The sequence below is a fragment of the Varanus komodoensis genome, unplaced genomic scaffold (assembly GCF_004798865.1).
Source record: "Varanus komodoensis strain SLA01 unplaced genomic scaffold, ASM479886v1 scaffold11, whole genome shotgun sequence".
NCBI classification, from domain to species: Eukaryota; Metazoa; Chordata; class Lepidosauria; order Squamata; family Varanidae; genus Varanus; species Varanus komodoensis.
The window spans coordinates 31,921,652-31,993,109 of record NW_025335317.1 but is presented as its reverse complement, the minus strand read 5'-3'; the positions used below and the strand labels follow the sequence as shown (position 1 = coordinate 31,993,109).

At 48.8% G+C, this 71,458-nt stretch overlaps 1 protein-coding gene across 1 annotated transcript; it reads right to left on the bottom strand.

Annotated features, from left to right (window-relative positions):
- Positions 1-14,584: 14,584 nt before the first annotated feature.
- Positions 14,585-61,176, bottom strand: GCGR (glucagon receptor). The gene is made up of 14 exons (XM_044420032.1): positions 61,116-61,176; positions 30,519-30,660; positions 30,322-30,418; positions 28,840-28,947; positions 28,367-28,488; positions 28,112-28,218; positions 25,611-25,764; positions 24,496-24,655; positions 21,126-21,186; positions 20,816-20,885; positions 17,614-17,702; positions 17,124-17,262; positions 16,965-17,006; positions 14,585-15,570 (listed from the first exon to the last, which is right to left on the bottom strand). The coding sequence occupies exons 2-14, from the start codon at positions 30,570-30,572 to the stop codon at positions 15,259-15,261; spliced, it is 1,515 nt and encodes a 504-aa protein (XP_044275967.1). The 5' UTR covers positions 30,573-30,660; positions 61,116-61,176; the 3' UTR covers positions 14,585-15,258.
- Positions 61,177-71,458: the final 10,282 nt, after the last annotated feature.

Below are 71,458 nucleotides of genomic sequence, written 5' to 3'. Positions count from 1 at the left end.
CAGTCACCGTGGCAAGAACCTTTCCTCCGTTTCTCCCCATGTGCCTCGCAGAAAGCCAACCGAAGACTGCCCCTTTCTCTCATCCAGGGCAAGATGTACAGAACCTTCCAGTCATTTAAAAAACTGCTTAGACTGCTACCCTCACCCTTATGAACACTCAAGGGGTGACTCCCCATTTTAGGCTCTGCCAGTTTGCATCAATTCACTGCCCACAGCGGGTCCTGCTGATAACCTCTCAGCCCCAGAAGTAAATCAGAAGGACCAAGGCAAGTGGAGGTCATGCAGCCAATTGACAAAGAGTCCTGGCTGATTCAACTCCCACATGACCAATGTCTGATGCACTTTTAACAACAGCCACCCGACTAGCTACATGTGAGAAGGTTCAGAGAAATACGCTTGACTTCAGTCTTTCCGAGGCACCTAATGTGGAACGTGAATTTTAAAGTGCTTACCATCTGTAAGCTGGGCTGTAATTGACTTGTCTAAAGCTACCCAAGCAAGCCTTCCATTCTGGGCTTTCCCTGTTCACATTCAGCACTCCATCCAGTTCACCATTCCAGTTATTCTTACCCTAGGGCAGTTTGGCGCAACGCTGGCTGAGGGCCTCCCGTGAGCAATTCACGTAGCTGGTGGACGGACCTCACGGGATGTATGATGGTGGCCAAGTGCGGGAATGGTCTTCTAGAAGTAGTGAATGATTTCTAGATGATTAGATAAATCCTGTTCTATTTTGTCAGATGACCAAGCCATATGGGACCTTTGCCAATATGCATGGCTACCAGAAGCTGGTTGTGGTCAACAGGGACTGTGTTCTACAACGGCTGACTTCACACACAACACTAAGCAATGCCATGCAGTTCCCGTGTGGCATGGCATCTCACCTTGAGTCCTGGGTTCACACATTCACATGGTTTCTACATATGGATGGTTATCATACTTCTCCACATTCCCCTCACATGGCGGCACGTATCCCATTGGCCACCATGACTGAAAATCAGTCTCGGCACATTGCTCCTGATGGGCTCTCCCTCATCTGCCCACCCATTCCCCTGGGCGGGCCACCAGCCAGCTGCCTTTCTTCCTCTGTTGCTCAGCAAAGCAGCTCACTAGAGGAGCACTGCTTCTCTAGAGGAGCACTTCAGGAACAATCCCCACCGCTGCCCTGCTCTGTGCCAATGCGCAAGCACACCCACTCACACATCCACCTCCCCCCCCCGCTTGTTGCACACGTGCCCACACTCCAAGCGCAGGGCTCGTACTGCTGGGGCTGCCTCCCCCTGCACTCAGGCACAAGGAGGGCATCTGAGTGGGGAGGCCGACAGAGAAGCATGTCCTGCTGGAAGGATTTTTCAAGGGTGCTGCTGTGCACATCTGCCTGGGAAGGAAAGTCTTTGTCCCACGGCTGTGGGAAGGGGCAGGGGACAGAGGGGCCTGTTGGCAGCCTTCAGGAATGCCAGGGACAAGATGGGTGGGTGGGTGGGAGAGAGCGCAGGAGCCCTGGCTTCTCAGGGCAAGGGCCCTGATGGTGATGCCCATGCATACCCTCTATGCTCTTCCTGTGTAGAGGCAGCTTTACCCAAGAAGAGAGTGCTGGATCCCCAAGCAGAACAAGTAGACAGACATTTCAGTGCACTGTTCCCGCAAAGTGCAGTGACCAGACTGGAGTGCCAGGCCTGGAAGCCTCCACTGTTGCTGCAGCTGCAGTTGGTGGGGCAAAATCCTCCCATGCCACCAATATTGCAAAGCTGCAGCTGGCCGTTGGGTGGCAGCATGTGGACAGAGGGAAGAAGCACAAAGCAGCCAATCAGAGCACAGCTGTAGCTGCCTCAGAAGTTGCTAGGCAGAGCAGGACAGCAAAAATGGAGGCTGGAGCATCTGCTGCAGCTGCATCTACTCTTGCTGCCAAACTTGGGGGCAGAAATGTGGAAACTGCGTGGAAACATTGCGACTGGGGTCACACATAACAACAGGCCATGGTAAAGCTCAGCGAACTTACAACAAGCCATTGTCTCTCTGCATGGTTTCGTGGAAGCCAAACATGCCACACTTTTTCATGGATGCTGGATTCACCCATAACTAGAAGGCATGTCTGAATGATTTCCAGCATGGACTATCATTATGCGTGAATTCAGGTAATCTGCATTGATAAGCACTTCCTCAGTTCTTGGAAATGACTTGCTAGTTGTTCTGATTCATTTCTGCTGTTACACTTAGCCAATAGCCAATGATAAAGAACACTGTTCTTTTAATCCAAACCTTTAGTTGTAAAAATGCTGTTAGTGCTGAACGGAAGAAGATGTAACACATTGGGTTGCAGAGCCTTTGTTGAAGGATTTCAGAGCTAGCATAGGCACAGTCTGGTTCAAATCTGCCTAACTTAATTTACTATAATGCTCAAACATCTGGATGGATGTCTTAGTTAAACCCTAGGAACGCTTTATGCTTATTGTGTATTGGTATCTGTTCTTGTGCCTTCTCTTACTTCTATCTGTTCTGCTTTTTCTGTTCCTGCAGATATGGAAGGAATTTTGAGCAAGAGGATGGTGTCAATAAGATGGGAGGATGCAATTGTGCCTATCTCCAGATTTTTTAAAAAGTGGTCTCTGAGTGCATAACAGAAGTAAACCATGACCTGGGACAGGCAGCAGCGATAGCAAAGTGTTTTCTTGTGTAGCCCAAGGAAATTCGATACCATCCCAGTAAGGGTGAAATCTCAGAATTGAGATTACCTAAGACTAAATGCATTGTAATACATGTAAGCATGGAACTGTCTACATTATAGATTCTTAGAACTGCCTTTCTCCCAACTGTGTGTGCACAAAAACAGACTGTAATCTAGCTTGGATGTAACTGTTCAGGAGAGGGATCAGGGCCAAATCTAGCCTACTTCCAAAGGGTATTATGTGGCTCTGCAGTTGCTTTGAAGCAAGAGTATGCTGGGAATGTCTTCTATGCCTGGGAGCCTAGCCAGCCGTCCACTTTGGGACGTGAGGTGGGAACTTAACCCTAACCTGTATGGTAGGATTGACTGGTGAGTTCACATGCCGTGATAGCCCACCCTCAAGGGTGGGTGCTGATCGTTGTTGTAACAAACCCTGGTTTGTTAACTGTGATCAACCTATGAAGAAAAGCCTAGGTCTGTTGTTAGGTTGTGAACTGTGGATTGCTCAAGATTATCACAGCTGTTTTAGACAGCACAACCCACATTTCAGCAACAACCTGCACTCAGCCTTGAGCAGGAGTTCCCATGTTGTTTGAACCCAGTTTTCCTGTAGAGAAATACCCGGGTTCAAATTCCTGCTGAGTCACAAAGCTCACTGGATGATCTTAGGCCAGTCCGTTTCTCCCATTTTAACCTTCCTCAGAGGTTTATTTGGAGGGTAAAATAGGATAATCTCCAATTTCCTCATCCTGAGTTTTGTCATACAACAGCTGCATTGTTGTTAGTCGCAAAGTTGTGCCCAACCCATCACAACCCCATAGACAACATTCCTCTAGGCCTTCCTGTCCTTCCTGCCACCTCATCCTCTGCTGTCCCCGTCTTCTTTTGCCATCTGTTGTTCCCAGCATTAGGCTCTTCTCCGTGGAGTCCTTCCTTCTCATTAGGTAGCCAAAGTATTTGAGTTTCATCTTCAGTATCTGGCCTTCTAAAGAGCAGTCAGGGTTGATCTCCTCTAGGACTGATTGGTTTGATCACCTTGCGGTCCAAGGGACTCGCAGGAGTCTCCTCCAGCACCACAATTCAAAGGCCTCAATTCTTCAGCATTCCTTATGGTGCAGCTTTCACAGTCATACATTGCAACTGGGAAAACCATAGCCTTGACTATACGCACTTTACGAACTATACGAACAGCTGCATTACAATAAGACAAGACCAGCCTTCAAATAAAACTAGTTCTTGAAAGGCTTGATCTTTTGTCCAGGTGGATGCAGTCCTGCGTTTAGGCCCAGAATCCACTGGGCAGGGGTGGGAAATACCTAAAGTTGCCTCTGGCCCCTGCTGTATCCAGCTAATGATTGGGCAACTCCTCCCCCTTCTTTTCCCTCATAGATCCCACTGGTATCCCAGCAAATGTTGTGGGAGAACTGAGGGGAGTGGAAGGGCAGCAGGCGGCACCTTTAGCAGTGCTCCCTCATTTCCCCGCCCCGCACTCCTCGCATTTTCACAGAACTGCTTGCCAAGCAGGGGCAGGTGCTTTGTCGAGTTGCCACCTCTTGGAGCGTGAGGTGGAGGTGGCTGGAGGCCCCTGGGCCGCTGCCCCCCCACTCAAGTCCTGCACTGCACTGATGGATGGACTCTCCCCACAACTTCTACTCAGGGGTGAGGGGTGCGAGTCTGCCCATCAGCCTGTGTGGGCTGTGCTGGCAAGCAGAATCCACTCCCAGTCCAACTAGTGAGAAACTGGCAAGCCAGTTTGGGAGGGGGCAGGGTGGGAGGAAGGGCTCCTCAGCTACACTTCCTGTCACGGAAGCAAAGCTCATGGCCCCTTCCCATCCGCTGCTGCAGCCCTTCCACATTGGTGGGGAAGAAGTTGCTGCCGAGCTTTGCTTCCTCAAGAGCAGGCCCTTGGCGTGCAGCCGGCCCCAGCGGCTTCCCCCGTGCACCTGGCGATGCCGGCAGAGTGCAACTGCCCATGAGCAGCCCTGCCCTTCACAAAGGGGGAAGCTGGATGGCAACCCTTGCTTGGCAGTCTTGCCAAGGGGCTCTTTTATTTTGCAGCCTGATCATGGCTTGTTTTGTTGTCCGGGTTCAGACAGTTCAACAAACCGCATAGGACTGTCTAAACCCTAGAACAGACCATGGCTTCTTGTGGTGGTTTCTGAGCCATCCCCCAGGAGGCATGGAAGGGGTGTTGAGATGACACACTAAGTCTCCTCACTGCATATTGTGTGAACTCAGTCGCTGGCTTAAGGGCTGAAAATCTTCATCCTGTTTAACTTGGAAGCAAATTCCATTGAAATGGGTGGCGATGCTTTTAGAAGTGGCTCTCAGCTACTTTAAGCTGCATCGTATCTATGCCTATGTGGGAGCTGAAGCCCTTATTTCTGAGCAAATTGTGATGTAAGCCTATCAGCACATCGATTTCCCATCATTCCAAAATTTTTGGTAATGCTTCATTGCAACTTCTGTGATGGATTAGCAGCCTCTAAAAGAGGGTGAAGACAGCACATTACTCAGGTTAGCGCCCACATTTGTGATGTCATATTGCAATATTTTATGTTTTGTATTTTCCCCCAGCTCTCTAATAGTTCCTGACATGACTTCCTTTTCGATGTCTGTGCAGTACATCAAGCTGATGCTTTCAGTGAGCTGTTATCTGCAAAGGGTTATCAGATGCTTTTTCTACATGGTACTTTGCTATTATTTTGAAATCCAGTACTTCAGATTCTCCATCTCGAATTTTGTGCAATGTTTCTTACAAGACATTCTGATCTACAAGGTGATGTTTACGTCTGTCACAGCCATTTTTGAGCTTTTTTACATCAGATCAACTTGTTGTTTGCCAGTTTTGCAGACTCTGCCTCACCTCCATTTCTAGATCATTAATGAGAAGGCCTGGAGGCTTACTTTTTCTCCCAGGTGAAAGCATTTCAGTTATCTCAGCCTTTTGTTTCCTGTCTTTTAACCTGATCCATAAATGAAGTTTCTGCAGTTCTGTCAAAAACAGTTTCAGAGAGAAGCTTGTAGTCCTAACAACTAGAAGGCATTATGCAGCTATTCTGGTTTGTTTGTATTTAACAGATTTTCTATGATACCAACAAAGAGAAAAGTGGTGGGAAAATTGGGGAGGATTATGAATAGAAGGCGTCATTGGAAGCCCCTGTACAATTGTGTGGATGGTAGAATGATGGGGACACAAAGATCTGTGAGCTCGGGTAGCATAAGACCTTCTGATGGAAAGCATTCACTGCTTTATGAGGTAAAGGGGCTGTTCAGTAAGTTGTCCCCACAGCAAAGGAATGAGAACACTTGTCCTTGTCAGGTGTGCTGTTGGGTTACTGAAGCGCCACTCATCTGGCCCTCTGCTTGGTCAGACACATGTGCAAGGACGCCCTGGCTTGTGTGGTGTGTGCCTTCCAAGACTGCGGGCTGCTCAGGGATGAAACCATGGCTTGTTATCCAGGGATGATCCGTGTGGACTCTGAACTCCGCAACAACTTGCTGTCGTGTTCCATAGCTTAGTAAGGCCAGGGTGAACCACCGGTCCTCATGAAGAATCCAGATCCCTGCCTGACTACTGTAGCCCCTGTCCTTGTGGCACTTGTTCCCATAAAAGCCCGTCTCTCCCAGATGAGGTGTCCCACTATCCTTCCTTGCACAAGGGAAATGTCAGCGCATTTGATCTTTGCCTTGCGTCTGAGGCATGCAGCCCGGGAGTGCTGGAGGAGCAGAGCACACTGCTGGGCTGAGAAACGCGCCTCGCACGGTGCAGGCAGGCTCCCTCTGCTCCTCGGGCCATGGGCCTTGGTAGGGGACTGATGGACGCGGATTTCCGTGAATGAGTAAGTCGACTCTTTCTGGGAACTGCAGGCCATCCCTGATGAGAAGGGCTAGTGGGAGGTTTGTTGAGGCTGTGCTGGCACGGCCCTTGCAGATGAGGATGGTCCGGAAGCTGATGCTGGGCACAGAGCAGACTTTATGGACCATGAGAACAGCCCATGCTAAGCGGCATGAAAGAAAGGCAGTGGTTGCAGCCCTTTTCAGAGGAGCGGTATTCCAGGCCAAGTAAGCCATGGCACCTTAGGCGAGAGCTCCCTCCCACGGAGGTTGCAGGAAAGGCCGCGACATCCCATGGATGGCGGGGGCAGGAATGCCTGCTCGCACCCTCCCCTGCTGTGCTTGGGATCTGTGCCTGCTTCCTGTGCTCCAGGATCTGGACTGTGAAATTGTCCCTGATGGAGCTCTTACATAAGGTTCTGTCTGTGCTCGGAGACCGTCACTAAGAGGCTGTGAGAGGCATGGCATCGCTCACACGACAGGCAGAAATGCCTAAGGTGCTGTGCTCTCTGGGCTGTAAGTCATCCTGCCAGCTCAGCTCACTGTGCCAACAGAGACATGTCTTCCTGCATCGGGCACGATTACATGGGGTGGAGGAGAGGGGTGATGGGCTGCCAGGAGAGCAATTGCTCACCTGCCTGGTCTGGCGGCCACCGGATTAAACCCCTCGCAGCCAGCCCTAGGGGACAGCACCGTGGACTGAGGTCTGCCGAGATTAAATGTAGGCTCCTCCGGACATTACCTGAGCAGTGGTGCAACCCGTTGGCCGCGGCCCGCTCCTCCAGCGCTTGCCTGCAGCGTCGCCCCTGACGTTGCACAGCAATGATCGACAAGGTGCACTCGCCACAGCCGTGAAACCCATCAGCTGGAGACAGATCAGCGGGAGCTCGTTGCCGCTTGTCTTGGAACTTCGAGGCCACGGAGTGCAATATCTCTGCGCCGCCTCACGTCTGGGAGCTCTCGCCAAAACTCCTGCTTCCTGTTGAAATGAGCTTTTTGACAGGGCTAATCAGTTTTATATTTCACAAGGGCATCTGCCTATGTGTGTGATATGCCCTGCCACTGATTAGGAAAGTGGGACCTGGCTGGTGAGAAGAGTCAGATCTCCTAGGGCAGGTGCTATGGCTTCTTCTTACCACCACAAGATGCACTGTGACAGCTCAGAGTGAGATATCCATGTTGTGTGCCTGACCCGTCAACCATATTTACCTTCTCATAAAGTGCCTCTGTGTTCCAGCAATTTGCTTCAATTAGGCTCATTATCTCAGGCAGAGGCGCCTGGTGACGGCTGCAGCTCCCTTGGGCGGAGGGGAGAGAGTGGCTGTTCAGCACCCCTTGCTCCTCACAGGCCTGGGAACAGATGGCTGCTTTGGCCCTTGTGTCTGTCCGCACCAGCCCTGGGCATGAGGCAGGTTGAGAGGGGCAGAGGAGCAAGAAACCAGGCTGATAGTATGCTCCCTGCTCCCCACCCTTTCTCTGTCCACTTGCTCTGCTCACCACGGGGCAACTGTTTTCCGTTTTCCCCTCTGTACAGCCTGAACTTGAACATGCAACACCAACTGTGAATAATGTAAGATGGCGGAAACATAAAGGGTCTGAAAGCTCATGGTCCCTGTTATTGTAGCCTGTAAGTGGAGCAGGCGCAGGTGAAGTCTAGTTAGCCAAGGCTGAGGCCTAAATTGACTTCAGTCATCGTATCAATGGATGATTTGGAAGACCATCCTGCATTTAGTAGACTTACCTCTAACTGGGCTTGAGACAGAAAGCAGCTTGATGGAAGACCGAACTAGTGCCTTGCAACATCTTCCAGAGGGAAACAGGTATAATTAAATGGAAAGAGGAATTAAGGTAAATAGTGAAGAGAACCCTGAACTGAAAGTGAACTTCTCAGCCTCCTGCTGCGTTGTATTTCGAGAGGAAGACGCTGCAACCTGCTGGAAAGGCAGCAGTGGCAACACTAGCTGGAGCCAGGTCCTGTCTTGTACACTTGCCTAGGTAGCCAACCTGTAATGCCAAATCTTTCTTTGGGGCATGGATGCTGCTGCCAGTGAGCTGGCTTTCTGTTCCAGCCAAGCATCACCTGTGTTGATGCTACGGGAGATGCTGGGATGCCATGGTTTGGCTCCCATGCTGCTTCACAAGTGTGACCCAGCATCCTGTGCTAAATCAGCATGCTTACTGAAAGGGGTCATCTGGTCCATGTACCAAAGACAGACTATTGTATTATTAAAGCAGCTCCACTAGTGGAGGATATATAATCAGCCTCAAGTGGACAACTCTCTTGTACTGCCAAGTCTCTGCCTTGAAGAGCTCGGGGCAGCTAGCAAGGCTTGTCCAATTACTCTACCCTGTCTTTTTAGACTTCTGTGCAGCTTGATTTAAGTCGTTTCCAACTGGAAAAATTAACTTGTTTTTTCATGTAAGAAAATAAATCTGCAAAAAGAAGAGTTTGTCTGAAAACTCTGGTGATCAGTTGACCCGCATGGGTTGAGGGAAGTGTTTTTATAGCTAAAAACTGGACTGATAAAAGTCTGGACTCTTTTCCCACAACAAGATCAAAGAGAACATTCTGCATATTGTAAAGTTCAGCTTTTACCTCACACAAGCTGAAAGACTGAAGGTCCTGCAAGAATGTATGCAACAGGGGTGGGGGTGGGGGTGCTACTGTATACCCATTTAAATCCCAAGCTGTGAATCCAACTCGTCATCTTCTGGGGTTTTGCCAAATAAGTCCCTGACAAGTGAAAGAAGACACCTGCAAGACTGTGTACAAATAACACATTCTTACCCCTCCAGTTTGCTCTTTGACACATCTTATTTAGGACACTACGGAATAGATATACTTAGGAATACTTTGAATAAAGGAATGTGAAAAAAAAGCCATAATGACTTCCCCCCCCCTTTGTCTTATTGATTGCTCTTCTCTGAACATGTTAAATCTTTCCCTTTGCATATAGCCCTGAGTGAAGGTTTGGGTTAGGGCCTATAGCACAGGCCCAAAACAAACTGTTGGTGTGCTGTGGTCAATGCTATTGGCTCCAGGATATATTTACAGTCCATGTGGCTGGAAGTCAGTCAGGCCCTGGGTGTGGCTGAAGGTGTAGAAATCACAGCATTATGTTGCCTCTCAAGTGATGGAGAGAAAAACAGTAGATCTCATGTTTTGGGAATGAAGGGCTGTTTTGAACGAAAGCAGTGTGGGATGACATGGGGAAGAAGCAAGCTGGAGGCAGGGGGGTTATTGATGCTAGGCAAAAAATTGGCTGTGTGACCGTTACCCATTGTTAAACTGAGTTGGGGTGCATGTACTGTAGCAGTGAGCCAAGTGCTAATTTGGCAGCGGCTTTCCTGTAACGTGTGTGTGTGTGTGTGTGTGTGTGTGTGTGTGTGTGTGTGTGTAGGGTAGCCAGTCTTTGGAGTTGCACACTGTAGGGGAGATAGGGACTAATTCCACAAACAAGAGGATTTCCTGGTTCCTAAAACTAGCTCACAGGGGCTTAAAAGTCACATGCTGCCAAAGCGTCTTAGGCAGCTGCACAAAGTTCCATGTGACATAATTAGACTCCTGTTTGTGCACTTCATTATTTTATTACATTGCATATGGATTGTGCAAAGAAATGCATATCCATGTAGTAAAATGTCTGTCATCTTGCACATGTATATATACCTGTTCCGTGGTTCACCTCCCATTTCCCTAAGCTCTGCAGGCGTTGAATTTTCTCATCCCACATCAAGAAAAGTGTACAGAGCTTCTCCTGGTGTGTCTACTAGGATGCACTGGCCGAAAGAAGTCACTGAACTAAAAGAACTGAATTTCTGGTCCTCCAGCCATGGGAATTCCAGTCATAGGTGTGGAGTGCTGCAGAGGCGAGCTGTCAGGATGCTTGCAACGGAGATATGGAGAAGCCACAAAATCCATTTTGGAACTTGATTCCATGCTTCCGAACATGGTGCAATTCTGCTCACATCTGCTGGAGGCTTCCAGCTTTGACTTGGGGTGCCAAAACCAAGGAGAAAAGGAAATTTGAGGGTTTGTGCCCACCACTGGTTATCATGGGAAACCAACAAGCCGCTGTGTGTTTAATGATTTTTGCCGTGGGTGAGATGTATAGGGTTAGTAGCTGTTTGGGAGGAGGTTGTCTGCCATGTTTCAGAAAAAGTGGAGCAGTGGTTTTTGTACTATGCACCTTTGCATTTCTAAAAAAGAGTATTCCCAGTAACATTTTTATTTCTTGGCAGAAAATGACGACATTGCAGATAGTTGCTCCTTTTCAGAGGATAAATTCTGTCAAGTTGAGGGATAAGTACAGGAATTCTTGTGGAAGAGAGGCCTTTGCATTTCAAGTATCCAAGAAGGGACATATTTTGCAATATTGTTTGTGGTTCATTCTTTTGTAAATGAAAGACAAAATGGCAGGTCCAAAGTGAAAAAAGGGCAAAGTTTCAGAAGGATAGCTCTGGTGATTTATGTGGCAGGGGGAGTTCTCAAACAGGTGTTTCACTGTTTGACTGCCATTATTTCTCTGTATAGGTTTTGGGTTTTTTTGAACAATTAGTATGAAAATATAACATAACATAGAGGTCTCTCTAGACCAGTGGTTTTCAACCTTTCCACAGCTGAGGACCAGCAAAAATAGGAAAACCACCCTAGGGATGGCTGAAGCAGAAACAAACAACACCATACACATAATACAGTACTCTGTGTATTAATTTCCAAACACAATACCGAAAAATGAAAATTCTCCAATATAACCAGAAACCAAGCAACAAAAAATGCCAAAGAACAAAATACTGAAATCGGCATGGCGTGGCTCCCAGCCAGCTTCCACCAAGCTGTCTCTCCCCTTCCCAGCCTCCCCAGTGCACCCCCTGTGATCGTGATGCCAACTGAGGAAGAGGTGGTGGAGCAGAGCCCGCCCCCCATGCTGGTCTGTGGCAAGCTGGATCAGCCCCTCACAAACTGGCAGGAAATCTCTCATGGACCAGCGCTGGTCCCCAGACCAGTGGTTGAAGACCACTGCTCTAGACAGCACTCTCTGCAAAATCTCAGGATAGCTGCATGGTGTCAGAATGCTGGAATGTGTTAATACAGGCCTGGACACCCAACACATGGGCCATGGTATTAGGATAATTGAAACTGGGTTTAAGGCTTTCTTCATCTTGAAGTTTGGTGGCACTGGAAGAATGGTCATCCTACAGTTCCCTCTTTGCCTTTCCACAAAACACAGTGATTGAAAAGCTCTTGCTGAAGATGCCCTATGCTTAGGCGAACCTTTGAGTCACTCAACCCCTCTTGTCTCATCGACTTTTAGAGAAAGAGCAGTAAAAGATTATTTTTTGGGGGGAGGAAAAAATGTCTCCAGCCAAATTTGCAAGCGAAGCTTTGTGTATGGCTCAGCTTTGGTTCTGCTCACTTTGGAGCCTGCTTCACCTTGGGAAGCACCGGAAATAGCCTGACATGTTAACATTTTGAGTTAAGGGGAAGAGGCTCGGGGGCATCCTCTGTGCTCCCTTCTACAGCCCCTCCATATGCCACCTGTCCTCTTTTTCTCCAGCAACATATTGGAGTGCTGTCCCTGTGATATCCTTGTCTCACTCCCAAATTCCTTCCACTGTTCCTGACTCATAGTATTCTTTATCAAAGGATAAGCCAATAGGTGCTCCTGAGTTCATTTTTGTAGTGCAACCTGTTTGCTTCAGTCAGAATCCAGCTCTTGCCCCAGGAGACAGGATCCACACGTTCCCAATCGGAACAATCCACCTCGATAGTCGTCAAAGGACCGTTTCTCAGATCAACCAGTTGCATTCTGCCCTCCCTGAACCTTCAGGGTGGTTTGCCCTGTGTGCAGATGCCTTTCCAGTCTTCCAGTGAACAGCATGAGCACCATCACTGTGGCTCTGTGTTTATGCTCATGTTGAGGAACTGGGGATTAGAGAAGGTGGCTTGGTCAAGGTTACACAGTGAATCTAGGGCAGGGAGTGGCACCCAGCCCTCCCAAGGTGAGCTCAACTGTGGGGGATTGCATCAAGTATCCTCCGCTGCTTCAGTGCTTCTGCTCCCCTTTCCCCGCTCCATCTGCCGTAAGAGAAAAGTGCTTTTTCTCAGTACGAATGCAAGAAAAGCCACACTGCTTCAGGCAAAAGGCCAATCTAGTCCATTGTTCTGCTCCTACAGTGGCCAAACAGAAGCACATGGGAAGCTCACAAGGGAGACATGAAGACATACACCCAGTTAACTCTTCTTCATTTCCCCCACAACTGGCAAAGTGCTTCTGATACTGAAGATACTATATAGCCAACACGACTACTAGCCATTGGTAGCCTTAGCTCCATGAAAATGCCTCTCCCTCCAAAATGGGGTAGATGTTGTCTATGATGGAGATCCCTAAAGTCACCTTAATGACGGGAAGCACTAAGCAAAAACGGCTTGGCCAAGGCGAGGCAAGGAGTCTGTGGTGAAAATTCGAGCAGAAGGTGTTTTTGGCTTAAAATAGATCCTCATCTACAGAGCAAAGGATGCAAGAAACTGCACCAAACCACAAGTCCATGGCAGGAAAGTGTTTTGCATGGGATGCAGACCAGGAAGGGGACAGGGTCAGGTGGAAAAGTTGGGGAAGCAGTCAGGAATGGGGAAGAAATGGGTGCATATGTGGAAAGGTCGAGAGAAAGCTGAGAGACCCAGTGCAGTTTCAGCTGAGCATGCAGGGAAAACTGCCCCCCCCCCCCCCCGATTCTGACAGACTGTGGAGGCTGCTTTCCAGAGCTAGCAAAGCATCAGAAGTGGAGAGCTACGTGAGGCCTCCCTTCCCAGTGCTTGCCACTGGTAAGTGTGGCTTCGTTTTCTGGTAGTACCAGAGGTGGCCATACTGATCTTAAATGTAGCTTTGGGGCAGGGGTGGGGGGTGGACAAGAGGTTGATGGTTTCTCTCTACTGTTTAATGCTGCTTTGTGGGGATTTTTTTTTCTTTTTGTATATGTGAGCTAAGAAGGTGGTCCATTGGCCATCCCATACTGCAGTAGGTGCTCTGTTAGCATACATTGAAGTATCCATGCATGAAGTTACTTTGCTGTTCAGAAGCCCCTGTATTTGCACATATGCTGAAAATCTGTTTGGTTTTTTTTTTAATTAGGCATTTTTGTAACGGAAGGGCTTTTTGATGGTGTGTTGCATGCTTAAGGAAGTATTTTTTGCTCAGAGATGTTGAGTTCGGAGCCTTAACGCTTCCCCCAAAGTGTTATTGGAACTCCTCTGTGCCTATTCTGGAGAGCACAGGATCTCGGCACTGAAATAACATCACGTAGGTGCGGGAGGTGACAATTACCTGCTTGTTGCAATAGTTCTAATTTAAAGTTGTTGCCTTCCCTGGCTCCCAGGAAGATTAGTACTTCTGAAGGACGGGGCTGGTAGGGCACCTGCTCCCATCCATGCTGGCAAATGTAGTGCAGCCCAGTCCCTAACTGGGAGAAGTGGCTCACAGCAGCGGGAGGCACTGTCCACGTTCCCACAATGCATAACACCATTTATTGGGTCCTTGATCCCCAGAACATTGGTGGTGACAAACGATCATACAGAGACAGAAACGTGGCCCCTAAGAGTTTGCACTGCTGTCACACACTTGGAGTTACAGAGCAAGCCAAGAGAGAAGGCCTCTGAGGACCAAAGGAAAGGGCAGGCCCCCCTTGCAGAGGGAATGCCCCAGCTGCGTACTTGGTTGATGGTACCTCTCAGCTGAGTGGGCACTGCAGTTCCACAAAAAGTACTGCACTCTTTTTACGCTCCACAGGCAGCCCTTCCAGAACCACTGCTTCCAAGGTCTGTGGGATACATTATTCCTTCAGGAGGCACGGCCACTGCTTCCCCAGTGCTCACAAGGCTTTGTTGGAGAGGCCACAGCTGTCTTCCCCAGTGCAGCGTCCTGGACAGCAGTCCGACACATCTGGAGAGTGCTAGGTTGCAGAAGGCTGGGCTCTACTGACATTCATAGCAAAGGAAATCTGAACTTGCAGAGACCTTGTTCTGCAAGCCCTACACTTGACATTTTATAATTAGAACAATTAGATATATTGGTCAGTGCTTCCTTTTTTTTGGCCAAATTTTGCATCAAGATAGTACCAGGATTGGGAAGAGAGGGTGGGGAGAATGAAAGAAACAGGGGAAAGAGCTGATAACTCTGAATATATCCCACCTCCCGACCAGGAGGAAAAAATGCACAGACCTTTCTATGTGATTTTAAAACATTTTAGAAAATACTGCCGACACCTGCTTAGCTTGTTTGCTGTAACTATAAGGGCCAGCTCTGAAAAGAAAAAAATGCTGAAACTTTCAGCCATTCTGAGTTTGAACAGTGCTGATCATGGCACAGTCCCTAAACCATGCAAACCTTTGCAGCCCCCAGCAGTGGTACAAAACCCCTTCCGGCACAAGGTTTGTTTGGCAGGCACCACCATCGGCTCCCTGAGAGGGCTCAGCACTCCCCTGTCCCGGGCTGCTTGGCATCAGTGGGGGCCCCTCCAAGGAGCACTGCGCATGCAGGCAGTCCCACGGGGACTTGCGTGTGTGTCTCACACCCAGAAAAGGACTTGGCAGCATCCTGCCAGCTTCAGGCCGCTTGGCAGAGGGCAGGGTTTCCAGTTACACGCCTCCTGCCGCGTCTCCAAGTCCCGGACTGCAGCCATCCTCCTGCCAGGGTAGTGTGGCTGTCTCAAGGGCAAAGAATGAGAACAGTCCCGCAGGACAGCAGCAGATGGGTAAGACATCTTCAGAAGTTGCTCTCGGTTGTGTTGTGGAACTCCAAGGTGCCCGGGAACTCAAAGCAATGGTGCCGCTCACCCATCGTCAAGTTCTCACTGGCGCTACAGCCTGTCCTCTCCAGATACTGTGTGCTAGTCTGTACAGTCGCTGGGCTGCGGACCAGCCCATTGAGGTAGCTCCCGACCAGCTTGTGCTTCTCGCAGGTGCTGGCACTCCCATTGCGGATGTTGAGCGTGTGGCTGTACGTGTGCTTATACTCCTCTTCTATGTCCCGGCCAAGCTTCCAACGCGTCCATTTCTTGGCAAGCTCTGACTGTACCTACAGAGATGAGACACCCACGGGAACAGTTTTGCTGTTGTTTTTGTGCTGTATATTTATCTTATGGCCTGTTTGCACCAATAAATGAACAAACATCTCATGGAGAATCAGTGTGGTTGTGGACTGGGGACCTGGGCGATCCAGGTTCTAGTCCCCACTTGGCCACGAAGCTCACTGGGTGATCATGGACCAGGCACTTGCATTCAGCCTAGCCTACCTCACAGGATGGTTGTTGTGAGGATACAGTGGAGTGGAAGAGGACTGTGTAAGCCACTGAGGGTTCCTTATGAAATTAAAAACAGGCAAGATATAAACGTAGTGGAATGATGATGATCCGCGTGAGAAATACAACCAGAGCTAACATTTTAAGGACCAAAGCTGCATGTTGCATGCAAGCACATGCATTTCATCTCCACTTACTGATTTTTGGTAGTGTGGGTGGGTGGGGTGAGAGGGGGAAGAATGCAAAACCATTCCTCCACCTGCTGCTTTTGGGGTGTGACTCCCTTCCCCCTTCCTTTGAATCCCAAAATCAGCATGAATTAGGTTTTTGCAAGGGTGCTATGAAATATTGGAACTTTTTGGATGGGAAATGCAGCATGCAAAGCAAGGGTTAAGCACCTCCCCTCCTGCTGCGGCTGTTTCTTCTTTCAGTATCGCCCTTCTCCCAAAACTGTGTTTTCACTGCAATCCAGGAGTGCACAACCTGCAGCCCCAAAGCTGGCAGGACTCCACCCATTTTTCTTCACAGCCCCACTAGGCTACGGGGTGGGGAGTGCAGTATGCTGTTCCCTACCTTCCCAGATCAGCCTTTTCCCACAGCTGTTTGAGACGGAGAAATGGCTATCCTGATGAAAATTGCTGCAGGATGGGGGAGACTTTTGCCCCCACCCCAGTGATTCCTAGATCTCAGGAGCCGGAAGGGGAGGACTGCGTGTGTAATGAGAGTGCATCCATGTGCATGTTACTGCTCCCACCCAGGTCAAAGAGCTTATGTACCCCCGGCTATAAGCAGCAGCCGGTTGCAACAGACTGGCCCGGGAACAGTAAACGTGGCCAGAAGTACAGCTGTACTTGTAACAAGATCTCAACACTGCATCTGCTCTGTTGACCCAGTTCCAATTATACATACTACGGCTTTGACTGTCCCTAAAACTAGACCACTTTGTAACAGGGGAATGGAGCTGGGCAGGGTACCCTGCTCCGGCCATATTTCAAAGGACAACACATCTAGTTCCTGCAGTAACTCCAACACCATTCAGATGACTCCAGAGGGAAATCTTGTTCTCTTGACACCAAGACCATTTCGGCTGTGCCCCGTATTTCCCTCGCCCCTGTGTGGTGCACTGTGTGGTGCACTGTGTGGTGCACTCGCCCCTGTGTGGTGCACTCACCTCCTTGTTCACAAAGCAGTAGAGGATGGCTACCAGCATTCCCTAGTGACAGAGGAAACGCAGTTAGGAGAAGGAAAAATGCTACCCAGAAAGATCTGCCTCTGCCCACGGCTCGTGTAGGAGCGGAGCCGGAGGAACCACAGGCTTCCCCCGTCTCACCTGGAAGGAGCTGAGGAAGAGGTCAAAGAAGAGCTTGACGTAGCGCAGCGTGCCCTGGGCGTGCTCGTCAGTGACGAAGGCAAAAACCACTTCATGGATACCCAGCAGTGGGATGAGTGTCAGTGTCGACTTGGCCAGCCTAAGTGGGGCATTGGCAAATTAGAACTGCTTGCGAGGGAAAGGCACCATCACCCAACAGCCAGCCAGAGCCTCCCACGGGCTCCCTGGCCAGTGGAGTTACAAATGGGCCTAGAGCGGGGAGGCAGGGATCTGCTGGAAGCATGGGGAGCGCACATGAGTGCCAGTCTGGGGACCCACGGATGAATGTGCCAGACACCAAACCCCGTGGAGGTGACGGAGGTGACTGCAAGGTGCCCTGAGCCAAGAAAGATCAGGAGGTCGGGGGTACTCAGTGGCAGTGCATATAAAAGGTGGAACAGAATGTTCCCATCCCAAGAAAGCCATGGCCCTCTAGGGCAGTAGCCAATACCGGAACTTGTAGTCCGTGTAGCGCATCTGGTGGGCACGGAGTTTGGAGACCAAGATCTGAATAATGCGGATAAAAATGAAGAAATTGATCTGAAAGAGAGAGAGAGAGAGAGAGAGAGAGAGAGTGGGTTGACTAACAGGCAGGGACTGTTATGGGATATGGATGCACTACTAAATGCTTGAGCATCATTCTAGGTTCTGTTGTTGTTGTTGAATTCCTGAACAAAGCCAACACGGCATAATGGTTAGAGTGCTGGACTGGGATTTGAGCGATCTCAGTACAAGCCCCCACTTGGCCAAGAAGCTCACGGGTGAATTTGGAGTAGTCACTGACTTTCAGCTTGGCGTACCTCACAGGGTTGTTCTGGATAAAATGGAGAGGCACGGCAGGCCACCTTAGATTCCTGCATAGGCAGGAAAAAAGGCAGAATATAAATGAAATAAATAAATACCCTGCCTAATCTCAGTGTTTTACATGTATCTTCCTGTAGTTTCCCGCTGATCCCCTAACCCTTAGCTTTACTAGTGCATTTGGATTAATTTCACAGGATATTAGTGGGTCTCTGGAATGTATACATGTTAATAATGTTTGGACATTTGAGCACTTAGGAAAAGTGCTGTAGATGAGTATTTACCCTGTATCATTTGCAAGTGAGTATTTAGTGTAAGAGCTCCTCAGGTGTGCTTCAAGGTGAGGCTTTTATTGTGCCATTGTCTTGTCTCATTTTTGGGATTTTTGGGAGGACCCACATGGTGTTTCCTTCCTCTCATAACCCTCCTGTGTTTTCCCACCATTTCCTGTGTCTTTTTCCTAAATGCGGAAAATCCATTAAGGAAAAGGACATGGGATTCCAGCACCACAAACACTTTATCTGGAAGCACTCCTAGACTTTGCAGTTACGGCAGGGGAGGGGAGGGGAGGGGAGGGGAAGGCAGCAGTAGCCAGGGGTTCTTTGTATCAGTGTGGACGGCTAGGCCAGCTGCGGCCCTGTCAGGGCAGGACCATCCTTCCTCAGTCGTCCATGCACTAGTGATGGCCAGGCTGGAGTGGCCCAGTGCACGTGGATTACTAGATCACCTTTAAAGACAGTTAGGAGATCAAGCTGGTGCACCACTCACTCGCTCAAGTGCTGGTGGAAGCAATTGAGCCCCTCCTGCATCAGCTACGCTGCTGCCGGGGACATTCTGTGCCCAGCTGAAGTGCTGTTTTTCCGCTTTCGAAATTTTAACGGTTGAGGATCAAGTTACTTGAGGGAACATCCATAGCAGCAAACCTGCAGACTAAAGCCACTTCAGAAGCTCTGCTTACATGCCGGGTCTTGGAACAGCGTACCCCAATCTCCACGTGCTTTGGCCTACAACTCTCATCAGCATAGCCAATGGCTGGGATGATGGGAATTGTTGCCCAAAACATATGGAGAGTCAGTGTGGTGTGGTTAAGACCACGGGACTGGGAGTCAGGGGATCTGGGTTCTAGTCCCTACTCTGCCAAAGCGCCAACTGGGTGAGACTTTGGGCCAGTCACAGACTCTCAGCCCAACCTACCTCACAGGGTTGTTGTTGTGGGGATAAGATGGAGAGGAGGAGACTGATGTAAGCTGCTTTGAGTTCTTTGAAAAAGAAAAGGGTGGGATAGAAATCCAATCAATCAATATGGAAGGCACCACATTGGCAGGTGCAAGCAACGGTTTCCTATTTGTGTCACATGGTATCGATGAGGGCGAACCTGGCTCTATCTTTGCAAGACTTTAAGAGCACCTTTAAAATTCAGCTTTTTTTATTACTTGTTCTTATATTGTAGGCTTATTGGGCTGCCAAATGGAAATAATTATAAATGTGACTCAAAGAATTTTAATATTTCTACTAAACTAGACATTTTAAGCTCATGTTTCTTATCAATTTTTTTATTGCAAGTTAATTATAGTTTATTAGAAGCCATCTTCAAATGAACCTTTTTATCTTTAATGGTGGCTTATACATGTATTAAAATAACAAAATATAAAATAAAATAAAATAGTGAGATAAAGTGGGCAGTCATTTTGGGCTTTAGACAGAAGGTGGCCAACTTACGGCCTTCAAAATGCTTTAGTCTGCAACTCCCAGCATCCCTCACTATGGGCTGTGCTGGCTAAGGTTGAGGGAAGTTGTAGTCCTTATTTATTTATATTTATATATATAAAGCTATACAGTGTATATATAGCTTTTCCAGGCTGTTCTTTAACAACTACTCTCAGAAAGGTGTACAACCATTAGAAACAACATAAAACATAGAAGCACTAACAGATCCACAATAATCATAAAAATTTAGGTAAACTAAACAACAATTAAGCAGGCAAATACATTAAACCAATAACACATAATGTAATAAACGATTAATCCACCACAAGCCAATCATCGTTTGAATAAAAACAAATATAAAATTGTAACCTCTTATTCAACAGTTAAAATAATGGATGAATAAAAAGGTTTTAACCTGGCACTAAATGTATAAAGCATCAGCACCAGGCACACCTCCCTGGGAAGCTGATTCCATAATTGGGGTGCCACAGCCGAGAAGGCCTTTCCCCTCCTAGCCACCTTTCTTACTCCTTTTGGGGTGGCTCACAGAGAAGGGCCTCCATAGATGATCTTAGGATCCGGATAGAGGAGGACGCATTCCTTTAGATATCCAGGCCCTAAGATATCAAAAAGACCTTGGCCATTTTTATGCTAAAACTGAAATGCCCCCTGCATCTGGTTTGTTTCAAGAACATACAGCAAGAATGGGGGAGCTCTGAGCCATGGAACCTCTGTGACCCCATGTCCCTGGAGACTCCTAGACAAGGGGAAGGGTAGAGAGTGGAGTCCTCACCTATCTTAGATAATGGGGGACCCCTTTATGTAGCACCTCACTGATGCCTAGACGGGGGAAATGCAGGGCAGGTGGAGCAGCCCCAACTAAAGCACAGGGTGGAAGAATGCTCCCCCACTTGGCACCTGGACCAGCGAGGTCAGGGTGCAAGCTGGAGTTCCCAAGCTCCTGCCCCGATATCATTCTGCCTGCAGAGAAATGGGGAGGGTATATCTGCCTCCTGAGCCACCTGAAGTTCCCAGCCCTGACATACAGAGATCAGAGGCAAAAGACGATTCCCCACTTGGCAGCTTCTTGGACAAAGCAGCCATTCTGGGCTGACTCCACAGCAGAAGGAACTGGTAGAACTCACCAAGATGGCCAGGAACACGGGGAACCGCAGGATCCACCAGAAGCCCATGTTATTGTTAGTACTCCAGCATCTTGAGAAAGAGAGGAAAAGACGAAACAAAGGTGTGGGCAAGGCAGGTCTGGCTAAGCACACGTGTCCCTGCTCTCGCTTGACCATCCCATGCTCATGAATGGGGCAAGGCGCTCTTCTTGCATCCCAAGCCTCACATGAATGTTGCCTGCTAAACTGCTTGCCTGCCTGCTGGTGGCAAAGGCACTACAGAAACCCGGACCATGTGCATTGCCCTGGTGTATCGCTCACTTGAACTTACTGGATATTTTCGTAAAGGAATTTCACCGTCACCCACGGCACAATGAACAGAATTGGCGCTCCTGGGAAAAGAGAAGATTGGATTAGACGAGGAAGAACTGGCTCTCTCTCTCAGGCAGAAATTAATCTAAGACAAGCTGCCGCTCTTGGTGTTGCCCAACGCAGATGTAGCGGCAGCCCGCAACATGCAACTTGGAGGTGAGAGGCCAAGGGTGCTTAAAACCTGGAGGACCTGCAGCCAGTCTGGGTGTGTGTGTGTGTGGGGGGGGCTTACAGTGTCCCGGCCAGACTTCCCCAGCCTCAGGGCCTCCTGGCATGCTGTAGAATACAGGCTGGGGAAGGCTGCTTGTGTGACCAGGCCAGGCCAAAGCATCCAGAGATGTGCCACTGAAGCAGACAGATCCGTGTGCCAATGGATGTGACCCAGTTGCAAGAATTCACCATGGTGTGATTCACATTTTACAAGTCATTTGCAGATACATGATCCTGACCCAGATCACATGAGGGCAGGGAGTCTTTCATCTTTTCCCCTCATTGCCATCCTGGTCCAGGCTGTTCTCTGCCTCATACCTGCTATTTGCAATGGGGAAAAAAATCGCCTATTTGCCCCAGTGGATGCTTTCCCCCCAATGTGAATAGACAACACAAACCCCAGATCCAGATCAGGGCCTCAGTGGGAAGCAAACAGTTAAATCCCCCCAGTGCATGCCAGGTTCCCATTCCCTTGCCCCCCACATGCCCTGATTCATGTAATTAATAAAAGCCAATCATGCAACGGATAATTGGCAGCTTCTCATATGGTCCCATTTCTCCCAGGTTCAGTGAACTGTGAGATCTTCCAAGAATTTCCAGGCAAGCCCTGAATGACTCGGGGTATCATTATTTATTAGGAAATCTTTGAAAGAAAACTAGAAAAAAATAGTGTGTTTGGAACTGCCCAGAGAGCTTTGATTTTTGGGTAGTATATAAACAAAATAACTGACTAAACATGCTTTAAGAGAAATATGCACAAGGAGGAAGAATAGAAATCAAAATTCCAAGGCTGTGTACAGAGAAAGTTTTCATAGGTCAGACGGTCGTATGGCAGAGCCACTGCTGGTCACAGCCCAGTTATTCATTTCCCCGCTTCTCCTTTTGTCTCTGCTCAAAGAGATGTTGCACTTTGTTTCTGTACCGCTTCCAGAATTGGTTTGACCTGCATCCACGGGAGGGTGGGGGGAGATCAGGATCTTTGCTACAGGCGACAAATGACTGTCAAGCCACCTTCAGTTTTCTCAGAAATGATCATCTGTGCGTGGCCTTAGCTGCAACGCAATGCCCAGATCCATGTGGAGTCGCTTACCCACAGGGCCAAATGTTGCTAGGCATGGCAACAGCCGCTGCCTAGGACAGCCGTGCCTCCTCCCGTGCCTCCCCAGTAATCTCTAGCAATCTCTAGTAAAAGGGCACACATGAGATGCCGTCATTTCTCTCAAGATATCACTTCTCCTGATGCAAATAGAAGCCAACTACCTGAAGGAAGGCATTGGGCTAAAAATCGCTTGAGAAAAAAAGGGCATTTTGATCGGAAATGGCCTGATTCCCCCTTCCTAGACTCTCATGTGACCTGGAACTTAACTATGCACTGGCTTTTGCATGTCTCAAATTTTCTGATGTAGTTCTTGACCAGAACAAATATCTCACAATGTTAGCAATGCATCCTTTGAGAGAAAATGGTATATTTAGACGGTGACCCTATACTGGCTTACCTGAGAGTAGGTCCTATTGAATTCAGTGTTGTTCACCTCTCAGCTGATATGCATGGGAGTGTTGCGTAGACATATATTGTTAGAACTGTGTATTCTGGGGTAAGTAACACCCACCTTTTGACAGAAACTATATTTATAAATTGGTATTTAAATGTGTGTGTTTTTAATGCAGTTCTTCCCCCCACCAATTGTGGATTAATGAAGGAACAGGATGGAATGGGTGCCCTGCAGGGGGCTGCTTGCAAAAGTGGTGCATTTTCAGGGTGGGCAAGCTCCAAGCACAGGTTATGGAATGTGCTCCCTGGAGAGGTGCACCTGGCGCCGAGTCTATATTCTTTTCAGCGCCAGGTTAAAACCTTTTTATTTAATGGCTACTTTAAAAATTAATTTTATCGTTAACAGTCACTTTTTTGTTTTTCTATATTTTTACTGTACTTGTTACTGTTTTATTGTTTTAATTCTACGTTGTTAGCCATCCTGAGATGCCAAGGCATGTGGTGATGGCATATAAAAGTTCTAAATAAATAAAATAAATAAAAATACATTTTTCTTTGTTTGCAGGAAGGCACAGAGAGCAGATAATGGCCATGCGGCACCCACAGTGACCTGGTTGGCTTGATCACCACAGCCCGCGGTGGTGCCAGGTTGCCATTTCAAGTCCTCACTGAGGCTCATCACAATGTCCAAGCCTGGTGAGAGTCAGTCACTGAGGGGTTAACAATCCGCCCCACAACCCTACAATAGCCCATGGGTTCTGCATGGTTAACCACCCAACAAGCTACGATCACCAGCTTCAGACATCACAAGAAGCTGCGCCCAATGAGGGTAATTTATGCAAATCAGCCCAGCACAAACCGAGCATGGATGGGGAGGCTAGCAAGCCACTGTGGCGTATTAACCACAAATGTGGTTTGTGATGTGCAAATGTGTGTGGCTCCCAGAAAGCGCAAGGCAACTCAGTAGCATATTGTCAGGGGGTTGACACAGGCTGGACCATATCTGGTCTTCAACCCAAGGACAAGGGCATCCTTTCAATGCCTTCTTTTAAGGCAAGAAACAGGAAGGCTGCAGAGTCTGTGAGCGCTCCAGGTCCCATCAGCCCTGGCCCATCTCTCAGGACTGGTTCCTTCTCCATGTTACTGCAGCACAACACCCCTCCCCTCGCCCAGCCCAAGAGTCCCACCACCACCTTCTTCCTCAGCTCTCACCTTCTGCATCCTCCCCACTCCTCTCTCACCATATAGCTTTTAAGCAAATCCTGACCAATCTGGAATCACTGCAAAATCTGACCAGTCAAGATTTTAATTAAACCATCCACCAAAGTGACCCAGCAAGGCACCCAGAATTTAATGAAACCACACACCGAACCAGTCCAGAAGGGCACCAGATAGTGGAGCACTCGGGACCACCTTCCCTAACTTGGCATTCTCCAGATGCGGCCCTTGTAGGCCTCATCCAGCATGTCCAATTGCCAACAGGTGGTGGCACATGAGCACCATTCCCTGCCCGTCCTGTAGCGATCTCCCCATCTCTGTCATCCCTGCTAAGCTGATCTTGCCATGTTCCCGTGAAAAGGACCACCATCCTTCATCCTGCTCCGTGCGCCAGCCCTCTAATACTCACCCCAACCAATGCAGAGGTAGAGGGTGAAGTAGCTGCGCTCGGAGAAGACGGCTAGCACGAGCAGGTTGTGTAGATAGATTCCTTCCACCAGCAGCCAGCAGTAGTTGGCCACGATGCCATACTGCATGAACACCGTAGCTGTCCGACACCCTGCTGCTGCCTGCGGGGACGGAGAGGAGTCCGTGAGAAGACAGGGCAGCCCGGGAACTTTTGGCAGGCAGGAAGCCCTCAATACTCAGGCCAACTTTTCACATAAAAGGCTGTGAAGCTGTTGCGATGGAGGGCAATTTCCCTTCAACAACTCCCACTGCTTTGTGGCTGGTGCTTTCTAAATCAAAGTTCCTGGAATGGGAACTTCAGGCGTAAGCAGCAGTGCAGCACCAGACAGAGAACTTTCGGCGGTCTTAATCCCGCCTTGGCAATGCTCCAATGGCTTTGTTCAAGTTTTGACTTGCCGCTTGCATCGAAAGGCTTGCGGGAGAATGATGCTGGGTCCCATATACATGAATGAAAGTGGATGTGAAGCCACTGAAGTTTGCAGAGAGTACTCTGTGCAGATGATGGTGGCAAGGCTTAACTGGAACCAGGACTTAGCCCCTGGATCAACTTTCGATTCTGCACGGGCCTTCCTGACAGACAGTTCATACACAGAACAGTGCCAGGCTGCCTCGTGCTCGCTCTGTGCATGACTGCTGTTCACTCATGATGGGACGCAGCAAAGTGACCGAAGGTACATTGTTGGCAGCTTCCCACTAACTGGCGTTCTTCAGAAGTGTTGGATGGCGACTCCCAGCATTGGCAGCCAGCGCTGCCAACGGAGGAAGGCTGAAGTGGGGTGACATTTATATTATGCCTTAGTTTAACCCAAAGTGACTTCAAAATAGCTCTACAGAAGCACCCAAACTGTTTTGGTGGCTCCTGGGACAGCAGATAAGGTTAGCCCCGTGCCAAAACACGAAGTGATGTGACCGAGAACCAATGGGTTACTTTGCATCTGTACAGGGCTGGGGAGGCAACCGAAACTTGCTGCCTGCTGATGATACGGAGGTTAGCCCAAGTGCAAAAGGGAGGGAGGCAGGGAGGGAGGGAGGGAGGGTTGGGAAAGGCCACTTCACCTCATCCGTCAACCAAAGGCCCACGTTGTAGTCGTCGATCTCCTCACTGTAGCGGGTGTTGAGCAGCATGTCGATGATGAGCACCGAGACGTTCTTCAGGATGAAGGAGACGAAGAGGTTCATGTGGATGTAGTTGCGCATGCAGTGCAGCTTGCTGGGGAGCAGGGAGCCGGTCAGCCAGGCCCGCCCGTCGTGTAGCGCCCCCCTCAGCCTTTCCCCGCACATCCTGCGCCCTGGTCGTAGGCTTCCCCCACCCTGGACCCACCCATCGTAGCCACGGCGTGCTCCACCCTGGGCTCTCCCCTCCTGCTCGTAAACTGAGAATCATCCTGCCCTTTTCTCCTCATAAATCCTCCGTGGGATTCACGAGAAAGCACCAGGAGGCTCCCAACTGGTCATGGAGCCCCCTTACCAATGGACATACAGTACCTTTCCTTCCTTCCACTGACATACTTACACACCCACCAAGCCACATGTTCTCAGCACAAACACTCAGTTATACACAGCTGTAACTCATTTCAGTTCCGCTTAGAGTAAGCCCATACTTCTCATTTCTTAGAGGCATTCCTTCCTACCACGGGAGTAAATTTTATCAGTCAAGATGGCATGGCCAAGATCCACAACAGCTGTGTTCTGGCACTTCCCAAGTTTGTTATGGTCAGCCTGGAGTGGCCCACTCAACCGAACCGCACTGATTCCATCTTCACAGAAGCCTCCCTTTCACAATCGTTGCAGGTCTCTGCTAAAATTAAAGTGCAGGTGACCTGGATGCTGGCAGAGCAGTGCTGACACCCTGGCTAAGGTCATCTCAAGGCCAAGCACCTCCACCTAGGAGCCTACCTCCTAGCAAACTGCCTTGGTGCTTAAACAATCTAGAATCTGTCTCAGAGCAGAGGATGAGTTACTGCCAGAAAGTCAGCAGACAGAAAACAAGAGGTTTTTCTTGAAGTGAATGGTGGAGCTCTGCTTCCCTGGGAAAGGAGGTTCAGGGTCTTTTCTCACTCATACCCGTGTGCAGAGTGGCTCATCCACAAAGTAGGGAGAGCTTGATGCAAGCGCCAAAGGAGATCGCACCACGGTCTTAGGACAGGCACCAAGGCATAGCTCTTCCCAGAAGCAAGGGAAGAGCTGGCAGCCACTCGGGAGGGTCTTCAAGGAACCAGGTAGGCAGGTGAACACAGGGCCATGCTAGCTGGTTTGTATTTTTTGTTTATTTGCCATTTGCAGCTGAATTGTCACATTAAAACCAGGCAGTGCTTGAACCTGAAGCAGACGCCCCCTTTTTCCATTCTGCACCTTTTGGCTTGAATCCCTAATAAGTCTTTTAGCTTGTTTTCCTCGAAACCCAAATTCTGTGCTTTGGGGATGCAAGTGGGAAGGTTCACGAGGGGAAGATCACCTGACTGATCACACTCATGCTGATTTAAGGGCCAGGGTACATATAACTTCTTGTAAACTAACCTGTGCTCCCTTAAAGACACAAGGGGGCTGCAGAAAAGCCCAAAGCAGGGGTCTCAATTGGGATCCTTGGCCACTCATTCCCAAGGGACCAAAAGCACCCAAAGACTGAGGGGACTGGGGTTGTTTTACTCTTGGCAGTGGCAGCCAGTTCCAGTTTTGGCAACACTCCAACCAATCTGGGCCTGTAGCCAGGATTCCTGCATGTGCCAAGTTGCCACAAAAATAGCTAACATAGTTTGCACCCATGATCCTGATGTGTATATCAGCTAAGCTTGTGACATGATTAGGGATCCACCTGGATCTCCCCACTGGACCAACATAAAATAATCAGCTCGTGGTACAGAATAATAATGAATATCCAATTGAACAAATTCATTTAACATTCCACTGATAAAGCTGCCTTTTCTAAAAACAACAACAAAACAGCACATATCATTTATGCCTTTCACTGTCTCCAGTGTGGAAGGGAAGTAGCATCTCCTCGACGTGGGGTGTGATAACAAGTGTACAATAAGGCATTAATTGTACACTTGTTATTTCCTACGCACAGTTGTTTACAGTTTTTTTAGATTAAGTCATGACCCTCCAATTTCACTTAAGTTTACACTTTCTGGGAGTATTTTTAGGGCAAGAAAAGTGGGATATTTTTTCCAGTGGTGGAAAGAAAACTATTTTTACTTGTGTATTTGTGCTATTCTGCTCTATCACAACACTGGTCGCAGCCCAACACTGGAAAAGCAGGAAAGAAAATGCTGCTTGTTTAGTGTTCAGATCTCAGGTCCACAATGAAATGCAAAGTACATACAGAGGATTAACAGAGGATTGTGTAGAAAAGACAAAGGTGAGATGCCATCTCACATCTTTTCAGGTGGACCACCCACATTTTAGGTAGGCATCAATGATTCAAGCCTAACCATCCCACTCCTCTTGTCTCCATCTGTAAAATCATCTCACCACCTTCAAAACCATCCTCTTTCCCACTTCAGACATGCTGCCACCAGTCACACGCCCTTTTCACTCCCAGTCCAGTCCCAAGATACCTGAAGCCCAGCAGGATAGCCAGTGCAAGGAGCAGGGCACAGAGGGACACCGAGTAGCCAACTGTGTACATCACCTTGAAGCTACCATAGATCCTAGCAAACTTCTCCTGCAAAGAGAAAAGAGAAATGTGGAGAAATTGAAGCCTAAGAGGGACTGGACTGATCCACTTCCCAACCGTTGTCCAGGGTCCCCTCTTGAATATAAATAGAAGCAGGATGAAGCCCCTAAAATTCGTTTAAGCCCTTTGTGCTCACCTGTTCTAAGATGGTCCCGTTGTCCATCACACATTGCCGGGTGTCACGCAATGTCTTTCCTTCAGGATTGGTTATCCACTGTCCATCTGGGCCACACTTTTTGAATACATGGCCATTCTTCACTGGAGGCAGGACAAACATAGTTAGGATAATTGTTCCCTATTCTAGGAGTGAGTAGATTGCCAGATGTTTTGGACTTCACCTCCCAGAAGCCCCTTTCACCATGGCCAGTGGCCAGGGATCTACGTTTGCCCTGCCCCACTCCACACCGCAGGCGCGCTTGCTCTGACCTTAACCGTCGGTTGCTGTTTCTCTGCTCCCACCAGTGCCCACAACTCCTGGTCCCTTTGGCTTCCCTCCTCATCTCTCTGGACTGCTCCCCACTTACTACTAGACCCCTCCTGGACCCTCTTGCTGTGCCCCTACCAGGCACAGTCCCCCTGCAGCCGCCTCCTCCCTTCAGGGTGACGCACCTTGGTCGTACCAGGGCAGGAACCAGGGGCAGGACACATTGACAATGCTGTTAGGCTGCGCATCGGGCCAGCACGAGAACTTGTCGAAGGTTCTGTTACAGACCAGCTCTGAGCAAGAAGAGAGATGCATTATGTGACAGTGGTGGGCATCCCATGTTGCATTTGCGTGTGTATTTGAGAGTGTGTGTGTGTGCACGTGTGCATGCATGTGCACATATGTGGGAAGGAGCTTGTGCTGCCTTGCTGCCTACACATGTTGCTCTTTCTGTAACTGAGGGACTCGCCCTCAGCTATTGACCCTTGATGTTCTGTCAAGGAGACCCTCCAGCAGAATTTGTCCTTGGGACGTATCTATACTCCAGCTCCACATACATGCGCAAGCACACAGCTGCCTTGTATTTGGCGGCATTTGAAAATTCTGAATCAAGACAGTCTCTGTAGCCATGCCCCAGGTCAAGTCCAAACATGCAGGCAGCCGTGTGAATCGGTGTGCGCGTGCCAATGTGAATTGCACGTGCCCTTTGTCAAGTGAAGGGGTCTTGCCCATCCAAGACCGAGCCGCTCCAGATGGTTGCGTTACACAATGTACCACTGCTTGAGAAGTCCATCAGCATCACAGCTGTGTTCAGAAGGGAGTGAGAAGCCAGGGAGGTGGGGCAGCAGCAAAGGAGATGCAGGGAGGCTGGAGGCATTCAGGATGCAACTGGACAGCCATCTGAGAGGGGAGGTGTAACTTGGTGTCCTGCACTGAGCAGGAGGCTGCCCCCCGGCCCCTTCCAGCTCTACTCTTCTGTGATTCTGCATCCTGCTAATCGAAACAGCCGTGCGAGCCACTTCACCATGGACAGTAATTCATTTGCAAAGCTCCCCCTGCTCCATCCTCCCTCAATCCATCCAGTGGGATCCACTGCCCTGAAATGATATTTTAGTATCCCTTCCCAAGGGAAAGAACACGGCTTCTTCTCCTTTGCTTAAGCTGATTTATGCAACATCCTTTCCTACACCGGCAGGTAGCTGCTCTGCCCCCTCAAGTGCTCCAAATTGTTGTCCCACGGCCACGGGTGCTGGCATGCACAAAGGCGTTGGGATTCTAGCATAAGCTGCCCATTGCTTAGCAGGGAGCCCAAGCCTAAACAAACAAACAAATGGGCCAGAAAAACAACCTGGTGGGAAAGCGGACTGGGTTACCCTTTTAAATGTTTTGGCCAGCCCAAGAAACATTGCTGCCGGAGGTGGAGCAGCAAAGGGGGCCCTCCCCACCCCGCAACGCCGCAGCCGAGGTACCCGAGGTGGGAGATCCCTGTGGCAGCAGTCAAACTACAGTAATAATGACAGGCTACTGCCCTTCCGGGGGAGGGGGAGCCTTGGCCGCTGTAAAGGCAGGGCCTGCCCGCCATCCCTCCCCAGAGGGCCATTGCCCTCCCGCAATCTCCTGCGATGTGGCCCTCAGCCCGTGCCCCCTCCAAGGGGCTCTTGTCTTACCGGTCGGGGGCGGCAGGAGGCTCATGTTGCGGTGGCACTCCTCGCTGTAGGCCTTCCACTTGTCAAAGACGATGTCTGTGACCTGGGCGGAGGGGGCCTACGGAGAAGGGCGGCAAAGGAGGACCGGCATGAAGCATGCATGTGTGTGAATCTGGCCCGGGCGGGGAGCAGGGGAGGAAGGAGGGCCCGGCCCTTACCTGGAGGCACAGCAGCAGCACCAGGAGGATCCCGGCCGGGTGAGGGCGTAACATCCTTCGGCAAGGCTGCCCGGGCACATGGGGATGCCCCCGGGGCCGCTGGCTTCCTAGAGAGTATCCTGGCAGTGCTTGAGGAGGATCCCTGTGAGGAGTAAGTGGGGGGGAGAGTGAAGCCGCTCGCTCGTGCCTCAAGCTCGTCGCCGTTCTTCTTCAGGCTCTGAGCTCCTGCACCCTCCCATCTCCAAGGCTGGTGACGCAGGCCGGGGTAGGGTGTGCTGGGCCACGTCCAGACGTGCGTTTGGAGCCAGCAGACGATGGACTGGCAGGGACCAATGAGGAGTCAGTACGTCTGCGGTGGCCTCCCCCTGGTCAGGTGCTTGGGCCTGCCGGCACTGCGACCCGGCCTCTGGTTGGTGCTGGGCCGTCTCTGGGCCCCGCTGCAGCCGAGGAAGCGGCTGGCTCCCAGTCCCGGGGGCTGCTTTAGACGCCAGAGGCTGTAACCAGATCCTGCCTGGGGGCTGCTATTTCAGGGCTGGCTCTGGATCCCTGCCAAGTGCCCAGCGGGACATGACCCACTATGTAGCTGCATGGGGACTTTTCTCCTCTCGTTCAGCCCCTCGGAACACCCGGCCAGCCTGTGCCTCCCATACCGTGCTCGCTCACTCGCTTGCTCATTCGCTCGCTCGTCTAAGGCTGTGGCAGGCGCTGGGGAGCAGAGCTGGACAGTACATGAGACATTAGGCAGGAAAGCGGCCCCACACCTTCTCGGCTAAGCTGTAAACAACTCTCCTGGGGAAGCTGGTTTGCTTGTGAGGCAGGTTGGATCGGCCAGTTCTCCATGGGTTGCACCTTCCCCATGACGGCCACTGGTAGACCAGCCCCAGAGGAATGGATGGGAGGCAGCTAGGTGCCCATGTGTGCACAATGAAGGTGCAGGAAGCCAAGGGCACTGGAAACCACGTGTCTGGGGACCAGAAAAAGGGCAGCGCAGCAGTGTGCCGGGGTGCCAAAGTTGTGCTGCTTGGGGGACCCAGCAGAGGGCAGCACGGCTGTGCAGGATGCAGTGTGGCCAGCAGTGAGGGCATGTGGCAGCGAGAGCAGCTGGCGGCAGGTTGTGTGGGAAGAGGGGAAGCGTGCCTGCCCTGGCATGTTTGCAAAGAAGGGCTGGCAAAGCAGGGCACGCCGAGGGCTCCTGATCCTGGCTGGACTCTCTGTCCCCATGTGGGCACCGGCTGGTACATTCCATCACAGGGCTGGTTCCACTTGGTGGCATCAGCAGCTCTCCTGATTCAGAGCTGACTTCTGTTTCCCATCGCCCGCCTAGTCCCTGCCCAAGGAGACATTGCATACGGGGAAGCACGGGCGCGAATACACCAGCACTGTCTTTGGCCTGCTTACAGTTCCTGGGGGCACAGCCCAGCTAAGGCCAACTGGCAGTTAATCATTAATGCCCTCCAGATGAGCCCGGGGACCATGCCATGTCCCAGCCCCTCAGCCCAGACCTCACCCACCCTCTTGCCGACAAAGGGCCCAACACAAACTCTTCGGCCAAAAAGTGAGGCTGTGCTCCGGAGGGCGGTTGGGCAGTGTGCCATGTCTGCAACCCATCCAGGGTAAACTCCAATGCACACAATAGCTAATTCCTTCAATCCCCTTCTAATCTGGTTAAAGGGCTCCTGAATGGGAATGTAGTGCTCCTGACAAACAAGCTATTCTTGCCGCATGCCTTGGAACAACAGGCCGAGCTTGTGGCATCAGGCATTGCCGGAACTCTGCTGGGATTAAGGAAGTGCTCTTCAGCCGCCCCACGAAAACAGGCGAGAACACGTGGCCTGGAATGCAAACATTCACCCGTCATGCCCTAGAGCGGGCGCAGGAAGCAGGCACTTTCAGATTGGCTGGCAGAGCTCTGGGCAGAGGGCAGTCCCGCTGCAGGGGTTCTTCCTCCCCACTGCTTAACCACATCAACAAGGATGCTCCCTCCTCTACCACCACCTCTTTCAAGACCACGCTTCTTAATCCTACTACATGCACTTCTGTCCCATTCCCAAGAACAACAAATCACATAAAGCCAGGGAGCCTCAAGTCTGCTAAAGGGAACAGCCCCTCGTGGGTCCACTGGCCTTGTCCTGTAGTCAGTGGTGCAGCAAGGTCTGGATCTTGGGGCTGAAGTCCGAGACCCCACAGCCAAGGGCTGCCCCAAATTATCACCTGGAAAAGTGGCAAGTCAGGAAGGCAGCAATGCAGCAGAAGCAAACTCCATTTTATTCCTGTAGTCGTGATGAGGCTATGATCTAAGGAAGGCTTCAAGGCGCAACTCCACATGCTCAGAGTATTTTTTTTAAAGCTCTTAAGCTTTTCCCTTAATCTGAAGTATCAGGAGAGCAAAAGCACTTTTACAGCATGGGATGATGACAGGAAAGCAGAGAAGAAGAATGGATTTTTGGTATGTGATTCGTGACTGAAGCCACGGCCATCTAGAGTGGTGCTGCTGGAGGGGCAGGAACAAGACCATTAGGACGTCTAAAGTTACCCAGCTGCACCGCTGCTTCCATTACTCACTGGAGAACAACAAAAAGTGCTCTCCAGGGACACCCACATACACGCACAGATTATTTATTATTGTGAGCCGCCCTGAGGCTTCGGTGAATGGTGCGGCATAGAAGCCTTCTAAATAAATAAATAAAGGATCTAGAACACGGCCCTGTTTCCCTCGGTCAGGGTGCTGACAAGACTCTCGAGGCAGGAAGCAACTGCAGCCTGCTCTAGATAGATGGGTGCCTGGCTCTAGATAGATGGGTGCCTGGCAACTGACTGAATGAGAGCTAAGAAGCTGAAGCTCAGTCCAAGCAAAACCGAGAAGCTGCCTGTGGCTGATTTTTCTGTCTGGCTAGATGGAGGGTGCTCCACCTATTCTTGATGGGGCTCCACACACCCCGGAGGAGCAGGTCTGTAGCTTGGGTTCCTCCTGGAGTCCTCTTTGTCACTCATGGCTCTGGTGGCCTCTGTGGCATGGAGTGGCTTCTACTAGCCTTTCCTGGTGGCCCAGCTATGTTCCGATCTGGACAGGGGTAAAACTGTCTAAGCTCTCCAGGTTGGATTACTGCAATACATTCTATGTGGGGCTGCCTTTGAATACGATTCAAAAGCTGCACCTTGTGCAAAATACAGCAGCCAGATTGATAAGAGGGACCAAAAAGTCTAAAAAGATATAACAATGATACTGCCCTTCTTGCATCGACTCCCTGTATCTTTCTGATTCGAAGTGTTGTTTTTAATGTATAAAGCTTTACACAGCTTGGGATCACAACACCTGATGGAGCAGCTCTCCCCGCATGAATCACATGTTTATGACATTGATCATCTAAGATCCTCTGGGTGTTTCTTCTGAGGGAGGCTCAGAAGGCGGAAACAAGGAAAGAGACTCCTTAAGGGCGACTCCTGCCCATCATGGAACAATCTCCCCAGCAAGGCACCCCTGATCCCAACACCATTATCCTTTCAGTCCCAGATTAAGAGTGTCCTCTACTCCCAGCATAGAGTTTTAATGGAATCTCTTATTTTACATATTTAATTAAAGCATTTTTATGCTACTTTTTGATCAGAATGGATCTACAGGGCAACTTGTAATCGTTTAATATTGCAGCAAAACCATATCAAATGGATAAAAGCAAAAAGAGAGTGCAAATCAGTGACAATCAGCCCACAGGATCAGCACAGAACTCACTGGGCCCTCATGGTGCTGATCAAGTGGTTTGGATTCTGTGCTGTGGCATGACTGAGCGGCATACAACTGTTTTAAATAAATAAATAAATTCAGACTTTTTAAAGAATTTAGGATTTCTTTAGCAGGGCAAAGTATGGCAATGGATATGGAAGCCTTCACTGTATGTTGTATCTTTGTACTGCTGCTAGTTTTTAGCTTGGCTTTTCCTTCTACTTAATATTGTAGTTTTAAAATTTTAAAGTGCGCTTTCTGTTGGGTTTTTGGATTTTAATTTTGAACAGACAAGAGAGCATCCAATATTGAGTAAGACAGAAATGTAATAAATAAAGAAACAAGCACTAGTGCAGATGGTATATTATATACGAAGGGTCTGGCATAAAGTGTGTACACATGGTGAAAGCCCTGGTCCCTCCTGGTCTCAGGAGCATGGCAGTGCTGAAGTCAAAGTCCCGAAGGCCCACTCTGGGCTCGGAAACTTTAGCCAAGCCTGCCTAATGTCTTGTCACATTTTCTCTCTCAAGCATGGAGACCGCTGATCGGTTCCTTTTAACGAAGGAGATCTGACCCTGGAATTCAAGATATCACATGAAATTTCAACTGGCACAAAATAGGGTGGTGTGACCGCTGGTGCAAGCAAGTTTGAATGCCCATATTACTCCAGCCCTATACAACTCCATTGGTTACTGGTTGAGCTCTTGGCCCAGTTTAAGGTGCTCGTGTTGACATGTGAAGCCCTTAAATGGCTTGGGGCCAGGACACCTAAAGGACAGCCTGCTTTCACGTGTACCTAGCCAACCCCTGAAATCGGGTTCCAAGGAGGTACGGAGGATGGCGAGCAGAAGAGGGGGCTTCTCAGGAGAACCAGGCGGAAGAAGCCATGACTGTTTCAACTCCTGAATTTGGGATACAAAGGTACATGTATATTATCCGGGCTGAGTCGAAGTGTTGCAGTGCCACTATTTTTGTAATGATGCTCCCTGCCAGGCTGGCCTGTCGATTAAGTAGTAAAAGTTATATTATTATAATGCCGTGATCTTGCAGTTCTTTCTCTGCACACATGAAAAGAGATCCAGGTGCTCATTCCTGATGCTATGAGGAAGGGATAACTTGGTGCCTTCAGATGTGGTGGATAACCACTGCCATAATCCCCAGCCAAGATTATAAATTGTAGTCTAGCATCAAGACACCAGGATGGGCTAGGATGTCATACAGTGTGTTTCTTTCCTGCTGCTGGCAGTTATGAACAAATTTGAAGCCCGCTTCTCAGAAACGCGAGCTGTCTTAGTTGCATACTTGATGTTCACCTTTTGAACTACTCCGCTTTCATTCATTTGTGAATCAGATGCAATTTTGCCAAATAATAAAATGATCTGGATTTGTGGGCATGTATGAACCGCCTGCTGTGCAAAACACAAGCAAATCTCTATTGTCCTGGGAACACAGTGGGCACTTGTACTTCAATTTGCCAAACAGTCCTTTTTAAAAAACAGCAGCAGTGATTTCAACTCATGCTTTAAGCAGAAGTCTTAGAGAGGAGAAGTGAGGGTCAACAGCACATATAGCTAACTAAAAATAGTTCCAATATCCATATTGGTCCAATTTTGGGATCTCTACTTGCACATTTTTGTGACCTCTTGGTTGGCCAAATAGAGATATTACATAAATAGGGATTTTATGAGGGGAAAAAATTAGTCAACATAGTTAGTTTTGTGTGTTTTGAAATAGTTCCTCAATATACGACTGTATTTATCTAGCACTTTTTTCAAATCTCTCCATGTGTACCATCTTGATGATCATTACAATGCCCTATAGATTAGCTCAGCATTATCCCAAAGTAAGATTTAAACCAAGGATTTCCCAGTTCAAGGATCTACCTCGCATATTATGTGCAAATATGTGCAACAAAAAATTTTACTGATCCTTTTCCTTGGAACTGCTTGCCATGAAATTAAAATTTCAGCTCGCAGGATGCTAGTATAGAGTTGTATTTGAAACATCTGAAGAAATGACTGCATGACCTATTTTTGAAATCCAGAGCATATAATTCGTAGGACTATAATAAGCCCTAACATTTAGATATACAAACACATGAGATGGATCAATTCCATCAAGGAAGCTGCAGCCTGGAGTTTACAAGAGCTGAGCAGGGCGGTCAAGGACAAGACACTTGGAAGGACTTCACCCGAAGTCAGGGACAGCTTGACAGCAACTTAACAGCAGCTACTGCGGTTCTGAATGTGCTTCCTGACTCTGCTCTAAATCACAGCAATGGAGAATGTGGCCCTTTGGGTGCTGTTGCGCAGCCAGTCCAATCAGCTGTCCAGGTTATGTCTGATGGGAACTGCAATCCAACAATATCTGGAGGACAAACTATTCCTCACCACTGCTCTAGAGTGAGCTTCAGCTGCAGGGTGGTATAGAAAATAAAACAAAACCGAGGCATGCTACCCTGTGTGGAAAGGAAAGGAAGGCTTTTTGCTCCCTGGTTTTGATACTCCAGGCGTCAGCACAGCGTCTGGAAGGACAAGAGGCAGCAAAGCCTCACTGGTAGAGACTGGCAGCAGAGGTACAATTCCCCTCTCCCTAAGGGAGATTTTACAGTCCTCCTTTCTGGCTGTGGGGAGAGCCACCAGCCCTTGGTCCAGCAGCCAGCTCCCCGCCTCCGCCTCCGCCCCCGCCCATGCAGTTATTTTTAGCCCTGGGAAAATCATGCTTCCTCCGAGCAGCCCCTAATTGCCAGTGCTGTTTGGGATCTGGGAAGTTCATTAATCGGGGTGGGAGGAAGCCGGCTGCACCAGAAGCTGCACTTGCTGCTGGGCTGAGCTCTCTCCTGATTCCGCTTGCATGGACAGCTGTGCCTGTCCGGATGACCCTTGCCTGGGTGGCAGAAGTGCCCGAGGCCCTGGAGGGACCTCTGGCAGCCCTGCATTGCACTGGCCCATGTCCTTTGCCAGGTGCTCCTACTGGTGGGTTCCCCGCCTGGCAATCCTCCCTAATCACGCAGCCCTGTGGAACCAAGCGAGTGAGAGCAAGCGAGCAACCAAGCGAGAGAGCACAGTCGCGTGGCCGAGCCTCCTCTTTCTCCACTGCAGGAATCAGTCTCTCCACAGCCTCTCCCAGACTGTGCCCAGGCTCCTGGCCTCAGAGACTGCGGGAAGGGCCTGTTCAGTCGAATCTGGCAATGGCTGGCTCTCGCCCAAACCTGCATGTCTGAGACCTTGCGACCTGCTATGAAACCAGGGCTCATCTGGCATGGGATGGGGTGGGGGGGGCACACCAGCCCTTCTTTTCCTCAGGCACCCATCTTCCCAATGTGGATGGAGACAGCCATTGCCCAAGAGGCTTCCTAAGCACAGGGGTCCTGCACCCCAAAGAAGGCCCACCAACGGAAACAGAAGGCCTGGGTCAATCACAGCCACCATCACGGGAGTGGCAAATTCTGCCAGTAGGCCAGGTGAAGGGAAACCTCTGCCCTAAATCACTCCACTCAGCATGACAAACAGCAAAAGCCTGTCCTGGTCTCTCCTCCTTTGGCCCAGCTGGACAGATTTCCCTCCTGGCTCAGAGGCACCTCTTCCTGGCCCAGCCCAGCCGGAGAAGGTTTCGGATCCTTGGTCAGCTACTCGGTCTCAGCCCCCTCCTGAAGCTCCAGCAAGGTTGATAATCTGGCCCTGCCCTGCTGGGAGAGCAAGGGAGAGCTCTTGTTGCTTCTGGTCAGCCCAGCTGTGACTGCAGAGCATGTTCTCCTCCCAGAGTGGCCTCTCTCCTCCACATTTGGCTAACATGTGCCTGGCCTCTGTGCAAGCTAATGACCTTGGACCCTGAAAACTTCAGCCAGAAAGTGCCTGCTTAGAGTCACAGCACAGGGAGAACTTTCTGGAAAGACCGCGGGTTGTTTTACACGGAGGAGGTCTCTACACTGTGACTGCAGAAATCCGACTTCTATTTTCTTAAGACGTACACACCAGGGAGGCAAGACACTAGCTGAGGCTTTCTGCTGCATCTACCTGAGATGTGTGCATTTGCGGCCGCATCTCAGGCCCCATGGGTGACACTGACATTGGAAGGCAATTGTATCTCAGCTTAACCTAAATCACGGTGTCAGTGTAAGACTAAAACAACAGGATGTCACTGATGGTTTAAGATAGGAAAGAAATCTAAAGAAAATAATGTATCAGATACGAGGGATAAAAATCTCAGGTGAAAGCCAAGCTTTTCCAAAAACTGAGCTTAGATAGAAAGGATCCATCCCATGTCCTTCAATGAATCCATGTTAAACATGGCACTTTAAATATTCAGCTCCCTGTAATGCCTATTATCCTAACCTTAACCTGTAAAAGGTTTAAGAGAGCTGGACATTTTTTTCAGTTGGTTTCAATATTATTTTTCCTTTATTTGCTTCAGTGGATTAGTCAATTATCTGTTGTTATTCCTTTTACCTGAATCTTAAATTCCTATAGGTAATTACTCCTAAACATAGATTTTGGAAGCAAGTCTTTGGCTCTCAGCAACTCCTGCTGCTACTGTGTAAACTGTAGAAGGGCAAGCTAATCTCGGCATTTCAAAAGAATTTCCAATGCCAACATCTGAGTAATTCAAGTGAAAATGTTGAACCCTTTTCTGTGTTGTTGCCAGTACTGCAGAAATCCTGCATCAGTACTTCTCCTTTTGGAGTGAAAAAGGTTTGCATAAGGCCTATGTTTGTTACTCTTGTTAAGTGCCATCGAGTAGCTTTGGACTTGTGGAGACCCTATGCATGAAAGCCCTCTGAAATGTCCCATCCATAGAAACTACGCTCAGCTCTGGTAAAGTCAAGGCTGTGGCTTTCTTTACGGAATCAATCCATCTCATAGTTGGTCTTCCTCTTCTCTGTCTGCTGTTGGGAAAATTTGGATAAATCCTGTCTGAAAAGCATTACTCCTGTGTGCCTTTGCATTGTGGGATCAGATCCTGTCTTTCTTCTCAAAACCAAGCTGTCACTGTTTAAAATGGCATTCCCCCGCTCCTTTCTCTCACCTTTAGCTGTAGACTACAGTAGGCCATTTTAGCCCAAATATACATTGTAAATAGTCATTGTTGGAATTCAGTTTACAATAATCTTTTGATAGCCCAGAGGGCTTCATGTGCCCTGATCATGCAGAATGTTTAGAGGCGAGATAGGGGTCTGAGCTTATCATGAATAGTTTCTAGTGGCTTGAATTTGCATGTCTGAGCAGACCTGGAGATGGGTTCAAGTTACTCAACTAAAGTGTCAATACTGATCTCATTGTTACAGTGTGATTGACTGACATTTCTTTATCTGTTCTATATGTGATGACCTCAGAATCTTATTGTAATCTCTGCATTCTGTCATCAATTGCCCTGTACCTGTATACCTATAAATGCCCTGTAATGGTATTGAAGCTTTGCAGCAGAGTTCACCTTTACCTGCCAGGTAATGCAGCACACATTATCATGAGCGTACTGCAGGAACCTTGGGGGGCAGGAACCTTGGGGGTAAAACAATAAAGCCTCAGATGGTCTGGACACTTGGTCTTTCCCACGAACCCAAGTTTTATTCCCTCTTCTCAAATTGAGATTCCAGGATCCTGACACTGCCTTTGACCTTCCCTAGCTTTATTATCTTTCCCAGGAAGTCTTTCTTTCTCATGATGTGCCTAATGTAGGACAACCTCAGCTTTGTCATTTTTGCTTCTAGGGAAAGCTCTGACTTGATTTGATCTAGGACTCACTTTTTCATCTTTCTATAGATCTAGTGTATTTACAAAAGGCTTTTGCTAAATTTGCTAATACTGAGAAATGCAAGAAAATTCTGCTTGCAGATGTTATCATGAGAAGAAAAGCTGTTTGTAAGATCCCTAGTCAATCCTAGTGGTTTTCCAAGTGTAAATGTCTCTAGGAAAGCTGGAGGCTGTCCTAACTAACAGATGTGACCACAATCATACATGCTGTAGTCAGATCCAGGCTGGACTGATGCAACACAGTTTAAATGGGGTCACAGCAGCTGGTACAAAATGATAAGGCCAGAGAGCCATCAAGGCCCACTGTTTGCAGCATTACTACTCACTGACTCTGGGATGGTTTTCAAGGCCAATTAAGTCAAAATACAGGTTGTTTGCCTTTGAAGACTTAAACGGCTTGCCACCAGGGTGTTTAAAGTGCTCCCCCCTTCCATCTTAATCTGCCCACTTGAAGTCATCAGTGGAAGCCCAATTCTGTATTTTGCTATGAGCTGGTGGGAACTCAAGACAGGAAGCCCCTCCCCACAGTACTAATTTAAGTTCTTATGTTCTTAAGTCAAGACTGTGCTGTTTTGTTCTCCAAAGCTTGGAAGCAGTTTTGGGTTTCTTTCCTCATAAGCTATTTGAAATGTGGTTATTTTGTGCTGCTAAGACAGGTATCTTGTTTCTAGGTTTGCTCATTTATTCTTCAAGATTAGTGACTGTTTTATCTCATTACTGTGTTTTTGTTACACTGTATGCTGTTCTGGGAGCCTTTTGGAGCAGAAAATATGTATGAATATAAATAAACATTTCGCTGTTGATTTATCAGGAGGGTTGTGGTTCCGCTTTTTCTAGGTTTTTATTGTTGCACTTTGAATTATGTTTAGACATCATATGAGAAGCTCTGCTTTGGTCTATTAGCCTATTTCATGCAAAGATTTATCTTGCATATTTTAACTGCAAATAGCATAGTTAAGATATATGAATGAAGAAATTAGCATGTTCTGACACTTTGTTAAAAAGATCAGACTACAAGGTTGTGGGAGAGAAAGCAGTAGCAGGATAGTTCTGTTATTGATCATTTATGCTAAGTGAGGAACAGACACCAAATCTAAGAAAATAACTCATCGCCAAATGAAAAAGAACAATACAACAGTGGCAACACCAGACTTGTTAATTTCTTTAAAAGGGATTTATTTGCAAGTCTATGTAATCAAGGAGATCCAATCAGAGCAGAGTATACCCGACACCACTGAGGAAAATACGGAGCTTGCAGGATTCTTTAGTTTAGGAGCTTCCTCCTCTGCTACTGGGGCTTTCCCAGAAGCCTTTGCGACATACACAAACACAAAGTTTGGTTACATCATCGGGTCCACAGAAGGGCAGGGGGAAGAGGGGGAGTTTTGCAGACACAGATCCAATTGCAGCCGTTGTTGTCTGCCTTTCCCTCTTCCTCTCGGTTCCCGTGATATTTGCACCTTGTGTGCCACCTGTTGCTCTAGCGCTGCACGCCATCTCCTAGATCCCCCCAGCTTGACACCTTCAGCCCGAGGCAAGCTTGCAGAGCCATCTGGAGGCTGCTTTGACCCACATGCCTGGCTGTCATCAGACGGAGAGCTCTGTGCTCTGTCCGCGCAGACAGGAGGGGGAGCTGGAGAAGCAGGTGCCTGAAATTATGCTATTTTTAGGCATAACTGTATTTAGCGGCATTTGTCTTCAGAGAGACAGAAAGTGAGTGAGAGTGAGCACGCGTGCTCTAATAAGCTTTCCCCTGTTTAACTTGGACAAAGTTCAGGCAAAAGCAGAACCGTTCCAAGGGATATCTATCAGTCCCATTGTTGGTGAACTGAGGATGCTAACGGAAGCACAAGCTCAGGGGAGTTTAAAATAACCCAGCTGGGTCTGCTCGTCCCATGTCTTCTGGTCAGCAGTTTCCAGCATTTCTGACCATTTAACATACCGACTGGGGCTGGGGGGGAAGTCAAAATCTGAAACATCTGGGGGGGCACCAGGTTGGGGATAACTGATCCACTGCATCTCTGTGGTGTTGCTTCCACTGCTCCTTTGTGACTTACTAACCCCCGAGTAGGGATGCCAGGAGCCCAGCCGGAGGCTTATCATACAGCATTTCAGGATGTGATCTGCCTGCCCCATTCCTTGCCCTGCCCTCCTTCCCATTTCGTACTTCACGCTGGCTCCACTGCCTTCTAGCAAAGCTGGCTACCAGCTGTTGCATACTCTTCTGAACCCCAGAAGCGCCCCCGCGTTGGCAGCAGGCATGCGGAGCCCTTTCCACTTGAGGGTGCAATGCCATTTTGCAGATGCTCGGCGGAGGGACCCCCTTAGTGGTGGGAGGGGTCAGAGGCACAATGGGCGGGACCCCCCCCCCCGGCTACCCCTAAAACTCTTAGTGCCGGTAACGCAACCTGCGGAGAGCGCTTGAGTCCTTTGGGATGCGGGGTAGGGGCAACTAGGCCAAAGCTGGAAAGCGTCAAAGGGTTGGTGCTCAAGGCAAGAAGCTGGGGCCAGGGGAAGGAGGTGTGCAAGGCTTTCTGTGGAAACATCAATGGCTGAACTGGGGCTCAGGAGCATCCATGTTCGACACATGAAGCCTGCTGTTTGGCTTTGATCCAGTCACTGACCTGCAGCCTAGCCTACCTCACAGGGTTGTTGTGAGGATGAAATAGAGACAAAGAGGGTTATGTAAACTGCCTTGGGTTCCTTGCAAGAAAGGAGGCCAGATATAAATACGACAGGTGCTTGGAGCCGAATGTTTCTAGTTGTTTCGCTGATCACTAAACCAAGACTGCACACACTTACCCATCTGTGAGCCCTACATCAGTCAGGCTGACTTCCAGACTTAGGACCGGGCAAAGATAGTGGACATTTGAACAGTAAGTCAGTTGCTAGTATAAACACAGCCTGGCAAATAATTCTATTCCTTGCAGTTTTGTGTATCATCAGAGGGATAATCAACAGTGACAAAAAGAGATTATAGGTAATTTTATTTACTTAAAATAGCATTTGACCAAACACACACAAACATGCACAAAAGTACCCAGGCATGCACCCCAAAGCATGAGATACAGTGTGATTATATATATATGTCTGCTCAGAAAACGTGGGACTTGTTCCAACATAGGTGTGCATGACACGGCAGTGATAATAAGGGGATTTTCACTATCCAGTATCAGGGTTGTTACTTGATAATGCAGCAGTAGGAGCAATTTACAATGTCCTGGAAGTATGATGTCAGCCTGAAGTGAGTTCAGAAAGTTTACCACAGGTTTGTCTCTAGTTGCTTCTAGGCAAGCTTTTTAAAATGTGCAATTGCCAAGCCTCATTTATGCAATTTGATGGAAGATGATGTTTTCATCCAGTTCTAATCCTCGCATGTTCCCCTGTTGCTGCTTTTTTCTTTTCTCCCTACCACAGAAAACTTGTTCTGGAAGGGAAAACCAGAAGAGCAGTGCATTCTCTAGGCAAATATAGATAGCAAAAAGGGCAACTGAAGCAGCATGGGAAACGCTGACCATGGAGAAGAGTATGCTAGAAAGGACAAGTATTAGGTGTGTCCAAAATTGGCTGCTGAATCAGGCACAAAGAGTGCTCAGCAATGGCACCTTCTCAAACTTTAGAGAGGTAACTAGTGGGGTGCCACAGGGTTCAGTCCTAGGCCCAGTGCTCTTCAACATTTTTATTAATTATCTAGATGAGGAATTGATAATTAAATGTGCAGATGATACAAAACTGGGTGGAATAGTGAACACCCTGGAAGACAGAAAGAAGTTCCAGGGTGATCTAGACAAGCTTGAACACTGGGCTGAAAGCAACAGAATAAGATTCAGTAGGGACAAATGCCAAGTCCTCCACCCAGGAAAAAGAAACCAAATGCAGTGACAAACGATGGGGAATACTTGGCTTAATAGTACCGCAAAAGAAAAAGACCTTGGTGTCATTCTAGACAAAAGGCTCAATATGAGCTAACAATGTGATGCAGCTGCAAAAAATGGCAAATGCTATGTTGGGATGCATTAGTGGCAGCATCACTTCCAAATCACAAGAAGTACTAGTTCCCCTATATGCTACACTACTCAAACCTCATCTAGAATAACGTGTCCAGTTCTGAGCACCAAAATTTAAGAAAGATGCAGAAAAACTGGAAGGGTTCAGAGGAAGGTAACAAAGATGATTCAGGGTCTGGAAATACTGCTGTATGAAGAGAGACAGAGAACTGGGCATGTTCAACCTTCAAAAGAAAAGACTGAGGGGGGACATGGTATCACTCTATCAGTACCTCAAAGACTGTCACAAAGAAGGTCAAGATCCTTTTTCACGGATACTGAAGTGTAGGACATGGAATAATCAATTCAGGTTGCGACAACCCAGATTCAGACTAGATATCAGGAAAAGTTTCCTCACTGTCAGAGCAATACAACAGTGGAACCAGCTGCCTGGAGAGGTGGTGGGCGCTCCCACACTAGAGACATTCCAAAAGAAGCTGGACACCACCTGAGTGGGATGGTGTGACTTGGTGTCCTGCAGCAGCAGAAAGTTGAACCCAATGGCCTGCATGGCCCCTTCCAACTCCGCTCTTCTGTGATTCAATGTTGAGGATTTCCCTTCTTTTTGCTAGAGCTTGACAAGCATTTCCAGTTTCAGAGCCAACTGACGAGCAGTGGAAATCATGCCAACAAGTTTTCTAGGTAGGCTGTGAAGCTGGGGAGCTTTGGGTTCCAGCACTGGTGACTTAGAGCTGGCAGACTAAATCCGAGTGTGAACTTGGCTGGACTGGAGAGGGGCATTTTCCGGTGACACTGTGGGGACTGCAACCCAATTGGCAACCAAATTTACCCAGCAGTAAGCTTCACTGCAGTCCTCCAGCCCTGTGTTGCAGGAATCTTTTCTAAAAACATGTTTAAACTTTCTCCTATTGGCAATCACACTGCCCCAGCACTGTAAACATACACAGGGACTGCATGCACACAGGGCACTGTGCTAATCTGGCATGGAGAAACACCGACTTCAATTTGAGGAGGAAAGGATGTGTGTAGTAATCAATGATGGATGGGAAAGGGAGAGGGAGGGGATGACACTGCCCACAGGGCTATGCTATATTGATCCTGCCTACGAAACACGCCAAGTGCATAAGCGGAGCCTGCGGATCAGACGCAGGGTCCATCTGGTGCAGGGGTCTGCTCCCGCAGTGGCCACGTCACTGCCTGGGGGAAGCCAGGTAGGCCCTGAGGGAGGGAGCTCCCTGCCCGCGTGCCCCACAACTGGTGGACCCAGGCATGCTGCCTCTAATTCTGGAGACAGGATACAGTGAGCAGGACTAGTTGGCCATTGAAAAAGGCATCCCCTGTGAATGTGTGCCTGATGCCATTTCAAAATGAGATGCACTTATATATAAAAAGTACTAGGGGGATAATCCATTGCAACTCTGCTTAGAACTTACAGCAGAAAAGCATGAAGGGCAGCACAAGGAACGGCCCCTCTGGAAGGAGCCGGGATCGCCGTGGGGCTCTCTTCTAGGATGAACGGACCAGAGAAGCAGGTGGAGAAATATGATGATGACCTAAGGACCTCAGCAAAATGATGTTGGATACTTGTGGCTATGTAACCACTACTTATTAGCCCCATCATACATATCCGCAGCATGTTGCAAGACCTGATAAGGGGAGTCCAGGGACATTGTAGGAGGGATCATAGCCTGACAACTCGGACACGCAAGCTCGGTGCTGTACCTCTGGGCCTCAAGACCACCAGCCAGTAAGATCTGGGGGGGAAATGCTTTTTGAACCTGAAAATGATGACAAGGTTAGACACTAACTGCGAAAACAGAACCTGCCTGCTTATCCTTCCAGAGATAAAATTTCATGCCTTTTAGCACAAGCCCATCCATTCTGACCTCCTATTGCATCTTCTCAGGAGGAGAAGAAAAATACCTCATAGATACAGCAGAGAGAAAACCACCAGAATCTTAATGGAGCGAGGGAGAGGAACAAGCCTTTCCAGAGTGCCTGGATTTTAAATAACAGACTGTATGCTAACTTTTTTTTAACAAATCCTCATATGAAGAATGTTCTAACATGCAGTTTAGGTACTTTGGATGCTGGTGGAAGATCTTTGTCTCGTATGGGAAAAGACGCGTGAGATGCATAAGGAGTGCAACACACACGGGGCTGAATCAAACCAGAAGGATAATGGCCATCCCTGGAGCAGCCCCCATAGCTGTCTGCTCCTGTGCCCCTGACATTTGTGGGCCTGGACTTCCCACAGTTGCCTGCCTTTAATTTACTTCCAGGGGTAAGGCAGTGGTAAGAATCTATGAAGGAATGAATGAGTACAGTTGCTGTGCCTGTATCCATGTACCTTATGCAAGCGGCTGACAGGAGCACTGTGAGTGTCTCATATCTCATTCCATCTCATCCAGACTGAGATGTCGTCTGCCGTCATCCCTGCGTGGCACCATCCACAATTAAACAAAAACACACTCCAGGAATGGATTCCAGGTTAATGGCATTCCTTTACAACTTGGAAGCCATGGCATTATGTTGATTCAGTAGCAAGAAACAAGCAAGGGGAAATAAGGGATTTTTTCTTCTCCTGGAGATGGCATCTGGCCAGGGGCATGCCCAAGTTTCGTTGTTTGGCTTTGGGTGCCTGAGATCACTAGCCCCATGCCACTGGATTGGTCATTCCTGCCCCTTTTGACTTTGTAGCAACCCAGTAAAAGCCAGCTGGGCTTAGCTTTGCCAGGGCATATTGGTGGAAGTCTGTTTAAAAACTACACTTCGTCTTATTCCAGTCCTACCTGTGAGACCTTGAGAGCTGCTGAGGCCATGGTGCAGAGCTCAGCAGTGAGGAAAGACGAACATATTGACTCACCAATGAACATGCGGGGTAGAGAGAGGTCTTAGCATCCACTGAGGGACAAACTTGTCCCATCTTTCCAGGCAACCCCCCCCCCCCCAACACCCAGCAGAAGGACAACATGGCTTGGAGTGTCTGGGGGAAATGGTCTTGGGAAATTTGGGAGGGACTCCAGACAGGTCTAGCTGAATAGTGACAGGAAAAAGAACTGCCTTACTTAGTCAAGCCAAAGACAATCTAATCCAGCACTGTCATCTCCAGAAGTAGCCTGTCAGATGCCCACAAAAGTCGTGTGTGATGAAAACGACCTTCCTCTGGAGTTGGATGCAGATTTAGGTTGGCTCTGCTGGGCTTCCCCACCCCTTCCTTTCCATGGCGGCCCTCCCCCTCCCCTAAACATGCTGCACCTTAGAGTCAGAGGCCCTGCTGAATAGGGTGAGCTGTGGGGAGCAGAGTTCCCCAAAATCAGGTGAAGGGATGTCTCCCTCCTATTCTGGATCCAACCCCTGATAACTGTCTGCACCACCTGAGAAGCAAATATATACTACCTCTCAAAAGGGAGGTTTGTTAATTATCAGGAAAAACAGCCAGAGCCAAACCTCCGTGGATCTGTGTGATGTCTTTAAAAGCATTCTGTGGCAATGACGTTCATAACTGAGTCTAGGAGGAGGCATTATGGAGGCTGGGTACTTGCCCTGCAGCTCCTCCTCCAATCCCCTGTGTAAGTTCAGTCACACAATAGTAGCATACGCTGAATTTTCCTGATTCAGTGGCTGCTGCCACCGGGGCTGGGAAAATCTGGAGCATAGTGAAGTTACGTTACTTGTTTTATACAGCTTCACATTAACGGGGAGAGCCGGGGCTGCTGTTTTCAAGGAGGAGTGTGGAAGGGAGCCCTAACATGCACCCCTGTCCCCGCTACCAATAGAGAACTCAACAAGTGAGCCACTGAGAAACATGAAGGAATTGTGTGTCTGGGGAAGCCCAAGGTTTGTGAGAGAGAGAGAGAGTGTGTGTGTACACATTTACACACACTATATATAGCTAAGGGGCAACCTCAGTCTCCCCCAAAACCCAGATCAATGAACACTGAAGATACTCAGTAGTGCTGAATTGTGGAATGACAGTTAGAAAAGTGGATCATTAAAGCTTAATTTGATGATGGTTCTTCCAAGGGTTGCTCCACATGCTTAATGGCTTTAATAATGCCTTCCAATTGGGACCAATGTTAAGCTGGTGATATAGTTTTCCTATCCTGAGGGATCCTTCTGAAATATTACTACTGCACTGTCTATGAATCCTGTAGTAAGAGGCCACTGAACAACTTCACATTGGAGTTCTTTAAGAACTTTTCATTGAGCACCATCTGACCACAGAGACTTTAATTGAAATTACATTAAATGTACATTTACATTAGCCTTATGCCTAACAGGGCAGGATAAAAATCTAATAAATAAAATAAATAATAATCAATAAATTAACTTTCCAAAAATCCCTTATCACCTTTGCATGACGTAGTTCTTCAGATGAACTGACAGACAAGTGTGGCCGATGAGTGCACATCTCTCCTACGTGTTGAATGCCACAGCCCGGGGCAGCATTCTCAGACACTGATTATGTCTTTTATTCAGAAGATGAGCATAGACCCTGCATCACAGGGAATTATACTCTGGTTTTATATCACAAGAGCCTCTCAGTCTTACGCATGCTTATTCTGAAGTTCAGCAGCGCTTACTCAAAGGCAAGGCAGACTGAGAGTTGCACATTAGTCTCCTATTTCAGAGCAATCCACGGAAAGGAAGCCATTGTTGCAGAGAATTCAATGTTTTCATCTCAGCCCCACGCTGTGAACAAATGCCCCAGGCTTTTGCAGTAAGACCACATGAGTGGATTATGAATTCTGGGGTGAAATAATGAGAGCAGGAGGGCTTTTCTCCAGCCCTTTCACTTGAAGAAGGAGACAAGGAGAAGGAGAAGGGAAGGAGAAGGCTGTAAGAAATGTATTACTGAGCCTCAGAGAAGTTCTTGAGCCCAGTCAGAGATGGATGAGCTGCACTGCTGAGGATGCGACACAGCACATTTTCCCTTCACAAACAAGTATTGGAGTTACTCTGACTCTTGCGCGCTCTCTCTCTCTCTGTATGTATGTGTGTGTCTCTCTGTGTCTCTTTCTCTCCCTCACACCCACCCTCGACCTTGATTGCTCAAGAAAAAGGCTTTGGGGAAAGGAGGAAGGGGATGGGGGAGGCAGCCCTCTTGTTAAGAGACAAAAGGATTAGCCCCTAGTGCGCTAATGGCACACACTCCATGGCTGGCTTGGCACGAACCTTGGAGCTACAATCTGACACAGCAGGGGCTTCGATGCTTGGCAGGGGAGGGCATGTCTGAGGCAGGAACTGATGTGGCGCCAACCCGAGGCTTGCTCTGCCAATAACAACCCGTTTCCCATTTGGGATCAAATAGCTCCAGCCGGCCCTGGGGAACGCTCACATTAGATCAGTCACCTCCAGGCAGGCACCTTTGCCAGGTGTCCCAGCACTGCCATTGCTGCCCTTCCCCCACCTGCCTGCACAGCTCCGCCACTGCCTCTTAGTTTGCACCCTCATTACCCTCAGCTGCCCTAGTTGTCAGCTTTCACTGCGTGAAAATGAACAGAGTAAATCACAGTGAGGGCAGAAAAATGTCTGATTAGCTAGGACATCTCGGTGATGTCGCAAACAGGCATAATCCAATTTACCCAGTACTTTTCATGCATGCAGTGGTGAAATGGCTACGTTATCATTATCGTTGCCGTGGCTATTGTTTGAAACACTACTTATATATTGCTTGGTACCACAGGATCTCTGAGGGTCCCATCCAGCGTGCTGCAAAGCAGATGCACGTAAGCGTCCAAACTTGGAGGCCTGCATATATCCAATCCACAGAGAGAAGCACAGCAGTAGCACCTTCCACTGTTACATTTGGGGGACATTTGTGGGCACTTCAGAGGGACTGTCATTGACTATCAAGTTGGAGATTGCAATAGGCAACCTTAGAAAGCAGAAAATAAAAGAGGAAAAGCCCTGGCAAGCCAAGGCGGGCTCACAGTCATGGCAGGAAGAGGAGGTGAGGCAGCTTGAGCCCTGGTGCCCCCTGGGATACTGTGTGGAAGGGGAGGCTGGCGATGGTGGGGAGCAAGAACCCACAAGGGGCCCAACTGCCTGTATGCCATATTACAGCTTGGTCTGTGAACAATGAAATTCTCTTGACTTAGTGCCAGGCTGGCTTCGTGCAACATGAGACTCTAGTCAGTCAGTTATATATAAAACATTGCAGAAACAGTAAAATAGAGTGGGATAATTTCACAACAGGGAAAGCCTGAGTAAATAGCGACATCTTCAAGAAGTGTTTAAAGGTCACCACAGTTTTTGCCTCTTGGGCCACGTGTGGGAGACCATTCCAGCTACTGAGAAGGATGGCTCACGTGCCAGGATCTGTTTGAGCGTGTGGAGCGCTGCGGCAGTGCTGCCAATACACACACTCACACGTAAAAATTTACACTCTGGTAGTCATGGGACAACTATCAAAGGCCTCCTTTGGAAGGTCTTAGTGATCAGCTTGGTGTATCTAGGGAAAGACAGTTTGCCAAGTATCCTGAGCCTTTTTTTAGATACTTGTTTCTTAACTTGTTCCTTAAATGTCACATGACATTTGTTTAAATGAGGCCAGAGGAAAACCCTGTGCAACTTCATAAGAATTTTCATTGCAAATTAAATGACACTTACAGGCTCAATTTTACTGTTTAGGATCGTTCAGGCTCTTTGATCTCAAGAACTCATTTTCTTGGAGCACCCAAAACCACATCTGCGCCAGAAGGAAACCAGAAAGGGCACAGGGGGAGTTTTGAAAGAATGACTGACAAGCTACCACTGTTGTAAAATTATGATGACAAGAAGCTGCCTGGCCCTGGGAGGAAGGAAAATGAGGAACAACAAACTGGTAGCTGGGGGCTCCTGGGTGCAGGAGAGGGTAGCAATGGAAAAATGTAGTCTGGTGAAAGGGTGAATACATGTGAATGCAGTTTCCTAACCTGGGTAGGAGGCACAAGCCCCACCAGTGATGTTATCTGTTAGGACCACATGTCAGGTTGAATCCAGATCGGTCATTCTATCCACCACACCCAACCTGCAGCAGACTGGGAGGAAACAGGTGTGCAACGAGGAGAAGAGGGCATGGGAGTTCCATGGTAACCTTCTGCTGGCAAAAGGAGGGACCTGAATCCAAACCATCGATGGCACACTAGCAATTATGCTGGATGGAAATGAACTGGAAATTAATGTTTAAACAGAGGAGGCTGGGACTTCCAGTCTCCTGCTGACATCTGGGGTGCTGTCTTGCTTGCTCTTGATTTTATCCCACGTGATCTGAGGGGTTCTGAAGGATAAACCAAGCTGACAAGATGAAGGGGGGGTGCAAGAGAAGGGAAAGGCAGTGGCATGGAATGTCCTCTGCCCGTGATGGGTGGTAACTGGAAGATGAGGGCAGCTGATCTACTGGGTAAGGGTGCTCTGAGGAAAAGGCTAAGAAATAAAGAGTGGATATAAGGATGGGACTGAAACAGGTTTTTCTTGCAACCGAGTGAGACAAGAAATGTGAAACAGTGCACAGAAAAAAATGCATTCCAGACAGGGTTCCAAGTTTTCAGGCAGACCTAAAGCCTCATGCCAACAAACATAACTGAGCTGACCTTAACCCTAATTTGAAAGGAAACCATCCCAGAGTGCTTCCAGGCAAAGCATTCTTTCAAGCCCGTACCCAGCTTCACTCTCATAATTTTACACGGGTGCCAAACATGGTCATCCAAGTTGTGGGCTCTCCCTCGCTAGAGACGCTCAAAAAGTGTCTCAACAACCATCTGAGAGGGCTGGTTAACTGAGAGTCCTGTGCTGGGCAGGGGGCTGGACCCGATGGCCTTCTGGCCCCTTCCAACTCTGCTATTCTATGACTCTGTGATCTACTAGTAGCCATCCTCTGTCCCCTCCCCCACACTTCTTCCATCTTTGTTGTTTCCACAAAAAATCCATGGGAAGCAGGAGGTACACGATTTGCTGCATCATACCTTCTTGTCACATGCCCTGGGAGCCTTCCAACTGCTTATTTTTCCCTCTTCCAAACAAAATAATCCCACTTCCTTCTTTCCACCATGTCTAGCTCTGGTTACAGACATGTTGAAGAAGTGGAGGAGGAGGGAGAGGAAGCAACGAGTGTGTAGACTCTGGAATTGCAGAGGAGGAGGAGATCATACAGAAGAAGGTCGAGTGTGCCTCTGTGCATGGCACCTGCGCCGGGGATGTGAGTAGCCTTTCCCAAGGAATGACTCCTCTCCCACCCCCAAGTCCCTGTCTGTTGAGGCAAACCAGTTTGACTGCCTTACAGCACAGAAGCTCTTGGGCAGCATCCAGGATATGCCTTCTGTGAGAGGGAAGGGCTTTGCTCCTAGAAGGTCGGCTGATTTGGGGGACCCTCACAGCTCTGCCCATGCTGCAGTTTCTGGATTCTCTGTGTAGGATTGTCAGAAGGGCTGCTGTGGGAAGGAGGGGAGGAGGAAGCCCAGTTTCACCAGCACAGTTGATCCACCTTAAATATGGATCCAACCCCTTGTCTTCTCATCTCACAAGCTTGCCTTGAAGGCAAGATGGGTTGGTCGCAGATATCCCATGTTCCTTCCTGGGGTGTTGAAAGCAAGGCTCATCTGGTCTTGCGCCCACCACAACTCGCGCTTGGTGTTTTGCAAGGAGCCACCTACTCCAGGTCAGCTCTCTGGGCTTTTCTGGGCCCATCAGCCCAGGCTTGGGAGCAGGTGCAGCTCCCTGAAGAGCCGGCTGTGCCTTCCCATGGGGAGAACAGAGAACAGCAGGAGGAAGCCCGTTAGGACAATGGCAAACGCCTCGGCCAGCTCATTTACCAAGAGGAATCCTGTGCTGAGCACTGGCCCCAAGAGTACGCACTGCAGGAGGGGGTCCTGCTGGCATCTGGGTCACATTATTTCAGCCCGAATCTTTCACCTCCAACCCAGTCTCTTTTTGCTTTGCCTCTGCTACTCCCCAGCACCAGTGCCTGCTGGTGGGGCAGGGGGAGCTTGGCTACCCCACTGCCAAGGGAAGAAGGGGCCGGTGGGAGGAGGAGCGAGGCCCAGCTGCCGCCATCGCACTTCTGGGCAGGCAGCCGGTGCCTGCTCCTGCACTGGCTGAAGAAGCTGGGTGAGGAGGCTGCCGGTCTTTTTCAGAGCAGATGCACACACCGGCCGGGGGGCAAGGCCAGGGGCAATCCTCTGGCCTCCCGGCGCCAGTCCCTCTGCTGGGACGGGGCTGAGGGGTCTTGCACACCGCCATGTACAAGGGGTCAGAGGTGGGCCAGAGCCACAGTTGTTATCTGGAGGTGCTGGCAGCTTCCCAGCCTGCAAGGTCCCAGAGCGAGTAAGGCCTGTTCAAACACAACCCTTTGCCACTGCTCTGTTGACACAGCCCAACTTGGAACGGAGGCACAAAGGGCACCGTGGAGACGGGAGGCTGAGCACAAAGGCCCTCGCGCAGGGCCTCCCTTCGTGGTGTGGCCATGAAGCGGTGATGTGGCAATGGCTCAGCAGCACTCGCCCCCTGCGGCCCCCACGGGGAGGAGGGGCGGAAATCCAGTGTGCTCCGGGAGATCCTTTCCAGTATGCACTGGGGGCTCATGCTGGGCCGAGGTGGTGTAATGATTGGTTACCAAGTGCCCACCGGATGTGTTGGAATACAACACCTCTTAGCATGATGAGGGATTGTGGGAGATGTAGTTCAAACTAGCTGGAGGGCACCAGATTGCCCATCCCTGCGTGAGAGGGTTGGGCTAGGGCTGGTGAGATCTGGGTGCAAGGTGCTACGCAGCAAGGAGGCCACCTTGGTGAGCCAGGCACTGCCTCTCAGCCCAGCCGGCTGTGCAGGATACAAAGGGTGCCCATGTGTGCGCTACCACATATACCAGTGGTGGGGAAACACTCTCGGTGCAGTGAGCCAAATGAGCATCAGTCCGGCTGCTTGTTTGCAAGTCAGGTCGGGTTAGGGGCTGCCGCATGCCCCTGAGAGCACCTGGCCCCTGGTTGGAGTGCAGCTGCCGACACTTTGGCAGGGGACTAGCTGGGGAAGCCTCGCTGAGAATCCGTGTGGCATGATGATTATTCGTTTATTTCTTAGGTTTATACCCCACCTTTTTATTTTAAAGAACTCAGAGCCACTTACATCATTCTCTTTCCCCTGCTCTCAGTCTTATCCCCACCACAACAATCCTGTGAGGTGAGTTGGGCTGAGAGTCTGTGACTGGCCCAAAGTCACCCATGGCTAAGTGAGCTCTGGGGCTGAGCAGGGACTAGAACCAGATCTCCTGTATCCCAATGTTGTGCTCTTAACCAGGACACCACACTGACTCTCAGTGATGAGTTGATCAGAGTGTTGGACTAGGGAGCTGGGTCTAGCCCCCGCTCCACCATGAAGCTCAGTGGGTGACTTTGGGCCGGTCCTTCACAGGCTGTTGTGAAGATAAAAATGGAGTGGAGGAGACCTATTCAAGACACCTTGGGTTCCTTGCAAGAGGAAAAAAGCTGAGTTATAAATGCAATAGAGGAAGAGGAAGACAACGAAGCACCAAAGCCACCCTGACCGAATAAGTGGCTGAAGGAGCACTCCAGCCACCTCAGAGGGGCCCCTGCAGCTCTGTCGCACCCTTCCCAGGAGGAGAAGATGCAGAGTGGGTGAAGTCACCTCAGCTGGGGGAACTCAGCCCGTGCCGTGTCCTCCTCCATGGGCAAAGGTAACTTGTGGACCCGTTCCTGGCTTTGTGCAGCACGCACGGACTGTATAGGGATGGCACACAGTGCAGACACAGACTCACTCAGCACTGCCCGAGTCCCAAGCTGTCTGCATCTTTGCTGTTCCCCCAGTTCATGTTGGGGATAACACCAGGCGCTGTGCGCCCCTCACCAAGGCCTGCCCCTTGGGAGATTCCAAGGAAGCGCCACCATGGGCTACATAGGGAACCACCATGGGCCAGATTAGGCCTTCTTCAGCCCCCAGAGGGAAGGAGAGGATAGAAATGTTGCAAATAAATAAATGTTGGCATTCATCCATTTGTATTGCCCGCTAAAGCAGAATGCTTAACTTTTCCAGAAATGGCTAATTCTTAAATGCACAGATAAACACATTTACACTGATCCACAAGAGGGGGTCGCACGGGGGCCACAGGCTGTTCTGGCTCTGCCCCTCCGAGGGTGCAGAGAGAAGGACGGATTGACCACACCGTCCCTCCATTGTGAGGATAATGCTGACCTCACAAATCCTTCCCAGCTGCAAGAGAAACATCAAATGTTCCCTAGGCTTGTGAAGGAAGGAGCTGCCGCATCCATCGATTCTGATTCCCCTGACTTGTCCCTGGAGCTGGGGAGAAATATGCCAGCCCCATAACTAGCCTATGGAACGTCCCTGCCATGCCCTACAGACTTACAGGCACAGAACACATTTCCACCTGGGCTTATGTGACCCCTTCACAGCCAGCAAAGGAGACGAGCCAGCGGAGGTGCAGTCCAGTGCAGAGAGTAAAGCCCACCAAGCACAGTGGGACTTCCTTCCCAGCACACAGGCAATGGACGGCTGGTTTAGCGCTGAGGTTTGTTTTTGCCAGGCACTGCAGGCAACCTCCCCCAACCCAGAGCTATCCAGATATTTTGGACTACAGGGACCAGCATGCCTGAGTATGGACCGTGCTGGCTGGGGCTGATGACAGTGGAGTCAGGAAACGTCTGGAGGATGCCAGTTTGGGAAGGCTATTGTTGCAGAAGTTGAGTGTCGGATGCCATAACCTGAGGTCCAGTGCACACAACCTTGGATGTGTCCTCTGCGTGGCTGCAACAAATCTCTCTCCCCTCTTCTGAGCTTGCAGCAAAACAGCGATGCAATGGACTCGCTGTGCTCGCTGGTAACAAAATGAGAGTCTGCCATAGTATTGCAGACCAATTAGATGGCATTTCTGATGGCATGGTAGACTATCCAGACGTATTAAAAAATTGCTCATGTGATGGTACAAGCATAACAAGCGTTCAACTCAACATGGTTACAATTAGTTCCCCGAGACAGGGCTCTACGTATCACAGCTCCCACTTATTGCATTGTGTAGGGTTCTTTTACAGTGCTCCTTCTGGTTATTTCAAGAGTGCCTCTGAGCATGTACAGCCAAACAAGCATAGCCACCACTCCCAGTCCTCAGTGGTTAGGGGATAAGGCGTCCTGTCAGGCGTATTGCCAGCACAGAAGGGCACAATTCAGGAAAATTCCTTCTCACAACTCCCGGCATTCCCCAGCCAGCCATGCAAAGAGTCACAGGACTTGTTAATAATAATAATAGGCATAATAATGCATAGGATTGAACTTTAACAGTTTGGGTTCCAGGCATAAAATCTACAAAAGCTAATTTAGATTTTTGAGCTTGGAAATAATTGCTAGGATTCATTTCAGCTTCACAGCAGGCAAATCTAGCCAATACATTTCTCATCCAGATAATCTCAAATAAATAAATTCTTCAAGTAATTTGCATACACATTGAGGCTGCCCAAAACCAATAGAAAGGTCCCCCCCTTGTTTCCCCTCATTTTAGTGGCCATACAAGGGAGAGATTTGGGACAGGGGTGTTACAAAGTGTGGGAGGGGGAGACATAGCCCTTCTAATTGCAGGCTCCCTTGAAAATTGTCTTAGCATGACAGCCAGGCTGAGAAGGAAAACATGCAAGCACATGCATACGCACGCACACTTTCTGTTGGCACCACTGGACCCTCAGCACTCTGTGGAATAGATCCATGACACTAGAAAATAGATTGGTGGGTGGGACAGGTGGGCCTTGAGAATATGGCTTTTGGATTCAGCTGGACTCCGGCCATCACTTTAAAGTAAGTTCATTGGGCACCAGCAAAATTTAATACTTAAAAGGCTTGATCAGGCTCAGACTCTGCATCTATGGCAGACCCTTTGCTGGGGTTCATTGCAGGTGGGGCATGAGAAGACAGGATGATCCTGTCACCAGAGCTGCTGCAATGAGAGCTGAATTACTCCAGAAAAGGGATGGGAGATGCCACGATGCACCCCATCTTCCTCAAATGCATCCAGGCTCATTCATGACATGCACATCCTTTGCTGTGTTGGTAGCGCAAGGGAACTGATATGGATGTAGGTCCAAGCAATGGAGGGACTGATGAGATCTGCTCTAGGCCCAAGCAATGGGGGATCTATCTGGAGAGACTCATGCAGTGTTGTTGTTGCTGTTAGTTGCGAAGTCGTGTCCGACCCATCGCGACCCCATGGACAACATTCCTCCAGGCCTTCCTGTCCTCCACCATCCCCCGGAGTCCACACCGACTGCTTCAGTGACTCCATCTAGCCACCTCATCCTCTGCCGTTCCCTTCTTGTGCCATCTATTGTTCCCAGCATTAGGCTCTTCTCCAGGGAGTCCTTCCTTCTCATTAGGTGGCCAAAGTATTTGAGTTTCATCTTCAGCATCTGGCCTTCTAAAGAGCAGTCAGGGTTGATCTCCTCTAGGACTGACTGGATTGATCGCCTTGCACTCCAAGGGACTTGCAAGAGTCTCCTCCAGTACCACAATTCAAAGGCCTCAATCCTTCGGCACTCAGCCTTCCTTATGGTCTAGCTTTCACAGCCTTTCATGCAACTGGGAAAACCATAGCCTTGACTATACGCACTTTTGCTGGCAGGGTGATGTCTCTGATTTTTAGTGTGCTGTCTAGATTGGCCATAGCTTTCCTCCCCAGGAGCAAGCGCCTTTTAATTTCTCGGCTGCAGTCCCCGTCTGCGGTGATCTTGGAGCCCAGGAAAATGCACTAAACATGAAGGGATGGGAGGCTGTCTGCTACATTAAGGCTCAATAATCCAACAAGCGGGAGCTAATTATAATTGTTCACTGGGGGAGGTGGGCAGAAGACAACTTTGCAAAAGATTTAGGCTACAAGGCAGGGTTGCGATTATTTAGATTGGAAAAGGAGTTTTGTGCCTGGAAATCTTCAATACCACAATTACTCTATGTAGCATGGAATCTGTCTATATTGTGGAATATTACAACTTATCTCCATTTCTGAGAATCCCAACTTAACTGGAAAGAGGACAAACACCTCTGTGTCTAGTTCTCGCCATTTAAAAATGTTCAAACATGTAGAGACAATCCTCTATGAAAGCTTAGAGATTAGAAGTGATCTATGGGTGAATCCCAGTAGTCAGAGTTTTAAATATTTGCATTCTGTAATTTTCTACCCCTTCACATAAATTTATTTATTTATTAGATTTATGTCCCAACCTATTAGCCAAAAAGGGCCATCTGCTCTTCAAGCCCTTTATATCCAATGGCACCAAATGCTCCTGCCACCAAATTTTTAAAACACCTGAAGAAGCAGCATTCCCTATCAAATTAAAATCAGACATTGGTCAGTTCTTTTCATAATGCTGAAACATATTCATTTATTTATACAATCCTTGTAGACTGACATTGAAAAAATTAGCTGTAAAAGTGCAAAAATTAAGAATGTACTACAAAAGAAGGATTTTCCACAAGTTCTGCTTTCTGGAAGGATACAGATGGATAGAAACAAAGTATTCAGAATGTGCCCCGTGAATGCCCAGAATAGGCCCAGAATGGGCTGAAGGGGCTGAAGCCGGAATTATACAGTAAAATCAAGAAATTCCTGCAAAGTTGAGCTGAAGCTCCATTTTATATCACAGATGCAAAAGGTTAATTAGAGAGACTGTTCTGCTCAAAGGCAGCTTTTCTAAGAATTTGCTGTGAGGAACCGAAATGTCATCACACTCAAACAAGAGAAGCAGAGCCCAGCAAAAATGTAGGACTGTTAGCTAACCCCCGCTCTTGTTCTGAACCACTTTATAAGGATCAGAGGTCAGAACTAACTCAGGAAGCCAACAGGAAAAGATTTCTGCTTTTCATACACAGATCAAGAGGTTGGTGTTACTGCTCCGTGCCTCTTTTGCTTTTCATAATCTCCTGCCTTGTTGATCACAGCAAGAGGAGGGGCAGCTCGTATCACCAAAGTCAGAGTCACACGGGCAACAGATCTGTTCTCACCAGCAAGAGAGCCAGTGTAGAACAGTGAACCCACCTTATCAGCAAGACAAAACCAAAGGCCAGACTGGGCTGGGACTTTTATATTGGCATATGGGAGTTATCCTGCCTCAGTGAGTGCCAGAGCTTACTGTGTGTTGCTGCGGACAGCTTTAGGGAGTTTTGCATGAGATGGTGCATTTATAGGAATAATATTGACAGTAAGACCAGCCAAGATAGGGTGAACTCTAAACCAACACATTCCGAAATACCCAACTTCAGATAGACCAGAACTGCATTTGCATAATACAGGTCATTTTTAACACCTCCAGTCTGAACACCAGCAGCCACATACAAAAGAAGATATCCAGCTTGTCCTTCCTAACTTCCCAGAGGGAGCACTGCAGAATTATACCACAGGTTCGCACAACAAGGGCTTGCGTGTTGAGCATTTGGGAGAGAATGGGTAAGAAGAATGCTGTCTGCAGACAGGCAGGCACAGTCCCTCGTCTTGCTCCTTTCTTGACTCCACTTTAGTGAAGGGGGTTATAGGCACAGTTAATCATGGTGCCTGAACTTTGTGCACTTCCAAATCCGTTTCTTCCTTTGGCAATGTAGCAATTTAACCAAGGATTTCATATGGCTGTTTTGTGACTTTGAAACCATCTGTCATTAACACACACACTGCTGGGCATCAGATCCTCCTATATTATAGGAGTAGATACTGATTGCATCATTTCTGTACCTTCATAATTATTTCCGTTGATTGTTAACTTTGGCTTTCTCCAGAGGCACCTTTAGGCTACAGGTCATCTCCTTTTCCAAACTGTGTTTGCCCAGGCACTGGGCATACGAGCTCTGCCACCTTCTCAGCTGCACACATAGCAGATTGCCATTAGTATTAATTAGGTTCAAGTCCTGCCAGGTATTAGGTGACTGACTGCGTGGCCAGGTTGCTGCCATAGGTTGGGGGCAGGAGACAGAGCACGGCCCGACGCAGTGGCACTGCAGGGATGCACTGCAGGGCAGCAAAGCGACAGCCAGCAAAGTGGAGAGCAAACAGGCAGGAGGCATCGGGCTAGGAGTGGAACAGGCTGGAGCGGAACTGCAGGAAGTGGACTGTAGTCCGTGACAGGTCCGATAGCTTTTAAGGTGCCACAAGGTTCCCTGTGGTTTCTACCGCTATCGTGACTGCTACCCCTCCGGAAAATAGTTCTACCTAGGCAAAGGTGCCTCCTGAGCGAGGTTCCTGGCGCTATCGACCAGAAGGCACCTTGCAACAATGCCGGTGCTCTCCACGCCCCGCACACGCAATAAAATCCGTGAATGAGGCCGGGTGACGGCGGCATAAAAACCTCGTCTGGAAGTAAGTCCCCTGAAGCACAACCCCCCCCCCCCCCGTGGCTCTGCGTGTGCTCTATAACCCTGCCAGAGAGTATTTGTGGATGAGCGGGCAGGTCCACGTAATGAATACATATAATCACTTATGTGCTGCCTTTCCCACATCACCAGCAACAGCGGAAGCGCGAACGGGATTCCCGCGCCTCGTCCTAGGGAACGGGCAGGGCTGCCGGGGCGCGCACGGGACGGGAACCAAGGCGCGCCGCGTCCGCTCCTTCGCGGGCTAGCAGGGCACGCGTCCGAAGCTGCCCGTGAGGAACGTGTACTCGGCGTCAGACTAAGATTGCGGGTTCAGAGGCCCCGCGGCTTCCTTCTAGGACTGCTGTTGCAGAAGCCGCTGGGTTCATTCGCCAACCCCTCGCCCCGCACGAACACGCGTCCCGTGCGGGACAACGCGGGCTGCATCCGCTATTTGGCGAGCTTCATTCCCGAGAATTTCCTCTCGGGGGAGTGAATGCGGGCTACAAGCCTCAGGCACCCAATTATGTCTCTGCCCGAGGATGGGGCGGATCGGGGCCCCTGGCGCTCGGCTCCCCGAGAGCGCAGCGAGGACCCGACCTGAGGGGGCGGCGGGCGCGAAGGCAGAGGCAGTGGCGCGTCCCGATTCATTCCCTCCAGGAGCCATCGATTCACGGGCAGCGCACAGGTCGGGCTCCAGCAGGACCCCTCGCCCCCACGCCTTTCGCGCGCCTCCGGCTCTCGCAGCCCCCCTTCCTCGCAAGCACGCCCCGCCGCGCCTCGCCTCGCGGACCTACCTGGCTGGCGTCGGCTCCGCGCCCCGGCCGGGTGCCTCGGCTGGCAGCGGGCGCGGGAAGAAGAGGGCGCCCTCCCTGGGAAGAGCCGCTCAGTCCCGCCGCCGCCCGCGCTCTGTGGCTCGCCTGCAAACTTTTGCCGGAGCCGCTCGCTGGCTCGCTCGCTCTCCCACCGGCTCGAGGGGAGGGACCGACACGAATTGCATGGGGGCTCGAGGGCGGGCGGGCGGGCGGGAGGCAGGGAGGGGCGCCCAAGAGAGGACGGGGCCGCGGGGCGCTCCCCCGCGCGGCAGGAGCGGACACGCCGCCGGGGGACCCCCCGATGCTCCCCACGCGAGGCAAACTGCTCCGCGGGGCCCTTCCCCTCGCGAGCTCTGATCCGCGAGGCTCCGTTCGCACCTCCGCCTGTAGCTCTGCTGCTGAAGCGCCGTCTCACGTTTGGGGAGGCGAGGCAGGACTGCGGGGACAACGGGCTGGTCTCCTTTTCTACCTACCCACTGGCACGCCCCTACCCCGCCATTAAAGTGAAGAAGATGCCAAAACTATGCATTGGGGCTGTGACTTTTTTCATAGATCTTGCACCTGCTGAGGTGCTGTACACCTGCTAAAGGTAGAAGCAGCCCCCTCTTCTTTGGTACTTAGACCGGCCTTAAAAATGGCCTTTTAAAATGCCCATAAAAATGCTAAGTTAAACAAAGCGAGCAAAATGATAGAATATGAAGCTCTTGCTTAGATAACAGTCAAGTGTCCTCACTCCTCTGACAGCCAAGGGAAATTCTCTTATCTTTACCCACCACCACCACCCCGTTCCTGGCCAGAACCCACACATCTCCCGAGTGAGGTACACCTGCTTTTGGGGTTGTGTGCATGGGCTCTAAGGAGTGAGTGGTTGCAGGAAACAAGCTGCTCCACTTCCTCCCGGTAGGGTGGCAGGACCATCCGATTCAATGCCACTCCCTCACCATGGGCCATGGAACTTATCAAGTAAGTCAAATTATTCTGGATGCCATCTTTAATATATATAGCTGAGATGGTGCCAGTTTTTAAATTACTGATTGTATTTTATGTTTATTTTATGGATGTTGTGAGCCGCCCCGAGGCTTTGTTGCAATGGGGGCGGCATAGAAATATTTTAAATAAATAAATAAATAAATCTTCTCCCTGCTGAATCTGAAGGGTGGGCTATGATCACACTGCTGGGGTTTGGTGCAGAGCTGCTGTTCCACCTGATGCTTCCTGCAGGAAGAGCCAATGAACCCAAAGTTAGCAGAGCAAGCCTGCAGAGAAAACAGGCTGCCTTTGATCCAGCTTCAGCCCACTGTACTACCCCAATCTTGCTCCAGGTTTTTTTAGTCTACTCTTTGGTAAAACAAATAATTAATTGCACACCAGGTGTTCTGCATGATACAGAGTCTGAATTTCAGATCCCGTCCTTCAGGAAACACTCATAATCTGAGGTTATTACTTTTGTGACAGCATTTTATTGCTAGGAAAATACAGCCCCCCCCCACCCCCCAGCATAGCAACTGTGATTGCAAGTACCTGTTAATTTCAAGGTCAAAGAATGGCTTTTTCTTGTTCTCTCCCTCTTTTCCATTTAGGTTTGGCTCCATGCCTTTGTGATGATCATGCAAAGGTGCCTCCACCTTGACAAAAAAGGGATTGTCAGTAAAAGCAAACTCCTTACCATGGGCCTGGACGTTGGCCAGCATAACTCTAATTTTTACAAAGGAATGGGAATGCATGAGCCAGGAAATTACAGCCCACTTAGACTAATCAGTTTGCCTCCTATACATTGCTGAAAATCATGGTTAAAGCTGGAATTAGTAAAATAAAGAAGAAGGAAAAGCATTGATGAGGAAAATCAGCATGGCTTCTGAGAAGCAAAGTCTTGCTTCATCAGCCTTGCAGAGTTCTTTGAGAGTGGCAACAAGCATGCAGATTTGGATGCTCTGGTAGACAGCAGACAACTTTAGATGTGCTACACTTGGAGGTCAAAAAAGCTTTTGACAACAGGTAAGGCTATATTAATCAGCCTTTTTAAAAAGGTGCTTAACACGGTCACTTTTATTTGCAAGGAAAAACAGCTGTGGGGTTTGGATTAAGCAGTATGCTACTGGTACAGGTGATTTTATTTATTTTTATTTATTAAATGTATAAACTGTCCAACAGCCTGAAAGGCTTTCTGGATGGTTTACAGCATTAAAATATAAAACAAATAAAATAGAGAACAATATATAATAATGTATAAAATCAGACAAAAATAATATATTAAATAAAATAGCAACAAAAACCCATAGCAAATGCAATCAGATCAGCCCAGAGGTATAACAGCTGTGTCAAATAAAATACAATATAAAAATAAGACTAAATAAGTTTATTTAAAACTTTTCTATACAGTCTTCTTACCAAATAGTCTCAGGAGAGTTTTACAATAAAACAAAGTAAAGCACAGCATCATTTCTATACAATAAAACCCCAATTAAAATAGCAATTTAAATCTTAAAATACTGGGAAAATAAAAAGGTTTTAGCCTGGCACTGAAAAGAATAAAGTGTCAGCACCACGCACACCTCTCTGAGAAGTGTATTCCATAACCGGGGTGCCACCACAGAGAAGGCCCTTCTCCAGCTAGCCACCCTCCTAATCTCCTTTAGGAAGGTCTCCCGAAGAAGGCCCTCCAACCCAGATCTTAAGGGATAGGCAAGCATATAGTGAAGAAGACACTCCTTCAGATACCAGGTCCTAAGCTGTTTAGGGCTTTATGGGTCATACATCTTAAATTGGGCCTGGACTTCAATTGGTAGCCAGTGTAGATAGTAAAGGCCTGTTAGCATCCTGGTTGCTCTATTCTGAACCAACTGAAGCACATTACAATAGTCCAATCTGTTAAAATACTGAGTAAATAAAATGAGTTTTGCCCGGCACCGGAAAAAAATAAAGAGTAGGCACTAGGCACACCTCTTTGGGGAGCTGATTCCATAATCAGGGTGCCACAGCTGAAAAGGCCCATCCCCTAGTAGCTCCTCTTTCCTTACTTCCTTTAGATGGTGCTCTCTGCGAAGGACCTCAGACAGTGATTTCAAGGCCCAGGTATGCACATGTGGGAAGAGAAGGTCCTTTAGATAACCGGGCACCAAGCGGTTTAGTGCTTTAAATGCTAGTCTTAACACTTTGAGTTGGGCCCAGACTTCCCCAGGTATTATGGTCTGATGTCAGTTTCTCCCTCTTTGCAGCAATCTTTAGTGGAAAAACAGAAAAGGTCCCCATTCCAGATAGGGAATGTTGCATGCACCCTATAAGGAATCAGTAGTTGCTTTTTCTCCCTAATAAAAGTGGCAGTGTGAAAATAAATAATTAAAATGAGATCTGCAGCAGAATATGTCATTTGACAATCAGTCACTTCCCAAGACACTTGAGTAAGACTAGCAGTCAGGATAAGAGGATGATAGAGGAAGCAGGAGGAAGAATAAATGGACAATTCTCAAAATGAAGGGAAATTTACAGGGACCTCCTCTCCAAAGGATCTGTCTTGGGACCAGTGCTATTTAAATTACTTATAAATTATGAGTCAACAGAGACAGGCTTGCATAGGACATCACAATATTGTATTTGGAACTCTACTGCAAAATGACCCACCTCTTTCATCACTCTGGCCACGTGACACCCCCCTTAAATCATTACTCTGTACTCCAAAAGAACACAATGCACAATAGAAGAGCAAACATGGTTCAGTGCAACTAAAGCTAAAGTAATTCATATAAGGATAGGGGGAAATACTAACTTCAGTGTTGGGAACTAAATTGACAGTGACTAAGCAAGAAAAAGCTCTTGGAATCATAGCTCAATAAACATGTCGACCCAGTGTGCAACATTGGTGAAAGATTCAAATTCCATGCAAATTTGAACAATTATATTATCTTAGATGATAACTTGCATACAAAATTTATAGGAAGGAAATACCAGAGACCATAAAGAAAGAGCCACAATCCAATTCATGTTTCTTCCTTATGGATGGATAGAGACATTTGCATAGCTGGATGAGTGCAGATATATGTGATAAAAAGTGAGGGTAGATTGAATAGGGATGTATTGAAACATTAGTGTGTGGGAATTTGATGAGTGTGGATGCAGTATGGATGTGGCTTTAGCCAAACTCATGTTTGCCTTTGGCTATGCTCGACTGTGACTCCTGGAAACTTATCAGGAAATGTGGCCTGGGGTGACTAAGTTTTCATACATCTGCCCCAAAGAAAACATATAAAATGATTTTCCACGGGTATATAACACCTACAAAGTTAAACAAATTATTTCAGTCAAATGCTAAACATATTAATATGATCAAGAAGGATTTCTCCAGTGGTGAACTGAGTAATTTTAGTAATTAGTTTTAGACTAATTTTAGACTGGCCTTAATGGTTGAGATGACCCCCTACAAAATGCAGCTAACTTTTCCCTTTCCCCCTGCCCTCTGCCACCATCCCATGTTTTACAAGTGCTCCTACTTTCCTAATATGAAGGACAGGGAGAGGGAGAAACCAGCCCTGATTTAAAAGAAAATAAATACTGTGAGTTTTCCTAGCTATGCTTTTTAAACTCATTTACAATATAGGATGATCAGGTGGTGCCAGGAATACAACTGAGCATTTTTCTGCTGTCATGATGCTCAACATGTTTACTTGGAAATAAGCACAGTTTTATTACAAAAAAAGGATATTTAAAGTAAAAATAATAAAATGAGCATCTGTAATCTGTATATGCCTAGTGACAAGAAAAACCTGAGTCTGCTGGGGCAGGGGGAATATGTGTACAATCAAAACAACATTTGCAGTCATTCAGACATACAGGAAACGCAAGCGGCATGTAGGTAGCACCCAAAGGGACTACAAAGATGGTGTCTGTACAAGATACCTTTATAATCTATCAGTTACATATACAGTTTGGAGGAGTGGGGCTGGGGATCACATAGGCAGTTTGCTAGAGGCACATGAAAGTTAAAAAGCAAAGGTTGAATGGATTAAGACAACTCAAAAGAAAAATCTTCCAGCGCAGGCAAACATTTTAGCATGTCTAAGGTATAGTTATACCACTGTGTTCAGTGGAATTGTCCATCTGCAAATATCTATTGGGCTCAAGTTGCCAAGATTATTTCAAGGATAAGAGGTTATTGATTAAACTTAAAGGCTCTTGCAATACTAGTATAGGTTCTTGAGATAAAATCTAATGAGGAATCTTTTGATAATAGCAAAATTAGTTTGGGCTAAGTGCTGTGAACTCGTATTTTCTATTTTATCACTACTAAGGAGTGACTTGAGCTCTTAAGGTTCTGGAGGCTGCTGAAATGGACATTTTGATGGAACAGTCTCGATGAAGGAATGGAATATCTATTCTATCAAATCCCAAATGGAAGAAAGACACTATTTTGTTCATGCTATAATGAGAGAAGATATTGGCATTGTTTCTTACTTTTTCAAAATTTAAAGACAATTCCATGCTAGGAATCCTTGTGAAAGCGATACATATAAAGAAACAGCACTATGGTCCAAATTTATATATTTATATGGCCACATTTGAAATATGGCATACAATTCTAGCTGCACAGTTTCAAAGAAATAGAAAAGGTGCTGGAAAGGGCAACCAAAATTATCAAGGAGCGGGAATCTCTTCCCTGTAAGGAAAAGTTAAATACAACATGGGGCAATGATGGTGGGGAATGAATGGGATAAAGTTTATGAAATTATGTATGGCTGAGAGAATGAACAGAAAAATTACACCCCTCTCCCTTGCACCACCGTAACACTAGAATTCCATGTCGTCCAATGAAACTGCTGGGCAGTGGATTCAGAGCACAGGAAAGTGCTTCTCCACACATGACATTGTTAGCTTATGGAACTCACTGCCACAAGATGTGATGGTGGCTGTTGGTTTAGATGACTTTAGAGGGGGCCCTGGCCAATCCAGAGATGACAGGTGGCTACCAGCCATCATACAAAATGAGATGGCTGAATCATACAGATTCAGAGGCACATTGGCCTTGTGTAAAAGTTGCCAGAGTGGGCAGAGGAGAGGTACCTAGCAAGGGAAGGACTGCAGCCCTCATGGCCTGCTTTACTGTCCATGGGCTGATGTGGTGTGAACTGACCCCCTGTGTGTTGTTACCAGGGGATTTAGGTAGAAATGTAACATTCAGCTGGTGGCTTTGATCAAAGCCATCCTGGCATCCTGTGCCTTTACTCTGGATTTAAAGTAATTGCTAGGTGGTGTTGTCCTGTGGTGTGCCAGTCCTCTCCCTATTCCCCTTTTTGAGGAGACCACTGAACAAAAACTTGGCCAGACTGTTGTAGACTCCCAAATTTACATTTCTGCACACATTGCTATGATTTTATGAATAACAAGGCTCTACAGGCATTACCTGGATGATGCACATTCTAGTTACCCCAAGCTAAAGATTAGCAGGTTTGGGTTTTCCCTCTTTGGAAGCTGCCAGACCTAATAACAATATCTGCATCACTCAGCCTGTATTTTTGGATGGCAGGCCAAAGGTTGCAGCAAAATCCTTCCCCGCTCTGGAGGCCTAGATGACAGTTTTGGTGAGTTACTCTTAGGAAGCTCTGAAGAGGGGGCTCCTTTCCTCTCAAGACAGTCTCACCCTGTAGGCTGGATATTAGGAGGATACAGCACTGGTGGTGCTGCTACCTCTGAGCAATAGAAGTTAAAGGGTGTCTTGCAGCCTGTCCAACCTTGCAGGGTGGATGTACAGGCATATCGGTTTATCATATGTGCTGATTCCGGAATTACAGGGACACACAGATCTACATGGCTGTTTCCATTCTCTGCTTTCCTGCTTCCCCCTTCGCTGAATTAAAAAGGCTGTTTTCTTCAACCCTATTCAAAGCTATTATTTGTTATGTGCAAATGGCTGCAAGAAGCCTCAAAATTAGATGGGAGGATTATGGAATTCAAAATCCAAAGTCATCAGGGCACCAACCCAGTGGGCAATATCCCAAAAGTGATTGATGCTACCTTCGTGCCTAGGCAGAAGTATACCTTTGTCATGCTTGGTTCTCTACCAGAATCCAGAGAATACTGCCAACCAGTGCAAACAGGGCAAACAAATCTAGCTGGTGATCGCAGGCCCCAAACTCCACCCTTAGTCTTAAGCTGTGGAGATGTTTAGCAGCTGTTCCATCCTGAGCGGGAGGTCTGTGAGAACTCACATGCAACTCTAGGCTATGCTCCAGCCTTACGGGCATTGACCCAGACCCAAGCAGCCTGGCTCCAAGAAGCCTGCCTCGAGGCAAATGCAGCCACGCTTTGTAGGTGAGAGGAGCCCCCCTGCCTCCCGGGACTAGGGAGCAGAACGGGCAGCTTGCCTTGTATGCAAAGGGAAAGGGGAAAGAACACAGCAACTGCCCGGCCACAGAGTGTCTGAGGAAATTTGGGATGCTTCCTGGAAAAGTATGAGGACAAGGTTTACAGAACACATGGGGGAGATCAGGCAGCGAGGCTCTCATTCTTCCTAGATGTGCCACAGCACAATCTGCTAATCCCAGCGTAACATCCTTTGTGAAGCTGCAGATGTTATTGTGCTCCAGTTGCCTAGGAACATATAGAAAGCATGCCCTGTGATGGCAAACTTAAGTACGGCTGACCACAGAAGTGGCGCCAAAGCAGGACTGGGAGGAAACTTAGCAGAGGAGAATGTCAGCATGCTCAGGGGAACACTGAGCCTCATGAGCTATGCCTCGTTTAAATTTTAAACATCTAGCAGAGGGGCCACTTCCCTCCCTCCTGTACACAAATGTCTGGTGAAGATGAGGCATGTTCAGTATGTGCCCCTGAAGAAGAAAAATGGAGTGGGGGGACAAATGGGCTTCTTGCAGCTTATTGCAGGGCTGGGGGACCCTTTTTCTTTTGAGGAACACGTTCCCCAGAGAAGCTGCTGGAGACAGAGGTGGGTTGGGCCAAAGCCCATGGTGGGTGGGCGAGGCAGGCACCCCCCTCTTTCTGCCCCCTTCCTTCCCTCTCCCTCTCCCCTCTCCCCAAGCTTAGTGGGCCACCAGACTTCACAAAGCTATGATGAGCCACACAAAGTTATATGCGTTATGCTCATGGGATCCTGGAAGAGGGTAGGGCTGCTTTGTGAGACCTCAGATGAGGAGCACTCCTGCTAGAAATTAAGTTGGCACAGCAGTGTCCTCTTGCAGGTCCCACCACTTGAGTATATTAAGGGGTCAAAAACAAACAAATGAGTCCAATTTTTTGCTGCAAGCTCTAGTTCAAGGATGAGTGGGTGGATCGTGTGGTTCCATCAGCTGCTGCTGGACCACAAGTCCATCAGCCCTAGCCTGCACAGCCAATGTGATGGATGATGGGAGTTGTACCTCTGCACCAAATGGAGAGCCACATGTTCCCTAGCCTGCACTTGATCAACTCATCACCCCTCCCTCCTCCAGCAATGCTGATTCTGTGGACTGAGTGCAGAATACTCAGCACAGCACAAGAAGGCCAGGCAGGGCTGATCCTAATGCTTGTTGATGTCACTGGGGGTCCTCTGTCCACAGAAGGGAAACTCCAGATAGGAAAGATGCAAGCAGCAGTACCAAAATACCTGGCAACCAATGCATGCCTAGCAGCTGCATATTTTCATTTTTCTGTAGAATAGGCACATGGCTGCTGATCTGGATTAGCACCCCCAGCATAGGGGAACTTTGCAGATGCATATGGGGTGTGGGAACCCCTGCGCTAGAGTAAAAACGAAAAGAAGACAGAGCTACTCGACACATAATTAAAATCAAGGCTGGTTTGGTCGTAAGAGTGCAGCCGCAAGTTTAAAAAAATGCTTGCACCAACCTTTTCTAAACTGCTCACATTAAACTTTTGCTAGCACCATTTAAAGGCCTGGCATAAGTCTTCCTGTATGTTCCTCTCATTACTTTTTTTCGTGATTGTCCCTTGGTAATTGGATCGAGCGATTACAATCTCACTCTAAACTGGATATGGCAGATGAGCCTGTCAGTAAAAAGGGAGCTTATCACATTAGCAGCAGGAATAAGAGGCCACAAATCCTTCGCGCCACTGGAGGGCGAGAGCGTAAGCGCGGGAACAGCCGCGAGACGCGAGCTCGGCTCCCTCCGCCCGCGCCGCGGGAGGCCTGCTAATCCCTTCCTTAAAAGCGTTGCTCACCGCGCTGCCCTTTCCCCCGCCAGCCCCCCGGGACAGGCAGATGCGCGGCAGGGGTCCAGGTGGCGCCCCCGCCGCGTGGCAGGCGGGGCAGGTCTGCGCGGCGCGGCGGCTGTAAAGGGCAGCTCGGCGGCCAGAGAGCGAGGCTGTTCTCGTGTGGGGACGTGTCGAAGCAGCCTCCGAGTTACTCAGCTTCCCCCGGAGACCAAGCCGAGCCATCACAGGAACACTGGGGCTGCGGGGACGGGGAGCCACTTAATGCAAGGCAGCGGTGGCTTGGCTCGCTCTCTTTCGCTCGCTCTCTGAGTGTGTATAAGTGTGTGCGCGCTGCTGGCTGAGGCGAAGCAGAGAGCGCTGCGCTCCATCATTGTCTAACCCGAAAAAGCGCCCTTGAAGAAAACAACGCCGTCTCCCGCTGCTTGTGACCTGCCTCCAGATCAGGCAGGCAGAAAACTCAGCAAAAGCCATCAAATGAGATGTTTCAAAGACTGCTCTCAGAGAGGGCTTTTACCTCATGGTAATTCACACCCAGGCGCTCAACATCAGCCATTTGTCTGGGGTTCCTCTTTTTAACACTCTCAATCTGGCAGCAGCAACGGTATCGTGGCAGTTTGGAAAGTGGGATGAAGGGGCGCCATGAAAAGAGAAGAGGCATTACATAAAGCAAAATGAAGCAAGCATGCCTTGTAGTAGTTGGGATAGTGTCACTATGTTTTGGGGCTTACAGCTCCCATCAGCTCCAACCGTGATGGCCAGTGGTTGGGCTGGAGCCCAAAACATCTGGAGGGCATCGGGTTGTCAATCCCTGGTGGAGTTGTTGGCACACAGAAGACCTGGATTCAAATCCACACTCAGCCATCACTGACCTTGGCCCAGTTACTATCAGCCTAACCTACTTCACTGAATTGTTGAGTGGATAATATCAGGGTGGCAAGGAAGGACAATTTATACTGCTTGCAATACCTTGGACTTACAGTGGGGGGGGGGGGATAAATGGTACAGGACTGAGTACACCAGTTAATATTTCTGAGGGAGCCACATTCCTCAGGAAGCAACTTTAAAAGGGCATCCCTCGGGTTCTTCTCTACAGCATATTCTGCGATAAAAGGAAGACCTTTTGCTTTGCTCCGACTCAGCAGAGCCTGTGCTTGTTGCAATT

Coding starts and splice junctions, on each gene's coding strand:
- GCGR (XM_044420032.1), bottom strand. CDS start 30,572: ATGTTACGCCCTCACCCGGCCGGGATCCTCCTGGTGCTGCTGCTGTGC. Junction 28,219..28,366: donor ACGGGACCATCTTAGAACAG/GTGAGCACAAAG, acceptor TTCTCTTTGCAG/GAGAAGTTTGCTAGGATCTA. Junction 17,263..17,613: donor TACACGGACTACAAGTTCCG/GTATTGGCTACT, acceptor TGCCCCACTTAG/GCTGGCCAAGTCGACACTGA.